Here is a 71,282-nt window from a genome sequence, read left to right on the forward strand (position 1 = left end):
CCAGCTAGATGATGAGGTAGCAGTGACTATACCCAAACCATCTCACAGTTTGCTAAGATTATTTCAGTCCATCGACCAACTCCCGGTGGCACATCACCTGGGTTCTCTGTAAACAGAATACAGTGGGATATCCTGTGAGTGGTGGGTGCCTATATTCAAAGTAGAAGCTTTGAATTATTACCAGTTAAAATTCCAGCATTTCTCTGATATATTTACAGTGTTTTGCTGCATACTTGGAAAGTAGGAAAGACATAAAATCTTTAATAACTTGGAAAAGTAAAGAGGAGGGTGGAAATGGTTTTTTTTTTTTTTTTAAGATTTTATTTATTTATTTGACAGAGAGACAGAACAAGTAGGCAGAGCGGCAGGCAGAGAGAGAGGGAGAAGCAGGCTCTCCCCTGAGCAGGGAGCCGGACGTGGGGCTCGATCCCAGGACCTGGGGATCATGACCTGAGCCGAAGGCAGCGGCTTAACAGACTGAGCCACCCAGGCGCCCTTGGAAATGGTTTTCTAATGTACAGAAATGGAAAGAGACAAAATGTTTTAGAGTGAGTTCAGATATCTTTTTTTCACAAGCAAAATTCTGACTTAGATATGAATACTATCCTCCAAATATTTATAAAAACAATTTTATTTCAATCTTGATTTCTTTGGAAGTGAAAGAAGACTCAGCTTCTTGGATTCGTGATCATGTTTTACAATGTACTGTTTTTATAAACTTTCTTTTTTTTTAAAGATTTTATTTTTTTAAAAGATTTCATTTATTTGAGAGAAAGAATGAGAGAGAGAGCACATGAGAGGGGGGAGGGTCAGAGGGAGAAGCAGACTCCCCGCCGAGCAGGGAGCCCGATGCGGGACTCGATCCCGGGACTCCAGGATCATGACCTGAGCCGAAGGCAGTCGCTTAACCAACTGAGCCACCCAGGCGCCCTTAAAGATTTTATTTTTAAATAATCTCCACCCAATATGGGGTTCGAACTCACAACCCCAAGATCAAGAGTCAATTTCTCCTTTGACCGAGTCAGCCAGGTGCCCCTATAAACTTTCTTTTCTTTTTTTTTTAATTTCTAAAAAAGATTTTATTAATTTATTGTAAAGAGAAAGAGAGAGTGAGCAAGCAAACAGGGGGAGGGAGAGGTCATGATCCCATGACGTGATATCATGACCCAGACCCAAAATCAAGAGGAGGATGCTCAACTGACTCGTTGGCTACCCAGTCGCCCCTCTAAACTTTATTTTCAAGAAAAAATATATATGACATCTTCAGGTCTCCAAAAAGACAATATAATCATCATGGGGCAATTTTTATGTCCCTCATAGTGTCTTGTGATATAAGGAGGGAGTAGAGAAACTGAGTCAGGGATGAGGTCAAACCAAGCTTTTTACATGACCCAAGAACACCACAAGTTAATTTAATTTAAGCTAGTGCCCTTGGCTCTGGATTCGACTTGACATATTTGTTAAAGGACATTAATTTTAAAATACATTTTTCATCATAATTATTATGTAAGTGTTACAAAAAGTCATTACTCTCTGGGGCCAGAAGGAAAGGATTTTGTTCTTTTTTTTTTTTTTTTTTTTTTGCACAATGCTTTTTTTTTTTTTTTTTAAAGATTTTATTTATTTATTTGAGAGAGAGAGAGAATGAGAGATAGAATGCACGCGAGGGAAGAGGGTCAGAGGGAGAAGCAGACTCCCTGCTGAGCAGGAAGCCCGATGCGGGACTCGATCCCGGGACTCCAGGATCATGACCTGAGCCGAAGGCAGTCGCTCAACCAACTGAGCCACCCAGGCGCCCGGAAAGGATTTTGTTCTTAAAAGAACCCGTCAATGGTTGGTTTACCCCACTAAACAACATCAGTTGTTCCCAAATGCCAAAAGATGTCTTCAGAAGAAATAGAATTCCTAAGTGGGGCTTCTTTGCTCCCTCTTAGACCCTTGAGAAGGCAGGTTTGCCACTGAGGCAAACATTTGCTTTCTCTTGGGGTGTAAGACTATGGACTTATCTATTCCCTTACTTACAGTTAAGGTCCTTAATTAAGAAGCAAATATAAATCTCTCAACCTGGTGGTCAAAGAGGAGAAGCATTCTTTGAAAAGACATAGTTTAAGGAAGAGAAGACTGAAAGGAAAAAAATGGAATAATGCTGCATCGAACAGATTTTTAGGATCCCTCAAAGGGGACAAAAACCATGTTTTTCAAATAGTATTTTTTTAAGTATCTGTCAAATCTGTCATTCACCTGCTTAGGATTATTTTACATTTCTTCAAAACCTCTGAAGTTCAAAGTAAATAATTGTTACAATAGTTAAAACCAATGTTTACAAGGAGAATGTTCCCCAGGAATTTGACATTTCAATTAAGATTGCCATAGTATTGCCCCTGCCTTTTCAAAGATGATCAAATATATCACATTGGAAAACCGTGTAATCTTGTTTGGAAATCTTCCTCATGCTCTTGCATCCTGTATGAGTTCTGCCAGAGAACTTTAATACAAATCAGAAACTTAATTTAAGTCATTGGTACTAAAAAAGAAACTTCTGGCCCAGTACTTTGAATCTTTTGATTATTAATAACCAAGCGAATTGTGTTTTCAAGTTGGTGAAGTGTTCATTTATTCTGCTTCCAACTGTGATCTCTGCATACACAGGGTGTCCGGGAAGTCTGGAGGCAAAGAAGAATATGCATAATGTTATCATGGACATCTTCGATCTGCAAAAACTAGAATACAATAGAATAGAGTATGATAGAATAAAATAGAATGAAACAGAACAAAGGAAATTGTTAAAGTACATATTAAATAAATAACATTGTCTCTGTTTCCAGACTTTATGGAATTCCTCTGTGAGAACCTGTGGGGGTGTGTGGAGCCAATGAGTAGCTGGATGAAATGGGAAACTCCACTGCAGGAAGAGCTGCTTTTCTGATGCTGCTAATTAAGGCATGTGGAACCCTTCCTTCTGAGTCAGCTTGGAGGTATGTGGAACTCTGTGCTGCTAGCTGCTTACATGATTATTGCATGAAACTTCGGAAGTAAAAGCAGAGTATCTTGCCACTTAACATTTAAGAGGCAAGAGGTGGTGTGTGTGTGTGTGTGTGTGTGTGTGTGTGTGTGTGTGTGTGTATGTGTTTAAATGGTTCCTAATCTTGAAAATGGTCTGTGGCAGCTGGGCTTTTTATCAGGCGATCGTATTTACAGCGTAGTCTCAGATGGCAGGGTGCTATCCCAGGGAGAGGATTTGGACCATTTATGAGCTCACGTTAAGGTTCACAGGCTTATCACAACGTTCTGGGGATTCACTACTATTACACAGCAATAAAAACATCTCTGTGGACTGTCAACTCTTCTTATTTTTAATGTCTTGTTGGTAAAATAAATATTAATTTGTTTTATTTCGAGGGTAATTCAAGCATATTATAGAAAATAATCCAAGAAAAATGGGAGGTAGAAAAAAGGTCATACATATCCCATTATCAAAAAACAACCATTTAAATTTTTTTAATTTAGCATTTTTTAATAAACATTTTGCAATGTACACAAAGGTAGAGAGAATAGTAAAATGACCCCCCCATACCCAACACCCAGTTTTGCAATTTCTAGTTAACATTGCTTCAATTCTCCCGTTTTTAAAATTTGCTTAAGTATTATGAATTCTAACATGTCATTCTCCTCCTATATGTTTCAGGATCTATCTCTAAAAATATATCCATTTTTTTCAAATACCCCACAGTGCCTTTATCACAGCTAGGGAATTAACAGTAAGTTCCCGGTATCACGTAATACCCAGTCCATACTAAAATGTCCCTTGATAAGAAAAGCAATTTAAAAATTTTACATATACCTCTATCTTCCTTTTGCTTACTAATAAAAGGATTTCTAGTTTATTAAACATGTGATTTTGTATCTTGACTTTTCCATTTGCTATTATAACTATTTCCCAAAGGCATATTTTCAAAACTTTAAAATTTCGAAACGGGCCATGTGTGCAAGAGCAGGAGATCTCTTGGAGGATTAACCATTTCTTTATTTGTGCGTTTCCCCATATACATGGAGAGAGTATGTGTGTTTTTCTTCCCCTTTATAGTAAATCCCGTTACCCTGAATATCTTTGTTCACAATACCTTTTCCTTTATTAGGGCTATTTCCTTAGGACCGATTCCAGGAGCGTTCCTGCTGCACCCAAATGTATGAACATTTGTAAGGCCCTTGACTTGTCTCACTGAGTTGTTTACAAAAGGACTGTACCAATTTACACTTCCACTTAAAAAGGATGAGAGAGCCTCTATTAAAATGCTTAAAGGCAGTGCTTTTCCGAACTCTTATAAATCACTGGCTAAAGCTGGCTTGTGTTTGTCATATGGTTACAGCGGATCACAAAATAAATAAATACACATTTTCTATAGCTGTAAAAACATGGCATGCGCAGACTGCCAAACAACCACAGACTAACTTTGATTAAACGAGGAAACCGGTCTACTTGTTGAAAATGTGGTAATGAGATAGTTTCCACCCAGACGGGAAGCCCGGTGCTGGCGGGGGAGGGGCGACTGCTTTTCTTCTGGTCTCTGTCTGCCCACCAGGAAGGTAGAAATGATCAGGTCAGCATGCTCTTCGTTTACTTTACCTTCTTCTTCTTCTTTTCCTTCTTCATTTTTTTTTTTTTTTTTTTTTTTTTTTTAAAGCTGAGTATCTTATTCGTTTCTATACGGCTGAGTTGATGATGCAGAAATACTGTTGAAAACTAGCAGAAACTTCTGGTGGCAGGCGCTTCCTGTCAGGGCAGCCCTGCAGCCCTGGGGACCCGGGGATTAGGGGCAGAGCCATTTTAGCTTGGTCCAAATTCTACTTTGTTTCCTTGGGGACACGTTGTTCTTATTTGTTGACTTCCAATAAAACGGCTTCAGAAAGGGTTCATTTCTGTTCATCGCATTCTTAGTTTCTTGAGAGAATAGATCATGTCAGTTGCAAATCCTTGTAGAAAATTCAATTGTATTGGTTTGGAGACATGTATGTGTATACGTGACAGGTTTGTTTGTTTTTTTTTTTTTTTTGAGGCAGGGAGAAAGAAAAACTATCTCATTACTGCCGTGTTTAGGGGGGAGCATAAAACAAGAAGGAAACTTGATAAGAAAATACTTAGCAAGATGGTCCTTAAAAGCCCAGAATCTGAATCTTTAAGTCTCTCTCTTTTTTTTTTTTGAAAAAGTTCAGGAAAAAGGTTTTATTATCCTTGTTTGCTTCTCACTGTTTTCATCCCACTCACAGACGCTGAAGTAGTTCCTCAAAGCGAATGGGAACAAAATATAATCTCTTAAAATATTTTTAAGAGGACACGCAGGCTTGGTATTTGTAAAAATATGTCAACAAAATGTGCTAACCACTTTTTTTTTTTAAGTTGTCAAAGAAGCCAAAGGGATTAGTTAAGCTGAAGGGCTGTTTTAGAACAAGGGGACACTGGGAAGAATAATGACTCAGGTCCTTTTGGCTGGTGTTTACTGAGTGACCACCGTGTGCCAGGCACCAATTCGAGGTTTGGTTGTGATTAGCTCATGTGACCCTCCAAAGCGCCCGATGCGGTGGGTGGCACTGTTATTCCCATTGTACAGGTGAGGCAGGCAGCTCAAGTCAGGAGGCTGAGGATTCCCAGCAGCTGAGCCATGGAGCCGGGGTTTGGGTCCACGCAGGCTCTAAAGACCGTGTTCGATTCGGTCCGGTTTCTGGGAAAACACGCGCGTTCGTTTTGGGAGCTGCTGAGCCGCAGCCCATCAGCTGAAAGTAACGTGGTGAGGTAGCTGGTTTTGGATGACTACCCCTGAGCACTAGAGCAGCGTCTGATCTTCAGTCTAGACTCAGGATTTCTTGGTCACTCTACACCTCTCAGGAGCGTGACCTTAAATCTCCTCTCCAGCATTTTCCCCAAATCCCAGCATCTTGTGGGAGGGCGAGGTTGGAGAGGGTACACCTAGAGTCAGGAAGACAGGAGCTCATCCCCGCCCCGCCCCCCATCCTTCCCTGTAGCCACTCACCTCTGACTCTCTCCTTCAGGCGCCTCTCCGGGCTCGCTTGACCTCCAGCTTGGAGAAGATGCTCAAGGAACCGCGAAAGGCAGGCATCTCACAGCTTCCGTGAGGAGGATCGCTCCGATCGAGGTATCTTTCTTCAAAGAGTTCCACTTGCTTTGTCCTCGTTGGGCGGTCTTGCTGATGATCGAGAGCTGCTCGGGTTCTGGAGTGGACAGACCTGGGTCCAGCTCTAACGGGCTCTCTCACTTCATATAAACATTCTTGCTCTCTTCTCCAACCCAGAATACATACCCTGGCAGGGCCCTGCAGTGGTTGAGAATGGACCTGATTCTGAGTGCTGGTGAGCTTCTGGGGCCGTGGGCAGTGGTCTTTATGAGACTAGCGTGTCCTGATTGAATGCTTACTATGTGCCAAATTCTCCCCAAAGCATTCTACTAGTGAGGACTGCTTTATTCCTCCAAATACACCTGTTCAGTGAGTACTCTTACCTCCCTCTGTACAAGGAGTATGGAGGCAAGAGAGCTCCAGGAGGTGGCAAAGGCAAGAGCTGGGTAGCCCAGGGTCTTGGTTTGAACCTGGAAACCAGTCTCAAGAGCTCAGCCCTTTACTCACGACCCTTGCTACCACTGGGAGATGCAGCTTTTAATCTGGGCGACAGGGGTAGGGGGTGGGGTACCGACTCTGTCTGGTATCCAGAAAGAGTGCAAGCAATGTACTCGGCCCGTCATAAGTACTTAATCAATGATCACTGTTATTATTTTCTGTTCTCCTGAGGCCAGAGTCAACTACTTAGTACAAAAAAAAGAATGACAGGAGTCAGCATGGGCTTTGGAATTCGTTTGGGCTAGAATTCCACTTCATTCTTGTTGTAGAATCTCAAGTAAGTTAAAGAAGTTAGTAAGTCAGAAAGTGAGTTAACCTCTGATGGCTATGGTGTCCTCTCTGCCAGATGAATTTAAATGTACAGGTTATCAGGACAACGAGATAACACCATGATTCGATAAGTCAGGTGTGGAGTTAAGACTCTGGCATGTAACAGGGGCTCAATAAATTGTTTTCTTTTTCCCTTTTGGTTACTCTGTTTCCTCCTCTTCTTACTGGTACTAGTCTTGTGGTTGTTGTGTTGTTGTGCTGAAAATATGGATACAAATATCTGAGTGATTTCAGCAGGGGAGACCATCTGGGTTATTATTTTAGGGGGACTCTTGGTTTTATCAATTTATCAGTTTGTTATCAAGACTCTTAATACCTCGGTCAGGTCATTATTCCTCTGCTCATACTATTCACCAGCTCTCAGGTTCATTCGGAGTAATATCCAGTCTTTACAATGCCCAAAATGGTGTGTACCTCCTCCATCCTAATTTTCTGACTTGTGTCCTCTTATTACTCCATGCCAGTCACAGCGTTGCACTGGCTTCCTTGCTGTTCCTTGAACCATGGGGCACATGGCTTCAAGGTCTTTGTGTGCCCATCCCTCAGCCGGGAATGCTCTCTCCTTAGAACTACACATGGCTCTCACTGTCACCCCTTCAGATCTTTACCTGGATGTCTCCACCTGGGATTCTCCCGGCCTAGCCTGTTGAACATCACCCCCGGCGACTCCCTCTAATCCCTGGCCCCTTTGCCCCACCCCCCATTTTTTCTCCATGGCACTTAACGTTTAATTTTGTTTTTATTATTATTATTTTTTAGTTTTTGTATTGTTATTAATTTTGTTTTTAAAGATTTTATTTATTCATTTGAGAGAGAGAGAGAGACAAAAAGAGCACAAGCAGGGGGAGAGGCAGAGGGAGAGAGAGAAGCAGATTCCCTGCCGAGCAGGGAGCCCAAAGCAGGGCTCAATCCCAGGACCCTGAGATCATGACCTGAGCTGAAGGCAGATGCTTAACCATCTGAGCCACCCAGGTGCCCCAACATTTAATTAAAAAAAAAAAAAAGATTTTATTTTTAAGTAATCTCTACACCCAGTGTGGGGCTCAAACCTTCAACCCTGAGATCAAGAGTCCCATGCTCCACCTACTGAGCCAGCCAGCCAGGCGCCCCATAGCACTGATCATTTAATACACTACAATATTAAGGGTTAACTCCACAAGGATAGGCATTTGATGTTTTGCTTTCCTGTGGTATTCCGGAGCACCTAGAACAGTGCCTGGTATACAGTAGGTGCTTAATAAATATTTGTTGAGTGAGAGAGTAAATGAATGAGTGAATGGAGGAACCCAGGGAGCATATTTACTCAATTCAATAGAACAACTAACTATTGGGATACTTTCCTGGGTGCGAGCCACTGTGCCGTGACATGGAAGAAACTGGCCTTACCTTTCTTTGAGGAGCCTGCTGGTCATTCCGACAAGCACACACAGCCAAGGCTAGGCATAGCCAGTAAATGTCCTAAAGGAGGCGTTGAACAGAGACAGTGACTGAACAAAGAGCATGGTGGCATTTGAGTGGACCATGGGGGATGGGCAGGATGACTATGGATTGATTTTTGGACATATGTGGCATGTGGGCTTGGGGAGGTTCAAAATGAAGGTGGGACAGGCATTGGGCACAGAGCAAGGAGATGGGTAAGGAGAGAATAGTTCATTAAAAAGCAGGATATGAAAATACTTAAGTATTTTATTCCCCATTTTTTAAAAAATTTCTCAGGGTATTTAATATAGTTTGGAATTCTGTTAATAGGCAGCCTATTTTTAGTTATACAGGTCAAATATGCTTATGTTTTACAGGTTAAAAGATTAAAATATTTATACCAATAAAGGGTCCTGGGTCCTTGCCCATATCTGAGAATTAACCAACTTTTATTCATGTATTTGCATACATATTTCTTATTTATTAAGATACAATTGACCTGTAACATATTAACTTCAGTTGTACAATATAATCATTCAATATTTGTATATATTGTGGAATGAACAGCCTATATCTTTCTTATGGTCTCTGTGTAGTCTATTTATTTATTTATTTATTTAAACATTTTATTTATTTATTTGAGAGAGAAAGAATGAGAGACAGAGAGCATGAGAGGGGGGAGCCCGAGGCGGGACTCGATCCCGGGACTCCAGGATCATGACCTGAGCCGAAGGCAGTCGCTCAACCAACTGAGCCACCCAGGCGCCCCCCTGTGTGTAGTTTAAACATGTGTGTGTATGTATATTACATATACATACATACACATACATTTATATTATGTCCATATACATATATTTCTTTTAGAAAGTATATTATCGTGTATGTGTGTTTAAACAAAAATGGCACACCTTTTGTGGCTTTATTTATTTACTCCACAATGTCTTGGTGATCTGGCTCTGTGAGCACATGACACTACTTCATTCTTTCCAACTGCTGTCTGCATTCTGACATTTCGATATCATAGTTTATGTGGCCATTTTCCTCTTGATGAACATGTAGGTTGTGGCTTATTTTTCACTCTTATAAACAATGCTACAATGAATATCCTTGTGTATGCTTCTTTGAGCCCCTGAGTGCTTATTTCTTTAGGGTGGTTACTATAATTATATGCTTATCTATTTTTTCTTAGGTTTTAATTTGTTTAATGTCTGTTTCTCCTGTGAAAATGTAAACTCCACGAGGGCAGGAATCCAATGTGTTTTGTACCTCACTCTTTAATTACTACCTAGCCAGTGCCTGAGACAAAGGAGTGGTCAATAAATATTTATGGAATGAATCTGGCTGAAAGGTTGGTGGGGGCCAAGGGGTAGTTTTGCATCCCCAGAGAGGGAGCTGTGATTTATTTTGGTAAATGGGAGATTTTTGTACAGGACAGTAGTATTAGGAGGATTATTTGTTGGGTTCAGGAAAATGTCTTTTAGGCTAGGAAGAAGACAGGTACTGGGGCCCGGTTATGAGATCATTACACAGGTCAGGAGGAAACGAGAAACGGGACGGTAGGAATCGAAAGGAGAGGGTGCTTTTGAGAGCTACTGGGTGATAAGATCTGTGAGATTGACTAACTGATTAGCTCGGAGGGGGTGTGTAAAGAAAAGCATGGAAAGTGGAGACCCACTCTAGGACATATTCATGTCACAAATGTTTATTACATCCCAGCTCTGGGCAAAAAGCACTCTTTGCTAATTGCTGTTGGGACGTAAATTTGCAGGACTTCTCTTCCCTACCTTCAAAGGAGATTTGGAGTCCACTGGGGACGATGGAGGACGAGTAAGCAGGTACACCAAGAATGCCAGGGAGTGACTGAGGTGGGAGGGACCTGCCCCAGGGCAACCAAGTGAAATATTGTTGTTCCAGAAGGGGGGTGGGGCGAGGAGAATGCCGGCTGAGGATGTTTCAACCCTGCCCCAGAGACACACAGGGCTGACTGGTAGACATTCAGGAAATAGGATGTCGAGAAGTGTGCATCAGTGTAGCTTTTTAGAAGCGAGGAAATTTAGATTGGTGACAGAGCTGGGCTTTGACATAGGCTTCAAATGGCCCACGGGCCTCAGTGTAGTCTGGAAGGTGGGGAAACAAGACTGTTAGCTGTGTGACGTCAGGCGGGCTACTTAACCATCCTGAGCCTCAGTTGCCTCTTTTTAAAGAAAAGGCAGTAATAAGTAAAGGGGTGAAGATGGGTAAGGTTACGGCTAGTCCCGTGCCAGGCGGGCTTATCAGTGACAACTCTGACTCTCGGATCGTGCCCTCCACACGGGACAGGAAGTAGAGGACCGCAGTGGCCTCCGATTTGCCATGTCTCCTTTGTTTAACCAGGATGCGATCTTGCAGGAGATAATCCCTCGAGGAAGAAACACTTACTAGAAGCTCAGTGGGTCCGTTTCACTTGCATTTCATTGCCATTCCAGTGGCATCCCAGTGTTCCGTGGGATGAAAAATCCAAAGTTGTTGCGCCCCCCCCCCCAAATCCTGCCTGCCACATTATCAGGGATTTTTGTTTTTATTCTAAGAGACATGGGGAGTTGTAGGCAGGACCCTGATGTAATCAGATTTGACTTTTGAAAAGATCAGTGTGGCTTTTGAGAAGATCGATGTGACAGAGATGGGATTGTCTGCATTTCTGCTGGAATGGTAGCTCTGTAAACTTAAGAGTCCCCCTTTCCTTCCAGTTGGGTCCCAGGACTGTGGCAAACAATGTGGGCACACGCCATTGGTTGGATGCATAGTTGGCCTCTGCATTTATTTTTTTTAACTTTTTTTTAAAGATTTTATTTATTTATTCATGAGAGACAGAGGGAGAAAGAGAGAGGGAGAGAGAGAGAGAAGCAGAGGGAGAAGCAGGCTCCCAAGGAGCAGGGAGCCCGATGCAGGACTCGATCCCAGGACCCTGGGATCATGACCTGAGCCGAAGGCAGATGCTTAACCATCTGAGCCACCCAGGCGCCCCTGGCCTCTGCATTTAAAGCAAGACTAAAAATAGCCACTGTGTTACTTGGAGGCTATAATGAGATAATGGGTGTTAAGTCCCTGGCACACAGTCTCTATTTACTCATTTCTCATCCACTCTTTAATGAGCATCTACTATATGCCAGGCATGGCTCAAGGTCCTGGGGACGCACCGGTGTGGTGTGGGGGTGAGGCTGGCCAGGTCTGTGCGGTGAAGGAGGCTTCTGCCTGCTGCCTGGGGGCCTTGGGAGAGCTACTTAATCCGTCCCTGCTCAGGTTCTTCCTCCAACAAATGGAAAGATATAAACCCTACCTCATGGGGTCATTAGGGGGATTAAATGAGCTATAAAGTGAAAAACACACATTGAGAACTCAATAAATGTTAGCGCTTATCAGCTAGCCTCTCGGCATGCTGGCCCTGCGTTGGGCATGGGATCTTTCTGAACTATCTGGTCCACGTGACCCATCCCCAGGCAGAGAAATGCGGGAGGCATTGCTGGGTGTGGGTTTGGACAAGTCCCTGCTCTTCATGGAATGAACAGTCTGATTCAGACCAAAAAAATAAAAGAAAATGACATTTTTAACCAGCTACACAGACAACTCACTGGACCATTTCTCTCATTCAGGAGGGAGAGATGGAAGGAAAAGGAGGGAAGTGAGGACAGAGATTCTGTGTGCTCTTCCCGGAGAGCCTGAACCTCGGGTTTCAGGACCCGTGTAAATGTTGTCGGGGGAGCTGAGGCTAAGTTACCAGGTAGACTCCAAGACAGTCCTACGTAAAAGTGAGCCCTTTGTGGAGTTGCTACTCCATATGCACGGGAAGGGTCATCATAAAAACCACTTGCTGTTGAACAACACAGGGCTCGCCTGTGGTTTGACATGGGCAAACCGACCATCTAATGAGGCAGACCAAGCAGAGGTTGTGATCCCTATTTTACAGATGAGGAAACTGAGTCAAGAGCCCAGTGACTGGCCTCAAGACCCAAATCTCAGTTCCTTTCCCATCAGACCTCTCTGTGGCCGAGCTCAGTGTTTCACTGTTCACTTCTATATGCATTTGTTGTGAGCAAATCTACTGGTCACGGCTGTGGGCGGCCATCCTAGGAGGAGATGGTGTAGGCAGTTGGAAATGCGTTTTAAGAGCTGAGGGGAGAGGTCTGGGTGGAAGATAGATGTTTAGGAGCCCTAAACATCTAGATGGCATTTTGAGCCCCTGGACTGGATGAACTCACCTAGGGAATGACCAGGAAAGAGAAGACAAGGTGCCATCACTGGGCTTTGGGTGCTTCGAATTCTGGAGGTCAGGGAGAGAAGAAAGACCCATGAAGGGGACTGAGAAGGAGCGTCCAGTGAGGATGGGGGTGGGGAGGTGGAAATCAGTAGAACGTGGGGTCCAAAGCAAGGGAAACAGTGTTTTAAGAATGAGGGAGGGGTTAGCTCTACGAAGCGTGACAGATGTGGTGAATAACATGGGGACATGGAACTGGCCATTTGACATGTTGTCACAACCGGAGTCAACACCAGGCCTTGCCACCGTCATTACGGGGCCCTGCCTTATTTCCTGACTCCCCTGTCTTCACTCGCTGGACCCCAGGCACACCGGTCTCCCTACAGTTCTTTCCCCAAGCCAGCCTTTCTCCGGCTCTGAGCCTCTCCTTCTCCCCCCGCCCCCTGCTGTATTAGTATGCTTTGCCACCTAACATCCTGGGTGTCTCTGCTCCTCAGGGAGACCTGATCTACAACCGCGTGCCTCTTCCCCTCTCCAGGGACCCTTATGTTGCAGATATACTATCTGTGTGTTGTCTGTCTTCCTCTAAAGGGGCAAAGACTTCGTTTGTTTTGCTTAAGCAAGCTTGTCTCTTATGCTTCGGACAGTGCCAGGCCTCTCCGCGCCCCCCGGCAAAACTCTGGGTTTACAGCTCTGCAGTGTGTCTCATTTAATTCTCCAGAGTCTTACAGAAAAAAATATTATTTCCGTAAATGATAAGATACTTCTTTTTCTAGTTTTATTGAGATATAGTTGACATATGACACCGTCTAAGCGTTGGGCATACAACATAATGATCTATGTCTATATTGCAAAATGATTATGGGAAGTTTAGTTGACATCCATCACCCCGTAGTTACGACTTTTTTTCCTTGTGATGAGAACTTTTGAGGTCTTCCTCCTCCTCCTCTTCATCATCACCCCATTTTGTGGATGAGAAACCTGAAACCCAGAGAGATTAAATAATATTCTGAGGCTGATGCAGCTTTCAGAACGCGGAACTGGAGTCCTTGAGCCAGGACAGTTGGAAAGAAGACATTACCGCACATTTTCAGAGGGAACCCACCCTCTCTCCCCTCAGAGGCACAGAGTTTAAACCAATTTCAGGAGGAACAGAAGCTGACATCTTGAAAGAATGGGAAGAGGGAGCCACAGGTCTGAAGGCTCTAGGTCAGAGGGAAGGCCTAATGGCTGAAGCTTAGAATCCCAGGGAAGGGCTTGCCAAAACTTGAGGCTGCAGAGTTAGGCAGGGGCCAGATCGACAGAGCTGGGGAGGCAAGCTCTGGAGTTTCTTCTTTTTTTCCCCTGGGGCCATAGGAAGCCATTAAACTGGGCGGTGACAGGATCTGATTTACTCTGTAAAAAGATCTCCTGGACTTCGGGTGGAGCATGTGTTAAGGCAAACCTAGAAAGGAAGAAGCTGGAAGAAAGCTTTACACACTCTATATATTTGGAGGAGAGAGTGAGAGATCATGGTGCTGTGTTAGAGATAGAGGTAAGTGGACAAAGTTGAGATATATTAAGCTAGAAATTGTAGGCCTTGATGGATTAAAGGTGCAGGTGGGGGGATGAAGATGAAATATAGTTTGACTTCTGGGTTTTGGCTTGAGTAAGTGGGCGGATGGTAGATGGATCCATTTATTGAGATGAGAATGGGAGTCAGATTTCAATGAACGTTAGTTACCTTCTCTTTCTGCTACCTCCCTTCTCCCAAAGCTCCCCATCTGGAATATCAGATGAGTGCAAAAAGCTTTCCAGAGGTGCTCCGAAAGTTATGTGACACATGTGGTTTTTAAAGAAAGTTTATATTTGCAACGTGAGTGAAGTCAACCTTGGAAAACCAGCCAGAATATTGGCGGAAGACAAAAGTTGTGCTCGAAGACGGTGGAGGGGAGGATGCCCGTCAAACTTGCCCATGGGACATAGACAGTTAAAAATAAACTACGCTCTTTGCACATTATCAGGGTTGATTAATTTAATCAAGTCGTGATTGTATCTAAACCTCGATTTAAATTGAGCCTTATACTTGGCCCCTCCCTTTTCAGTTTGCTTGTAAAAACCAGCAATCTCCTCTGTTTACAGTACTGTTCTGAGCCAGGTGGACTGGCAAACTCCAAGGGAGAGTCTCGAAGCTCCACACCCGGCCTCCGCTTCGGAAAGGTGACTTCTGCAATTTATTTTTATCATATAGCATGATGATGTTTTACAGAGGGCTTAAAATTTCGAGATGACTCGAGTGGGATCAAGAAACTTAATAGAAAAGAGAGGAGTGTAGCGTTCCCTGGAGTTGTCGGTGATCCCTACTTAATTTAGTGCATTCAGTCGTGTTAAAAGGGCTGTCCCGGTTTCCTTCTCAAATGTCCTTCGTAGTTTCCAAGGGCTGGCAGGTTTGCCCAACTTTCTCATTTTCTTTTCCTGCTGACTCCTCACTGCAGTTTTTCGGGTTTTCCTGCTCTGAACACTGAATTCTTTTTTTTTTTTTAATTTTATTTTATTATGTTACGGAACACTGAATTCTTTTAAGTCAAGTATCTATGTTGGCTCTATTTCAGCTCCAGGGATTTACGTGCAGTTTCCAAATTGTTTTTCTGTAATAGTTCCACAGTTAAATAAATACTTGTGAAATGGGAAGATCATATCGCATTGTTCTTCTAATTAAGGCTAAGTCTCCAAAGATGATGCCAATAAATGCTAAATGTAGCAAATTAGAAGGGTTTTTTGTTTTGTTATTAGATCAGAGAAGGCTGTGGCAGGCAGCATCTGGAGAGAAAACCAGAAGTTAGCAAACGAAGAGGTCTCATATCACAAGGATTAAATCAGAGATAATGGTGCGATTTTTCTAAGCGTACACTGGGAAATGTATCTTAAGGAGGGCCGATCTGTTTGGATAATTGTGAAAAACGAGGTGTAGCTGATGTGTTTGTCGCATTAGTGAAGTGGGGCTTTTTCCGCCCTTTCTCCGAGTAAAATGTGCAGAGCATCAGCTTCCATTTGAAGGGACATTTCGGGTTCTCTTCTTTGTTTGTTGCCAGCGTCTCTGCAGCACCTGACTCCTTTAGAGATAGTCTAGCTGGGGGGGTGATGGCAAAACAGGATTACTTGGGGGTGGAGCTAAGTATATGTGGACTATAATGCTTTGTTTTCAATTTTCATTTCATAGAATAAGGAGTTCTGAGCTTTTCCTACAAAACTACATGTTTCTAGTGTTCTCCTTTACTTTTGGAGTTTGCATTTTTAATTGTTTTAACTGTGCATGCTTCCCAGATCTTAAGTATGAGTCTTCACATTCTAAGGGGAGAGTGTGGGTCTCAGGGATGCCCTTAACAGCAAATTCAGATCACTGTATATCCATTTGAAAACACAGTATGTGTTTGTAACCCAGCACTCAGTCACTGGCAGAATTTTCTGCAACGATTTCCCAGTTTTATTGGCACGTCTCCAGGAATAAGGTTCTTTGTAATTCTTTGCTCAAACATAAGGATCACATATAAAACTCCAAGCAGATAGATCAGTTAATACAATTATCTTTCAATTTTAAAAGCTACAACATAATAAGGTTTTTTTTGGGGGGGGGGGGAGGAGAGAGAAACAGTAACTAACAAACCATAGGATGCTATTATGCTAACAAAGTGGTAGCTTTGTAAGAGCATAGAGAAAAGCACAACCGTTTTTGCCCAGAAAATAATTCGGTAGCAACAAGGTCTGAGAGCCAGAAGCCTCATTGTTCTTAGTGAAACGATTATTTGTCAAAACATTTGATTGTTTCCCTATCCCTACTGAAAAGTTTGGACTTTTCTTTTTGCCCAATTTTGACACTAGAATTTTTAACTATCAGTGCTATTGTGTTTACAGCATTCAAGGTTTCAGAGTTCAAAGGTTATCCATTAACATGTAGAGCGAAGCTACACTTAATGTTGCGACTCAGCCTGGTTCCACTGGCCCATAGCTTGTTTTGTAGCAATGCTCTGAGCCATTTGTTTTGATAAGTTAAATCAAGTTTCTTGTTTATGAAGAGTGTCTTTGGATTGCGTTTTCGGATGTGACTATAAGGGTTTAAAAAGTATTTTAAAGAAAGATATTATCTTCCCTGAGAAAAGGAACCCTAATACTAGAAATAGAAATGATCAACATCAGTGTATTTGAGTGAAAAAAAAAAAAAGAGTTCTGGCCAAAGAATTTACTTCTGGCACTGCTAATTAATTGTAAGTAATTGGTTCACTTCCTTTTTAAAAAAGACTAACCAGACCATATGTGGGGTTAGTAGTTTTATATAAAATGACAACAAAACATCACACTTGGCAAATTCTTCCCCTCTGCTAAGAAGCTCTCAAATTCCATTTTCTATTAACTGCACTGCTCACCAGCAGAGTGTTTTTATATAGCCCCTACCCCTTTTATTAAATATATACTTCAAGTGCCTTTTTTGATAGGTTTTAAGTTTTTCCATTTTGGATACACCCATATTCCATTAAAAAACCCACTTGGCTTTTTTGTTTGTGGTGAGTTGCGTAGCTCTGTTTACATTTGCATTCGTTTGCATTTGGGGGCAGAAAACTTAGTGGTTGTGATTGTTGCTACTATGGTTCCTCCTGGGGCACACCTAAAATGAGGGAACACAGGCCTTCAGAATCAAGCCCCCCCCTTTCTTTTTGTGAACAAGGAAGAGTGGTAAAGGCTCTAAATACGTTGGCTGGGGGGAGGGGGGGGGGGGGAAGGGCAGTTTTGTCCCCCCCCCCCCCGTTTCAGCCTGGTTTTATCCACGTGGATTTCTATCAAAGCCAAGTGGATTCTTGGAACCTAGGCCAAGTTTAGAAATCTCAAGTTATAATAGCGGCGCAATCGAGCCCTTTTAGAAAAACAATTACAGGATAGCTTTATGAAGATGCTAATTAAACCATTTTAATCATGTCATCTCGACCTTGCTCACACTTGACGAAAATCTGAAAAACTGTTCGTGCACTGCCGCCTTCTAACCTACTCAAATGGGTGTAGAAGCTTTTTTGCTGGTCATTCGTGACGACCCGGGAGTTCGGCTACCGGCCCCTCCCTCGCCTGGGCACACCTTGCAAGGGAGGGGGAGGCGGCGAGGCCGAGGCGTGCATCTGCGCCTGCGCGCTGCCCCCGTGGCCCCCTCCCCGCGTACCTGTCACTGGAACCGCCGGAGCGCGCGCGGGCCACGTTTAGCCGGATGGCGGGAGGCGGGGTGTGTGTGTGTGGGGGGGGGCGGGGGAGTGAAAGGCGCGCGCGTGCGCGGGAATCGCAGGCGAGAACGGGAGGGCGCGCGCTCGTCCGCTCGCTCGCGTCCCGGAGGCGGAGTCCGCGGCGGTGGGCGGGGCAGGGGCGCGCCTGCGCGGACCACGTGGCCCGGAGGCGGGGCCTGGGGCGGGGCCGCGCGGCCGGTGAAGGCAGGAGGCGGGGCGTCTCAGAGCGGCGGGGCCGAGGGAGGGCGCAACAGCTGCTCCCTGAGCACTTTCTGACCCAACAGTCCCCCTGCGCCGGACGCGCCGCGCCCCGGCGGCTCTAGGGACCCCCCGCGCCTGCACTGTCCCCGCGCGGACGAGTAGGGGGCGCCCGCGCCTTTGCCCCCCGTGCGCACCCCCGCCCCGCTCACCTTAGCCCCGCGCCCGAGGTGAGCCCGGCCCCCAAATCCCCCGGGCGGGGGTGGGGTGGGGGCGGGGGGCGCTCCCTTTGGGGGAGGGTCTTCAAAGCGCGGGGTCCCGAGGCGCCCTGGGAGATGGCTTCGCCCCGCGCCCAGTGGCCCCCCGTCTCTTTTGGGGGGCCGGTGCGGGCGCGGAAGCCGGGAGGTGTCCGCACAAAAGGCCGAGAGAAACTCCCCGTCGCCTCCCCTCCCTCCTGCCTTCCCCGCCCCCTCCCCTCCTCGCCTGCTCCCTCCTCATTCAAACCTCGGCTCGCTCGTGTGGTGTCAGTTCAGTCCCGGCCGCCGCCGAGCGAGGAAATGGCCGAGGAGCCGGAGCCGCAGGTAAAGGGGGCGCGCCCCCCGCCCGCGCCGGGCCCAGGGGCGCCTCGCCTCGCCCTCCGGAGTCCCCCCGAGCCGCCCTCGAGTCTCCCGTGCTCGTTAGCTCGCCCCCCTCCCCGGATGACCCCCGCCCCGCCCGGCCCCCGCTCCTTCTGTTCCGCTCCTCTAGGGCGCCCCCTCCCCACCCGGCTTCGGAGCGATTCCTGCGGCGAGGAGGTGCCGGGCGAGCCCCCGGTGTGTACAGTGTTTTCCATCACACTCACTCTTGGGGATAGTCAGGATGGTTTGGGGGCGGGGGAGTCCCTCTTCTCCGGCCGGGACCGAGGGGCCGGCCGGAGGGAGCCGGGGGCTGCGTGCGTGCGTGGGTGGGTGGGGGGCTGTTCCGGAAAAGTTGGGTGGCTCCGCCGGGCGGCTCTTCGGCTTTGCCGGTTGGGCCGTGGGGGGCGGGCGGAGGGGAGGGGGCCGGCGCGGGGTCCCCCGCGATGGCCCGGGAGGGGCCGGGGCAACTTGGGAACAGCCAAAACAATGCGTCCTAACAGGCGTCCCCCTCAAACAATGGCCGGGACCGTCCACACGGGCCGGGCGGAGGGCGCGTCTACAGGGGCCGAGGGAGGGGCTTGGCGTCGCCGCGGACCCCGACGCGCACCACCGCAAGCCCCTCGGCGCCCCCAGATGCGTCCCCGGGAGTCCCCGTCTCCTGCCCATCCCTGAGCAGGCGGTGCACGGGCTGCGTTTCCTGGATGTGTGTGATGAGGTTTTTTTTTTTCCCCTTTAATTTTTTGAAACTTTTTCAATAGCTCTTAAACGCTTAAAGAATATCTTTATAACGCTCACTTCTAGTTGGAGTCCCAAAGCCAGCTGGAAGCAGAACTAGTAACTTAAAGGGCAGGAAGGATCGAAATGTTCGCCTATAAGTGTTTCTTTCTTTCTTTTTTTTAAAAGGGAAGTTTCTGCCAGGAGGCGCTGAGTGGCGAAACCGCGCAGTTTCATATGTAGAGCCTTCTTCTCTCTTGCTTTGGCCCCAAAATGCGAGCGGCACGGGATGGGGAGGGGAGAGGAGGGCGCTGCTGGGGGCCCCTGGAGGCCGGATTTGGGGCGGCCTGGGCGGTCCTGCTCCGGTGGGGGCAAGACCTGGCCTGTGCGGTGCGGAGGCCGGTACCTGCGTCCAGGATCGGGACAGACGTTCAGGTCCTGGATTGGAACCCACAGTGTTTGGGATTCAGGGAAGGGCCACCGAGGACGGGAAGCCGTGTTCTTGGGCGGGTGGGGTGGGGGTGGGGTGGGGGGGGGGGGGGGTGGGCAGGCGGGGACTTTTCCTAAAGGTTTAGTTACAGGAACAGGAAAGAGCCGCCAGTGGCCACTTCTGGGACCCCAGTAGCCTGCTTACACTTGGCGTAGTAGAAACTTTATTTTTTTCCTCTTCCCCCCCCCCCCCAAGAAAAGAATAGTCACTTTAGAGTTTAAGGCTCTGGTGTATTCCTCTTTGAAATTCCTTGAGCCTCAATTTATCTTTCTGAATCAGCCTATAGGGCTTGAAGCATTGGCATGAACATTCCTAAACGTGTATTAAATGCAGGGCTGTTGGCAGTGGTCCTTTGGCCAGTTTGGGGTCGTGTAGTATTGACCACTCCATGCTACATACTGGCTGGTTTCCTAGCTTTCTAGATTCTTTGGAACCATTAAGCTGTATGTTTTAAGAAGCCTAGGTCTGATTTAGTTCAGGTTGATTCAATTATGTCTTCATCGCTTTTGAGTTGGTTGAATGAGTTGACATGAGATTAAGCTCAACAAAAGAAAAGGCAGGGTAACGACAGCTGCCGGCCAGGCCTGGCGACTAGGTAGGGGTCTTGGGAGGCCTTGCACCTCCTCTTTTGTATGTGCTAAAGAAGTACATTTAAAAATGTTCTTTTACTGTACTCTCTCCCCTCCCCCACGGATGGATGCCTTTATAGATCTCAAATAAGACTTAAAATGCTAAGTTCTGTAATACTTTGAGAATGAATAATCAGAGTTTCTAAAAAGCCTTCAGTGTCTGCAGTGACAAGTGCAGAGTAATAATCTAATTGCTTTTTGTCTGAAAAATAACAGCAGTCAAACCACTAGTTTGTGCTTGCTTAGTTAATGTGTGCTAAGAACTTTTAAGGTGTGTCCTTAATGGTGGATGACTTTTTCTGAGAAGTCATGTTTATTTTAGATACTGTTTTTGTTCAGTATCCCAAAGACTCTAGTAGTATGTGTGTTTTTAATCCTGGTGTTTTAGTGAAGTCAGACCCCTCCCACCCCAAATTGCTGCCATTTTTTTTATCAGTTATATAAGTATTAAATTCAAAGAGGCAGAGTGACTTATTTAAAAACCCTGTTGTCAGTAGCTACCACACAAATTTACAATTTATTTGGCTTGTTTGTTGGAATAGGGTTAATAATCTGATTGTTTGGAATTTTAATTATTTGGTGTGAAGAGGAAGGCTGCTCCTTTAGACTCCACCTTGGTTTGCATGCTGGAGGAGGAAGTGGGGGAGGATTGTGACTTTTCCAGGTGAAGGACACATACTTTTCTTTAGTGTCCACCTTCATTCAGTCCCTTTATCTTCACAGCACCTTCTAACACTTTGCAGTTTGACCTTTGCTGTTTTTAATAACTTGTAAGATCGAAGTTTAGCAGTTGTCTTGGGTTCATATTATTCCCTTTCACTTCCTAATCAAAAAAAGGAACTAATACAGCACTTCGATAAAATTTGTAGAAAATATTTTCCCCCTTCACCCTGAAGAATCTTTAGATAACAGCTTGACTCCCCCCCCCCCCCCCCTCCCCAGGGGAAGAGGAGGGAGGAGAGTAGGGTTTGACTTTGCCTTTACTTTTAAGGTGGAGGTAGATTTGCATTCTCTTTGTAAGCCTCCATTTTTGGCAGAGGAACTTCTGGGAGGAATAGCAGCCCCTGGTTCCCTTCCAGTGGACCTTTAAAGAGGAAATCAGAAAATAAGACTTAATCATCAAGTCACTTACAAACTGATGAAATCATTAAGGAATATAATGGCCTGGCAACGAAGGAGTCCCTCTCTCCTCATTTCAGATAATCACTTTTCTCTCTTTTAACAACATTTATGTTGAAATGGCCTGTTTTTGCCACAGCAGGGCTGCCTTTTCTCAACCCTGGAGCACTCTTAATTCTGAGACGCTTGATTAGAGCCTCAGGGGTCCCAAAAGCTGTGCTGTTTTCCCACTTTATAAAATTACATGCTTTTCTCACAGTTGTGACAAACATGATATTGGTGGCTAAGAACTTTGGGGTAGTTTTAATGGCTCTTCACTGTCTACTATCTACTACTTGAAAAAAAAAGATACTTTTATCTGACTCTTTGAGGACTGTAATTTGGACCTTTTTTATGTTTCACGTGAAGCTTTGTTTCCATTTGCTCAGAGACAAGTTCAGTTGAGAATGTTCCATCTCAACATATGCCAAGTATGTCCTGTATGTTAGGGTTTTTGAGGTTGCTGGGGATGACTTATTTTAAATGGTTCATTGCTAATTTCCTATTTGAGTTGAACCCCGTAGCAGTATGTTTAGTAAATGAATTGGAAAGTTGAAGCCAAAGTTCTGAACAATAGCTATATATTTTCAAGCTTCAGAATTGTACAGTAGGAACGAGAAATCTGAGACTGTTGTATAAGCTGAGGAGTATTCCACTAGAATAAAATCAGTGTAATGAGATTTTAATTGAAACGACTACATTTGGAATATACAGAACTGTTTTCAAGTTACTGAGGTGTTACGAATAAAAACCTGGAAGGTGTTTACAGAACAGCTACTGAGCAGAAATTAAAGAAATCCCAATCACATTAAATGCTCTAAATAGTGAAAGGTTTAGTTACAGCATGTAAACTAAACTTGAGGCTGTGGAGGAGCCTCGATTTGTACATCCCATCTCCAGATTGGGGGGGAGGGGTGCTAACCAGTTTAAATGCACGTGGAAGAAAGAAGGAATTACACACAAAGACAGCAGGAAATTTCTGAAATTCGGGAGAGGGAAGCTTGATCATTATAACTGAACGGCCTTCTCTTGGGGGGCGGTGGAAAAACTTCTCAAGTGTTGGCTTTTAGGAAAAAGGTGATTGGGATTATTTTTCTCCAACCAAGAATAGAGTTAGGCAAATTTATAGTGGCCTGTGGGGCACAGGATTTTGAATTGAGACCACGAGGGCAGATAGAAATCTGGTTTTGAGGAAGTGGGACAGGGACCATCCTTTCCCAAAATCTGCTGTTCATGATGAGCAAGCTCAATTCTTGTATAAAGCTATCTTCCAAATAAATAGTGGGGCGGCCACTGGCAGCCTGCTGCACCACAAACTGCCCTTTTATGCTTAACATTGGAATGCTCATTAACGACTTTACATTTGAACATTTGTTGACTGACTGTTCTTAACGTCCCCATTACTTCCTGCCCAGGGTAGCTACATAACTGAGTTACTGGAAATTAGGGGCCAGTTTGGTAATTTTATGATAAAGTTGAGAAATAAAATTACTAAACCTGAAGAGACAGCTGGGTAAGTTAAATTGAGAGAATTAGTTTAAATTCCTCAGCTTTTGTTCTTTAAGCTTTACCTATGTTGTTTTTGACCTCCACATTCCTTCACTTCGTACTGAGGAGCCACAACCCTGGAGTCAGATGCCAGTTTTGTAATGGCTTCGTTAGGGTTTTGTGTTTTGTTGTTCATTAGTTTCTAGCGTGTCAGGAAACCTCTTGGATTTAAAATGCAGTTCTGTGGACTGGAGATTGAGAGTCTAGATCTCTTTTGTTCTTATATCACCATTAGGAGAACTACATGTTTTTATTTTTCCTACCTGTGTCAAATCAGGATAACCTCAAAACAGGTCAGTTAGACCAGAAGAAGTGTTTTGGGGTTTTTAAAAGCTGCGGATAAGCTTTGTTTTCAGTTGAGTCTGTAAGTCTCCTCAACAGCGATTATATGGATGAATTGAAAGAGTTTTTTCCCTTAATTTTGAAAGCAAACAGGTGACTTAAAAGAGCCAGACATACAACTTGAATATTTACTCAACAGAGATAGGGAGGGGAATATTTAAATGTTGCTAAAGAAAGAGCTCATGCCCTAAAAGGCAGTGCCCATGTTTATATTTAATCTGGTTAGTTAAATGGGGTATAATTAAGAACACTCACCATTGGGCTGTGTGGAAAAAGAGTTGTAGGTGTGTTAGGGTAGTGGTGTAGTAGGATGGTTATAGTTATCTAGATACACAGTTATCTGTGTGTGTGTGTGCACGCGCACGCATACACAGGGTGTTTTCCTTGTGGAGAGCAAAAGAATACAGGGAAAGAGAAGAGTTTACTGTTTTAGTTTGTTGAAATTCCTCTTTTTGGTGCAGTTAGTCCTGTCTGAAATCTTTTTAGAGTATTAAAGGTAGTACTGGTTAAGTAGCAGTAACCTCACAGATAGCCATGCTTAATCTTGCTTAATGAAAATTCTTTTTTTTATTCATTCCCCTTAGAGTTCTCTTTTTCCGGTCAGGATGGAATTTTTTAAAAGCCAGTTTACAGACCACAGTATCTGTTAATATTGATAATACCGAAACTAAAACTAATATGTGGTGCTTCAAGTTCACATTAAGATCCTTTAACTGACCTTAATTGATTTGGCATGAATCAGGCAGAGTTTTTAATCATGACACTCAGATATACTAATATGATTACTTTTTTTTTTTTTTTTACAGTACTTTGGTCTCTAATCGTATTTAGGACTGAGCTCTAAGTTTCAAGAAAATGAGACTGTGCTATAGGGTCTCTCCCCAAGCTTTGCCTTTCAATAATCATTTGCTTTTGGATAGTTTAGATTGTGATGTTGAATGTTAACATCTGAATATTTTAATCTTTTTCTTTCACTTAACTTTTCAACATCTTTCCACAGCTATATTAGGAAAGTTGGGTTGACCATTTAGCTCATGGGTGTGACCTTGGTGATTTCCTTGAAATAGGGTTGGAGGATTTAAAGTTACAGGTTTGGATTGCACTGTGGCTTTCTATGTGCAGTTCTCTTCACTTGTTGGATTAAGACAAAAAAAAAAAAAAAAAACCCAAACCGGTATGTGTGACCTACAGAAGGAACATTTATAGAAAAACTGTAAGTTTCCTGACCAGATCTTGGAGATAATTTTGCTGTTTAAAGGGTACAAATGAATTGGCCAGGGACCAGCAGTTTGTGTGGGTTAAATATTTTAATTATTTATTTATTTGGACGCTTAAGTGATTCGGAGGGAAAAAGATTTGTAGGAATACAGCAAATGACTTGGTCATAAATGGAATTTTTATGTGTTTTTGACAGTTTTTGAGGACTTTGAATTCCTTTTACTCCATGATAGGGTAATAAATATTCTGTATCAAAACATGTGAGCTAACCTGTCCAGCTGAAGTAGAGACTGTGCTGTCTCTAAAGGTTAACAAACAGCGTGAGTACATTTAGATGTAAAGAACTGTTCCCAAGTGACAGCAGTTGTCCGCAAGGTGGCATTTACTTCTAATTTGTTGTGCTTAAACATAAATTATTGTGTTTTTCATTAAGGATTGTATAATGTGTAATAGTTGATAATTTCAAAATCTAGTAGCAGAAGCCTTACTCACAAACGAGTATCTCCTTTTTTTTTTTTTTTTAAAGATTTTATTTATGTATTAGCACGAGAGGGAAGAGGGTCAGAGGGAGAAGCAGACTCCCTGCTGAGCAGGAAGCCGGATGTGGGACTCGATCCCGGGGCTCCAGGATCATGACCTGAGCTGAAGGCAGGCGCTTAACCAACTGAGCCACCCAGGCGCCCTCCAACAAGTATCTGCTTTAAAACAACAACAGTAACAGGAGACATGACCTAAAGAACATTAGACTTCTCTTTCAGGCCGTGATGGCAATATGGTTCCTACTTTCTTTTCAAAGATCATCTTGTAAATTTTTTTTTTTTTAAGTCTCCATTTAAGTGATCACGATACCAAGTCAGCCCTAGTATTCTTCCAGAATATGAGGTTACACTGGATATTGCCTCAGGTGCCTTGAGTAAAGGTTTAGGAGCATTTTTTTTAAATATTGAAAAACATTTTTGCCACCTGCCTTTCAGGAGGGTGTTCCGAAGGCTCACTTTTCTGCAAACTAAAAGCATTTAGATTGTAGGGGTTGGATTATGATCTCCCCCTCCTTCCTCCTCCAGGTCTTCGTGAAGACAGACAACTTCCTCTGCTCAGTGTCTTGTGCTGCTGCTGGCTTCTGCGTGCTCCCCCTGGAGACGCCGAAGGTTCGGGGAAGGCTGGGTGGGTGCTCGCCTCCCTCGCCTGCAGTGGTTGCTATTAACACTAATTAGATTAGAATGTCTATTTTTTTTTTTTTTGGTAAGTTTTGTTAGTATTAAAGTCTTTGTTATTGCAATCACTCTAAAAGATTTTAGATTTTGTTAGCAGATTGGTTTTAAGTGATGTAGATAATTGGTTTATAGGTTAAGGAAGTGTTTAGTCTGCATTCAGTTTCTAAGTCAGGGGTTGAAGGGGTTTGCTATCCGAGATTCCCAGCTTATCCATTTCTGTTCTGGTGGGTCTGTAAGGGGAGTAGTTTTAAATCCAAATGATAACAGTTTTGCTTGTGCTCAACTTCGTGGAGTGATTAAATATGATTCATTATTTTTTATTACACCCTTGAAACTGTGGAGAATGGTATAGCAGATGGCAGCCATAGGGAGCCGTGTAGAAGGTCTGATGAACCTTCGAGTTAATTTTAATATCAGATGAGTTATGGTTGGTGACTGTGGCCAGAGATGTGCAATATTGACTCTGTACCTGTGCTGACAATGTAGTGTTTGTTCATTTAGCCACTAGGTGTTTATTGAGGGCCTGCCCCTGTGCCAGAGACCCCTTCTAGACGGGAGGGGATAGCAGCGAACAAGGGTCTCTCCTCCTAGGATCTTACTTCAAAGGAATGGCCCAGGGTTTTCCTATCTTGAGTGAGTAGTAAGGATGGCTATGACCCAACGTAGTCTAGTGCTCAGGACAGCTGGGCACAGTTAATGACTATATCAGGATCTGTGCCAGAAGCTTCCGTTGAGGGAGAAGTGCTTCAGTTTTGCCTGGGAGGGTCTTCTTCCCCATCTGACCATACGAGGAGACTCGCTGGCCCAGGACCTCCTTCCCCTCGTCTCCAGGCCTCCATCCTTCAGCAAAACTGAAGCTCTTCTATGTTTGTTTGTTTGTTTTTTTTTTTGCACTGTACCTCCTTTACTAATCCTTCAGGTCTTATGTTAGAAGCTGATGATGACTTCCCTTGACCCACATATTTGAACATTTCAGAGATAAAAATTGAAACAACTATTTCTCAAAGTCAGGCATTTCCATTTATATGTCATCACCCTGGGTGGGAAATAAATAACAGGGATGTACCCACATCATGTTTCTTATTCAGAGACTGAGTTTATGATTGGTGTCTTTTTGGGAAAGATTATCTGTAGAAAACTGGAGTTCCCCCAAATTTAAAATATCATAGAGTAGTAAAATTTCTTTAAAAAAAGAAAAAAAAGCAGAAGATAATGTTGATGTCTGACATGGAGGACTAACTTTGATTTTGGCAAATTAGGGCATTAAAAAAAAAAAAAACTTTACTGCTCCCTAATGCCACTCTTTCATTTTTTAAGCTGTTTTGCAACCAAAAAATAGAAAGGGCCTCAAATAGAGGACAGCCTTTATTCAAATTGAAATTTATCTCTGTACTTGGTGGAGAACTCATTGAGCTGTTTCTGTTTTTCATATAGCTGTCAGCCGGTGAAAATGTGCTGGTCAACTTTGTGGTGTTTTCAAATACCATTTAATATCTTGATTTAAGATAGCATTAAAAATTCTTTTGAATAAGTCTATCCATAAATGTAGACCTACCCCCCAGAACCACAGAAATTTGGAACTCTTGAGGATGATCCTGTCATTTAGCCATCTCTATCAAGTAGATGAAGATGGGGTATGTGGTGGTGACAGCTTGAAGGTTGTGACTTAGCCAGAACTAGAACTCAGGTCACTGGGGTGTTCTGTTATTTCCCACCAAGCTGGTAGCCAGCTCCAGTGGTTTATCCTCCATTGTGATGACAACAAAAGACTCAGAAATTAAGATAAAGCACTTTAGTACGTTCTTTCTTTACCCTAATCTTTGATCTGCAGTCTTATTTAGAAAAGCTTGATGTTAAAGATCTGGTTTATTCAAAACTAAAGATAGCAAGGGGCATGAGAATTTTCTTTTATTATGAGTGTAAAGAAGGGGAAGAAATGTTTCCTTGTCTTCTCTGAGCCTAGAGGCCCTTGCTCTTTGAGGAAGTGGAGAGAAGAAAGTAAAGCTGAAGGTGGTGGGAGTAGTTTGCAAGTCTTTCTGTTTTGTTGGGGAGAATGAACAGACCTCAGTTAAAGTAGTTGAGACTATTGAAAACCAATTCTGTGCTTGCCAGAAAGGTGGGGAGTATTGGGTTTTTGGAGCTTAATTCTCCTTCAAGAGTGAAAATTAGCTTCCGAATCTGAGCCTGCAGAGCTAAATAAAGTAATAGTCCATTTTTCACCTGGCCAATGCATAATGTGAAAGGTGGGTTAAAAATGGGAGGACCCATTTTCTGATTGAAGACTGAGCCTTGTTGAACGGGTTGTGTGGAGGATTTTAAAGTGTATATTCACAAAGTAGCTTTGTGTATATGTATTTCCTTATTTATTGTGCAGACAAGGAAGCCCAACCCTGAGGCTTGTTGAAGCAGAAAGTTGTTACAAGCAAACTGGGATTTGGGCAGTGGGTTGAGGGTTAAAATATCCGTGAGCCAAAATGATGAAGGTTTCTCTTGGCCAAGATGAGCATCATTCTGAAGTGTTCTGTAGTTTTTGAATGTGGATTTTATGAAAGGTTCCTGTTTTTTGTGTGTGTATGTTATTGGCCAATGCATGTGTAAAGCTTTGAGGGTGCATTTAGGCATTTGTGTTTCTCGACTGTATATAAGACAGTTTGAAGTTCTGGCTTTTAAATTTTTACTTCAAGTGCTGTAATTGTCATTTTTTACAGTTGGTATAGTCTCTAGATTTGTAGAAGCTGTTTATAAGGATACACATGTGCATTGTAGTGTTGGCATTTAAAATATATTCCGTTGAATTGAACAGTTTCTGCCCTGAATCTTTACATTTTAGATTTAAATCATTAAAGGACCACGTGTTACGTTTCTTAACTGGATGAAAATCTAGTGATTTGATAAGTGTACTGATTGGATAAAATGCTAATGATTTAATTAACGAGCATGTTGAACAGGATGCCCTGTGCTAGTTAAGGGAGAAGCAGATGAGCTAGGCTACAGGCAGACCAGCTGTGAATCGTCCACGCCAGGCTTCTCCCTGGCTGCAGCTAACCATTTCTATATTTTGTTTTGTTTTTTTTCCCCTCTCTAGGTTTTGGAAATCCCTTGTCTCCAGGTTGCTGGGATTGACTTCTTGCTCAATTGAATCACTCACTCACTCAATGGAGACAAAGAGAATTAATGCTTTGTGCTGACTCATATTTGAATCAAAGCATTGGGGAGTCTGTCTGCCTTGTTTGTGGAAAGAACCAGTGAGAAGCTCTGTCACCGAGCTTCCTTCGACTTCAGAAGATAAGAAGCTCCAGGAATATATACTTTTCTTTTGAACTTTTATAACAAATATTTGTTCTAGTTTTAAGTGCAGGGCTGCTGGGGGTGTGAGTGACAAGTCTTACAAGTGGCCTTATCCCAATTCCAGAAATTCCTCCACCGGATTCTTATTTTATATACAATCCCAAAGTGCCAGGAAACATGCCAACTCAATCCCTGTTGGTGTATATGGATGGACCAGAAGTTATTGGCAATCCCCTTGGCACCCAGATGGAGCTAGATGATGCCGTGTCAATAAAAGGGACCACCGCTGTTCCTTTCAGAGCAACACAAGAGAAAAACATCATCCAAATAGAAGGATATATGCCCTTGGACTGCATGTTTTGCAATCAGACCTTCACACATTCAGAAGATCTTAATAAACATGTCCTAATGCAACATCGGCCTATTCTCTGTGAACCAGCAGTTTTGCGTGTTGAAGCGGAGTATCTTAGTCCTCTTGATAAAAGTCAAGTGAGAACAGAGCCTCCAAAGGACAAGAATTGCAAGGAAAATGAAGAATTTAGCTGTGAAGTATGTGGGCAGACATTCAGAGTGGCTTTCGACGTCGAGATCCACATGAAGAAACATAAGGACTCTTTCACCTATGGGTGTAACGTGTGCGGAAGAAGATTCAAGGAGCCCTGGTTTCTTAAAAATCACATGCGGACGCACACTGGCAAATCCGGGGCCAAGAGCAAACTGCAGCAAGGCTCGGAGAGCCCGGCAACAATCAACGAGGTGGTACAGGAGCATGCCGCTGAGAGCATCTCCTCTCCTTACAAAATCTGCATGGTTTGTGGCTTCCTCTTTCCTAATAAGGAAAGTCTCATCGATCACAGGAAGATGCACACCAAAGAATCTGCTTCCGGTGCCAGTAGTACACAAACAGACTCTCAGCAGGGGGGAATGCCATCTCCGGGGGAAGAGTTCTTGCAGTTTTTAAACTTGAGACCCACCTCTCACCCCGAAACCGGCAAGAAGCCCACAAAATGGATACCTCAGCTCGATCCATTCACCACCTACCAGGCTTGGCAGCTGGCTACCAAAGGAAAAGTCGCCGTGTGCCGAGAAGTGAAGGAACAGCCGGGCCAAGAAGGAAGTACCGACAATGATGATTCGTGTTCTGAAAAAGAGGAGCTTGTCGAAATTTGGAACGCTGGTAAGAGCCATTCCGAAGGTTCTGGAAAGTCCAAGACAAGTAAAAGCAGTTGTGCAGGCCTCGCACAAGATAAAGAGAAGCCCAGACCCTCCAGTGGTGAAGTGCCTTCCGTGGAAGCGGACCCAAAGTTGTCCAGCAACAAAGAGAAGCCGACGCATTGCTCGGAATGCGGCAAAGCCTTCCGCACCTACCACCAGCTGGTTCTGCACTCGCGAGTGCACAAGAAGGACCGGAGGGCCGATGCCGAGTCGCCAACCATGTCAGTTGACGGAAGGCAGCCTAGGACGTGTTCTCCAGACCTCACCGCCACCCTGGATGAGAATGGAGCCGTAGATCGCGAAGCTGGTTCTGAGGATGGATCTGAGGACGGACTTGCGGAAGGGCTCCAGTTGGGTAAGCCTCTCCTCCATGTGCGCTGTCCTTACTCCGTCCCCATCCCAGAAATGAGGGTTGGCGAGCTGGGGCAGAGGCCAGGCTCTTGTGGTGCCAACCTGTCGTAAGTCACTTCACCTCTCAGGGCCTTGGTTCTTCTCAAGGCTTTTTCCAGTTCTGAAAATTCTGTTGTTTTATCTTTTGCTCAGGGAGGACACACATCATCTTCACTTGCGCATCAGTCTGAGGCGGTGGTTCTGACCTGGGGCATTTTTGCCCCCTGTGGAATCTGGTAGTGTCTAGAGATATTTTGGGGTGTCAACAGCCGTGTTGGTGTGTGGCTGGCACCCAGTGCAGGGAGGCCAGGGATGCTGCTGAACATCCCACTTGCCGTGTGCAGGGCGGCCCCGCAGCTGGTGATTATGTGGCCCAGGGTCAGTGGTGTCAGGGTTGAGAGACCCTGGGCTTTGCTTCAGGGGTTCTGGCATACCTGAGCTTCTCTCTAAAAACAGGTTGTCCTTACATGCAACCGACTTCCCTGTCCTCCGAGACCCAGCTCTCATGCGCTTACTCTGGCTGGTGTTCTAGTCACAAAAGGTACTGGGAATGATTGTGGGCCAGAGCAAGGGTATCTTTAGAGAAACTGTTTGGTGCTACCTGGTACCCAGTCCTCTCTGGTGGGCGAGTATTCATTAACAGCTCAGAGACTAAGACCATTTCTGTGTAAAATAAAGGGAATGTGAACACACCAAAGATGGTTTAATGGAATCTCAAATGCTCAGATTTTTCTTGAACTAAGGGCTTCTTAGAGGAAACGGGGGGTCATCGCTGAAGGCTTAGGGACCTCTTATTTCTTGAAGCCCAATGGGCATTATCCAAGACAGGATCCCACCTGTGGTTCAGGTCTTGCCCATCTGTACTTAAACCAGAGCTGCTGCTTCTGTCTTTAATAATGTTTTGTTTGAGTAAGGGATTCTGCTGCTTGAAATTCGACAGTTAAAAGAACCCCTGGCATCTTCAACAACTGAATGGTGGGAACATGAATTAGTCTTAGAGGGACGTTATCATTCACAAAAGTAGTCTTTGGTTTAAGCAGATGCTGCTACCTTCTTTGACTGTAACTTGATGGTATGTGGCTGGCTTGTGAGAACTCGTGTGAGACCCAAGATGAGTTTGACCGGATGAAACACTGGATGCTTCACGCTCCAAACCAGTGTCAGGTTCTTTTTGCCATCACAAGATGGATTGAGAACAGTAGTGTTTATACTGAGGATTTAGGATGTTTTGAGTTTCAGGGGACACAGGAAACCTAGCACTTAGGATACCACAGTCTTCAGAAATCTAGAAAACACCATTATGGTGTCTTCATGACATCATAAAAAAGGCCTTGAACACAGAGACCTGTCTTCAGAGTGGTTCCTAGTAGTGTCATTCCTCTTCAGGGGCATGTAGTAATGGGGAGATGGTTGGGTCCTCGAGCTGCCCCGTTGCCCTGAAAGAAATGAGGTCGCTGGTCGCTTTCTGCCAGTAGGTGGTGTGGGCGAAAGAACCTGGTGGAAATCTTGGTTGTCAGGCGGATAGAATGCCTGGTGGTAGCTGGGAGCGCCATGACTTGCCTTTAGTCTGGTTCTGCCACTGCATTATTCTGTGGCTGATTACATGTTGCTTAACCTTTCTTCGCCCTGATTTCTCTGTTTGCAAAATTGGTTCATCGACCCTTGTCTTCCACCTCCCAAGGATAATTTCAACAGCCTCTTGATAAAAAGTTGGCAGTCCTTTCAGAAACTATAAATCAGAGGTGATGCCAAAGGAGCAGGAACCAGGTATATGTGGACATTTCACGTCCTTTGTGTTAAAACAGACCCATTTCATAACTTTTTGGATATGATGCAACACACCATAAATCCTGACACATACTTGGGAGTAGGAAATTGCAGTAAGGTCCAAACTCAGCTCATTGGGTATGACTGTAAGACAAAGCTGGGCCTTCTGTATTTAGAGAATTGATTTTCCTAAGTTTATATTATGATGTGGTGGTCTAGATTTATCTTCCTGTTATTTACTATTGACCTGGCTTTCTTGAGATTGACTTTTCGAAAGGCAAAGTAAATGTTTTGTTTTTGGGTTTGTTCAACTTTATAGTATGTTTAATAGTGGTTTTTCATGTGATTGTGTTTTTAAGTCTTCACGGCCAGTGGTGGCCTCTGCTGTTTTACGGCAGAGGTGCTCAGTGGTGCATACCTTTTCCCCAGGGGGTTGGGGGCCGGGGTCATGCGGTCCCCTCCTCTTGTCCTGGAGGCCGCCTGCGGCGGGGCCCGTAAGCTGCTTTTTAAAATCGTAAACTAGATCTATGTAATCTAAAATACAAAATTGGGAAGAAGCGGGGAAAAGAGGCCTTTTTAGTTGGAGTTAACAGTTTTCAAGGCAAAAGAGCCAGTTTAGTTGGGCTCAGTTTTAAGAGGTGACCCCACCTCCTTGACCTCACTGCAGTGTAGGGAGTACAGTCTTCAGTAAGAGGAGGTTTATCCAGAACTTTAGCGCTCATTTTTACGGGTGTTAAATTTTTTTTTTTTTTTTTTGGCAGGCAGCAGGGAGCGGGTATCTTAACTGTAGCAATGTACTCGTCTTTTGGAGAGCTGGTGTTTAGGTATAATCATCCTTTAATTAATGTCCGCAGTGGGCCTTTACTCTGTTGCAGCCCAGATACACTGTCCTGGTCGTTGCAGAGATTGAAGTATATGGTTTAGCCCATTGTCATTTGGGGACAGATTGATGTCAGCTGTATTTTTGGCCACGTGAGCGCTTGTGAATGATACAATTTGCTTTCCAGAATGTGCTGAATTTTGACAAACTATTTCTTAGGTGTTTGACCCAATGCTGAAACCTTTTATTTTCTTTAAAGATTAAGTGGTGCTTGCTACCCTCTAGTGGTAGCTGGCCCAATTTTAAGATACACTTCTTTTCCCTGGTGGTTGGGGAAGCTGGCAATTTCTATTGGCTCAGTTTTCTAAATCAGTTATTCTGAAGAAGCTGGTTATTCTAGCCCGTGTCTGTAGGTCCAGCTTCAGTCTGCCAGATCCTGCTTGTTGCAGACATGTTGGGAGAACAGAAAGTTGCCCATGCATGTCAGTCTGTTAAATGATCTTTCCTGTGATTGAGGCAAAGGAAGAACTGAATCCGGGACACCAAATTCTGCTGTACTCAGAAAACAAAAACAAAACCAAGAAACAGCACGCATGTTATAAAAAGCTTCCAAAACTTCAGACAGTCTCAAAATAGCATTTGGTGTGTTCCTGTCCTTTCTGGTGTACCCCAACACTTAATATAAAAATTATTTTATGCTTTCCAAAAAAAAAAAAAAAAAACAAAACCGTTTCCATCAAGAATTCTTAGCTTGTCTTAACTCGTGTACCTGAGCTGTCTTCTTACAGAAATATTTTTTGTTTCTGCTTAAGATAAAAATGATGATGGAGGAAAAATAAAGCATCTTACGTCCTCGAGAGAATGTAGTTATTGTGGGAAGTTTTTCCGTTCAAATTATTACCTCAATATTCATCTCAGAACGCATACAGGTAAGGAACTTCCTAGATTTTTAAAATTCTTGTTAGCTCAAAGAATTACAATGTAGCTTTGTGTCTTGACTTCTTTTATATTGTTGTTCAAATATTCTGTTAGGCCCTTGTAGTAGTTGAAGAGTAAGTGTGTGGTGTGTTGATGGAGCATTTTAGGTCTGTTAGTGTTCTTGTAACTTGAACTGTTCCTGTTTCAAAGTTTGTTTCTTGTTTAGTTTCTGACTACTGTTGCATCTTACTATGTTTTTTCATGCCACAGCTTTTTTTTGTATTAACTGTTATGATTTAGAAGGCAACAAGAATATATTTAGTATTTTCTTTAGATTGTAGAAGTGGCTGTGACCTAATAATGGTTTAGGAGGCTGGGTGGACTTGAACTGCCTCTCTCCTACTCAACTAGCTGTGCGTGCAACCTTGGGCAACTCATTATACCTTTCTGTGCCCCACTGTTCCTGTAAAAGCAGGATAATGATACTCTTCTGTTCCATAGAGCTATTATGAAGGTTAAATAAGTTTAAAATGTGCTATTTTTTTTTAAAGACATGTGTTCACATTTTCAAATATTCAGTATAGTAAGGGTGATAAAGCGAGCAACTTGTGAAAAATCCTGGATATGCAGATTCGTAGAGAGAAAAGGGAAAAGGAAAGACCCTGTATTTTCTCCTGGCAGATAATTTTAGCTTCCAAAGATCTATTTAGATGTTTTTCATGAACTTGTGTGATACAGTGACATTTCTCATTTTAGGTGAAAAACCATACAAATGTGAATTCTGTGACTATGCTGCAGCACAGAAGACATCTCTGCGGTATCACCTGGAGAGGCATCACAAGGACAAGCAGATCGATATTGCCGCCGAAGTCAAGACGGATGGGAAAAACCAGGAGACCGAAGATGCACTACTAGCCGCCGACGGTGCGCAAACCAAAAATTTGAAAAGATGTTTTGATGGTGCCAAAGATGTTAAAGGCAGCCCACCTTCAAAGCCACTTAAGGGGATGGCCTCTACCTTTCAGAATGTTCTGGGCAGCACTGTCCAATCACCAGTACACAGAGATACTCAGGATTTCAATAAAAATGCAACTGATGCCAGTACTGATAAAATGGGCAAAGCTCCTGCCCCCGCAGGTTTGGACGTGTTCCCGAAGAGAGCGCCAGGTGACCCTCAGCCCCCCGAGCCCGCACGTAGGCCAGAGGCGGGGGTCCCTGCGCGCGCGGACAGCAGTGCGGCCCACGGTGCTGACGGCGGCCCCAGGGAGGAGCAGGTGGGCACGGCGGCCGACGGCAAGCACAGGGCCAGCGGGGACTGTCAGGAGAAACCGCTGAACCTGTCCCTCGGGGCGCTTCACGGCTGCCCCGCCATTTCTCTGAGCAAGAGTTTAATCCCAGGGATCACCTGCCCATTTTGTACCTTCAAGACCTTTTATCCGGAGGTTTTGATGATGCACCAGAGACTGGAGCATAAATACAACCCCGACATCCACAAAAACTGCAGAAGCAAGTCGGTGCTGCGCAGCCGGCGCACCGGCTGCCCGCCCGCGCTGCTGGGGAAGGACGTGCCCCCGCTGGCCCACTTCCCCAAGCCCCGGGCCAGGCCCGCGCCGCCCGCCAAGGCCGCGCCCGCCGACCGCGACCGCGGGAAGCCGGGCCCCGCCGCGCCCGCCAGGCCCCCGCCGTCCCCGGGGCTCGACCCCAGCACTTTAGCGCCCAGCAACCTGAAGGCGCCGCGGGCGCCGCACCAGCACCAGCAGCCGCCGCCGCAGCTCGGGGGGGCTCAGGGGGCCGCCCGGCCAACGCAGGCCGAGCCCGCCAACCCGGAGAGGGGCCGGAGGCCCGAGGCCAAGCCCCGGGGGCCCGCCGCCGCCCCCGCCCCGCCCGGTGCCGCCAACGGCTGTGCGGAGCGCCCCTGGGCGCCGCGGGGCCGCGACCCCCCGAGCGGCCGCCCCGCAGAGCCCGGAGAGCCGCTGCCCAAGCGGCCGCGGCCCGACGCCGAGCCGCCGGCGCCCGCCTTCCGCCGGGCCTTCGAGCTGCCCAAGTACCACGTGGTGCGCGGCCTGCAGTCGCTGCTGCCGGCCGAGTGCGTGTGCCCGCCGCCCGCCGCGCTGCCGCCCAAGCCCCGCGCCGCGCCCGCGCCGCTCTTCGCCTGCGGGCCCGCCGCCGACGGTGAGGCCTGGGGGAGGGGTGGACAGACCCCGGGCCTGGGGGGCGGCGGGCGGCGGATCCTGGGGGCTGGCTTTCCGGTGTCCCCTGAGCCCTGTGCCTCCCTCACTGTCCAAGGCCGGCGTCCCGTGCACGTCCAGTCCGGGGTTGGTGCTGGGGCTGGGTCCCCGCTCCCCACGGCGCAGTCCTTCGGAGCCGGACCTCGGCTTCTGTCCCTTTGCCGTGTACGCGGCTGGCAGAGTTCCCGCTAGCGGGTGGCACCTCACAGTGAACACCCACCCCACACACCCCCGAGCTCGGGCCCTCCACCCAAGCAGGAACAGAAAGTATAAGAACCCCAGTGAACAGCAGTCTTTTGAACAGTTTTGATGCTAGGATTCTGGACTCATGCTGCCCAATTTTTAGCCTTCGTTAAACATTAAGTGCGTTTTAAAAGGGACGCCCTTTTCCCCAAATGGGTAAATTGTTAAAAGTCGTAGATTTACTTTGGAGTTCTCCCCGTGGAAATGTTTTCAAAACCCTGCTTCCTCCTGGCCGCGTTCCGTTAGAGGTGTGTGGTGCGTACCTGTGCATGTAGAGAGGTAGGTCAGAGTGTCCTGGAGACCTTGTTCCACTTGGCAAACTTGATTAAACCACTTCCTTTGTCGGATGGAAGTCCTGCTGGTTTGTGCAGCTCCAAAGAGAAATCCATTTGAAACCTCTCAGTTTGTATTAACTTCAAATTACGGGTTCTGTGTAGTGACAACACTCTTACCCAGGATAGCTGGATGCCATTTGATCTGGTATGGATAGCAAATTAAAGAAGTTTTTTTTTTCACACACTCTAGTGAATTTCATAAAAATTGTGATGAAATATTAATTTTTGCAGCCTTTTGATCAAAACTGTCTATCTTTCTCCCTATCAGCTCTTAAAATGGACAGGAGTCAAAACTTTGCCTTAACTTGAAGAGTCTGGGCTCTGTGTTGCAAGCAAAATCCTTTTTTATATTTTAAAGATTTTATTTTTAAGTAATCTCTGCACCCAGCGTGGTGCTGCTCAGACTCGTAGCCCCAAGATTGAGAGTGGCACACTCCACCAACTGAGCCAGCCAGGCACCCTGTAAAATCCTTTTTTAAAATCATTTTTTCTCCTTCCCCACAGTTTTGGCTTCTGATGCATATAAGTTTAAAATATTTTATGCTACCATTTTTTGGCTTTTTTTTTTTTTCTGTGCCTAAACCTTGGATCTTGACTTTTTAGTTCTTACTAAGGACACCATAGTACTTAGATCTATTTTAGCTTTAATGACTTGAAGTTTTGTACTAGCAAGTATCCTCAGGGCACTTAAAAACGTTTCAGTTGTAACTTTGCAGCATGCATGCAGCTGGTGTATTTTGATCCCATTACCAGTCAGGAATGGTGAAAATTGACCTCTGACAACCCACCTAACACCTTCCCGGTTGTTGAACTTAATTCTAAACATCTTTTCACATTTTTTTCTGAATAGGAAAAAGACCTGTGTCGTACCAACACTTGTCTAGCAGCATGCTACAAAAGAGAAACTATGAGAATTTTATTGGAAATGCACATTATCGACCAAATGACAAAAAAACTTGATTTCCTATTTTGTCTAAGAAAGGTGAGTGTATATGATGTATTGATTTTACTTAATTGGCGCCTGGGTGGCTCAGTCGTTAAGCGTCTGCCTTCGGCTCAGGTTATGATCCCAGGGTCCTGGGATCGAGTCCCACATCGGGCTCCCTGCTCAGTGGGGAGTTCGGTTCTCCCTCTCCCACTGCCCCTGCTTGTGTTCCCTCTCTCGCTCTGTCTCTCTCTGTCAAATAAAATCTTAAAAAGAAAATAAACCATCTAACTTATCCTGTAGAATATAAAGTAAAATTACTTTTATTTATTTATTTACAAGATTTATTTATTTTAGAGCACGAGAGCACAGCCGGGGGCGGGGGGGGGTGCGCAGAGGGAGAGGGAGAGAGGGCTCCATCTCAGGACTCTGAGATCACAACCTGATCTGAAACCGAGTCGGGATGCTTAACGGGCTGTACCACTCAGGCGCCCTTAATTTTAAAGTGTTTTAAAACTTTGAGTTCTCAGGGTCTGTGGATATTAGTGATGATGATAATAGTAATAATGGTAATAGCAACTGGAATTTACTACGCATTTATTTTGTGCTCTGCCTTGAAGTGTTTTATAATCATGACCTCACTTAAGCCTTCCCACAGCAGGGGGCATCAGGCCAGGGATTAGCAAACTGCCCTCCACCTGTTCTTGTTTCTAAAGTTTTCCTGGCACACAGCCATGTCCATTCCTTTCTGTATTGTTGATGGCTTCTTCTGTGCCACATTAGCAGTGCTGGGTAGTTGTCACAGGGAGTGCAGGGCCTGTAAAGCTGGAAATATTTACACTCTGGCCCTTTATAGAAAATGTTTGCTGACCCCTGGGTTAGGAGGCCCTGGGTGTGCTTTACAGATGAGGGTACCAAGTCTTGGAGTGTGTAACTTGCCCAGTGCTTAACTCTGGTTCTGTCCTAGGTCTGCAGGAACCAAAGCCTGTGACCTCCTCCCCCCCAGCCCTCCTATTAAAGAGCTTGTTCAAAGCCTCTGTGCATCCTAATCTGTGGGGTGAGGGGAGTGGGTCAGGAGCAAGTAGTTGCGTTTGGTCTTGGTGGTTCCCATGGCAGATGTATATAACTGTAGATACCCAGAAACTGCAGTATTGTCATAGTTGCACGCATAGTAATTTAGTTAATTCCAAGCTTGGCCAGTTACGTAAGAGTTACTCTAGGCCTCCTTTACCGATACATTGAATGAAAAGATTGGGGCTTATGGACAGATTTGCGTTCTCTCGCAGAAGCCCTGGTCCTGTCACGTGACCGCCATCTAGACTCCTGGTCCAGGGCAGGGTTTCTCCCTCCTGTTTTCAGGGGGACACGCGTGGGGCCCATCAGCCTCATGCGGGTCTGCACTCCTCTTTCCCCTCAGATAGTGAAAGTAGAATGAGAGTCAAGTGTTGTCACAGGAATGGGATTAAGTTCACTCTCCGTTAAAACAAAAACGAATAATGTATGGATTACAAGGAACAGATCCTTTGTCACCAATTTCCCGTACTCGATGGCACAGTCCGTCAGTGACAGCAAATGTGCACTGTCCCGTTGGCCAGGCCTGTCCTCTCTGTAACCTCTGAGCTTCTCTGCTTGTACTTCCCTCTGCCTGGAACATCTTTCCTGCATCTTGTACGTCAGATCGCCTCTCCCTGATGCTCCAGGACCAGCTCACACATCATTCCTGTAAAATGTTTGCCAGGAACTAGGGACTTCTCCATTGTGCTCCCTGTGCAGGTGTGATTCATCCCCCTCACCCTCCCCACCCCCCTTACCTGTGTGTCCAACTTCACTGTTAGCTGAGCTTGAGAGGACACTCCTGGGTTCCGTTGCCTACCTAGCCCACTGCTGGGAATATCACTGATCCAGCTTGTTAAATGTTGGCTGAGCAAATAGTGTTAGAAACTTTCAGTTTCTCGTCAGTGACAGTTGCCTTTGCCAGACTCCGTGTAACTGGTAGGAATTCTGAATCTCGGTAAAATCATCTTCACTAAATCACTGTTCAGTATATAGTGAGGTGTCTCTGAGGTGCCAGTGTGAAGAGTCCTAATATTTTCATGGCAACGTGTTTTTTTTAAGTAAAGATTTTATTTTTAAGTAACCTCTACACGTGCTCCACCCATTGAGCCAGCCAGGCGCCCCTTCGTTGCAACATTTGAGTTTAAGTGGAACTCATTGCAGTTCTAGATCTCCTTAGTTCTGTTGGTTGCACTTTTCTGTTACAGATTTTCTAAGCTGTTTTCAGTTTTATCTTCATGGCTTCTCAACCTTTGTTTCTGTAGGTCTTGATGGCTGTGTGTACTGTCCGTGAATGGAGTTCGTCCATCCTTTGAGAAAGCAGACGGTGGAAGCCCGTGAAATATAAGCTGTGACCGTGCCGTGCATGTAACACACCAGGAACACTACGGTTTTGTGACGTTGTTCTGTTAACTTTTGTACCAAATAGCAATAAAAACTATAGTTGCAACAGTTGGGTTGTACACAAATGGAGACTGGAAATCTCTATTTTGTCCCTGAATCATATTTTTTTTAGAATCGACCAAATAAGAAGAGTCTTTTGCCTACTTGAGCGCTGCTGGAAAGAAACCATCTGGGTTGGGGAGGGTGGGGTGGGGAGAAAGTCTATGATGCTTGCACCTCAGGTAACTCTGTACATAATTGTAAGTTCTAAACCTGCTTGTTTGGATACTGTGCGTTCCTCTTTTTCTCTAATGTAGCTCACCACTTTGAGCAGTTTCCTGCTATTTGTGCTCTTTCGTTTAAAATGTATGTTTTTTTTTTTTTTTAATTCTCAATGATTTGTATTATGTTAAATCCTCCTCAGTCTATTGTCTTAACAAAATTGTTAACGGAAGTATTGACCCTCTATGACTATGTGCTGCATGTACTGAGGTCAGCCATTCTGAGTTTGGTGCCCTTTTATTGCAAATTTCATTTTGTCAACCAAGGGAGTGTCCAGATCCGTGACCCCTTCCCGGAAACAGTGCTGTGGATTGTGGAGTTTTTAAGTGTGTGTGTTTACAGAAAGCATGTCCTCTGTGGAGCCACCACATGTCTGGTAAACATACCAAATCGTAGGTGGGATCCCTTGCATTTACTTTCTATCAAATTAAGCATTTTTGTTGGAAAATTCAGGTTGTTTGGCTCTCACTGAAATTAGTAGGTAAAAAAACAGAAATGCTGAATTATACATGTGAATGACACATATTGGAAGCAATTTTAAAAAGGACATGAACGTCTTTGGGTAAATTTTAGGTTTGTATCTGGAAGTCTTGGTGTGCCTGGCATTTGGGTTAACTGTGGACATTCTGAGTTAATTATAGACACATTGATTCTGAAGAAGGAACTGCAGGCTGAGCCTTCTGGTTATGGGGAAGATGTGATCTCTTCTCGACCTCCGTTGTCTTCCCATTTTTGGTTGTTTCGAGCAGCAGCGTTTTTCTCAGTGCATACGCAGGTTGGGTTTTAAAGAGAGGGTAGCCACCAGCTGGCTTACTAGGTGTTTTAAACTTTGGTTCCCTTGATAACGCTGTCCGTGGCTGAGTTTCTTCAGCAGTACATTGGTTTAGCAACCACAAAATATTTTATTAAGAAAACTGTTTCAAAAATAAATTTGCACTGTTAAGTTGTCCTGCCCTGCTCTTCTGCGTTAGAGCAGGAGTAAAGTCCTAAAAGAACCCTGATTTTTTGTTTTGTTTTCATTATGCAACATGAAGCGTACTTGACGGAAGTCTTAACTCCCGTGTGAAAGGGAGAGCTGATTAGAGACCCGTCTGCTGGTATTGCAATGAAGTGCTTTGTATCAGGAAAACGTACACTATTGACCTTGTTTCCTGTTCATAAGCTGAGCCATATGTACATAATCTAGATTTTTGTTTTCATAGTTTTGCACTTTTATAGCCTATTTTTGAAGATTAACACATTTTTGCAAGATGATTGACTTGATCTTTGCCTAATCCAATGAGTGTTGCAGAAAAGCTTGCTGTGACTATAAATGTAAATCTTAAAAAGGGGATACAAGATAATAGAGGGCTGAAATTTAAACCTGTATTTAAAAAAAAAAAAATCACCAAATCTATTTGAAAACAAGTCAATTCATGTCATGCTGAAATTTGGGGGGCTTTCAGATTTCTCCTTTCTTCACCACATTTCTGAATTTCTGAATGCATAAAAATGTCCTTTTTTTTCACAGCCCTTGTACTCCAAAAATTTTTTTTGTTTGTTTTTGTTTTTGGTCCATCAGTATTAACTATTGGGATACTACTGGTTTTGTATGTTTTTTTTTTCCTTTGAGACAACAGTACATATAATAGAGGTACAATCCGTTGGATTTTTGTTTATGTATTTATTTCATTCCAGTTTGATTTATTTTAATTGTTGATACTTGTCAAACAGTAGACATTACTTGTTTTATTTATGATATATTTCAGCTTAAAGTTATGTTATTATATGTGGATGTAAATATAGATTTGGTGTTTTGCAGTCTTGCGTTCTGGTCTTTATTGTGTCCCTGGTTTCTGTTTTTGTTTTATTTAACATTTCATAAGTACAATGTTAAGCCTACAGGGTAGAAGAGAGGTTAGTGTTCTGAATCCTCGATGCTCGCCAGCAGTATTTTGCCCCTCTTCTCCCCTGAGTACTTTAAAAGCAAATCTCAGACCCCCGTGATTTAGTTTTATTCGTAAAACACTTCAGTATGTATAAGGGCTTTCATAATTACATGCAGCTAAATGGAGAGTGATTCCTCATGACCAACCTCCATGACCACATTGCCTTGTCTTAAAAGTGGCTTCTCATTGTTGGTAAGTTGTGATCAGGGCCCAAACAAGATTCACTTAATTGGTTTAGAAGATTGTTTTGTTTCTGTTCTTTGTTTTTTAAGATTTATTTACTTTTAGAGAGAGAGAGCGGTGGGGGAGGGGCAGAGGGAGAGAATTTTAAGCAGACTCCACACTAAGTGGGGAGCCTGACATGGGACTCAATCCCACGACCCTGAGATCAGGACCTGAGCTGTCTGAAACCAAAAGTCAGACACTTCACCGACTGGGCCACCCAGGTGCCCCTAGAAGATCGTTTTTTTAAGTCGATTTTAATCTCCGTCCCTTTCCATACACACGTTTTATTTATTGAAGAGGCTGGGTAGTTGGTCCGGTAGAAGGAGTTTGCACATTCTTCTTCGGGTTTATTGTACATTTGTGGTTTTGTCTAACCAGCGTTCTCCAGTCGCTATGTCCTGTGAACAGGTGAATTCAATTGAGAGTTTTAAAGTAGATTTGAACTCGGTTTTGGGGAGGAGGGGTCTTTGTACTCCTAATCACATCGTCTCTGGACACCTGCAATACTTGGTCTTCCAACCTGTACTCAAGTTGGATCAGTGGGTTCAGATGTCAGACTGCCCAGCTGTAATAAAGTTCTCCATCAGCCTCTCTCCTTCGGGTTTTAGTGGGCATTTGATGAGCATTAAGAATCTTGCAAAAGGTGATTTAAAGTTCTGTCATTTCCTCTGTATTTAGTATTGGGCAGAAGACCTCACTCGTGGTTATTTGATTGCCCTGAAATGCAGCTTGAACAAGAAAGGATAGATAAAACTTGATTCTCTGCCTTGATTAACCAGCTTTGAGAATAAAATCTGGTGCCCAGTATCTTGTCTGGTCCTAGACGTGGCTGGTGAATGAACTTGAGAATTTTTTGTAGGAACTCTATACATTTGATGAGTTTAAGCAATTGCAGGCATTATTTTGATGCTTAGAGTCTCCTGTCTTTGGCCAGTGGGCTCCTTCAGGTTGGCTCTGTGTTTTGGGCAACAGTCTGAAGGCTTCTTAGCTTTTTGCCATAAGATGTTCTGAACTCATCCATTTCCTGACCAAGACCCAGAGAGTTAACTTCTCTGAGGATCCTGGGTTCCTTTTACGGGAAATGGTAATTACAAGTGGTGACTTGGGAATAAGGATGCTCATCAGTCCTGGTTTGCTTCAACCCCCGGGGCTGCTTAACCTAGAGAACAAGGATATACTTTTTTAAGAAAAAAAAAAAAAAACTTCAGGAGCGCCTGGGTGGCTCCATTGTTGGGCGTCTGCCTTCGGCTCAGGTCATGATCCCAGGGTCCTGGGATCCAGCCCCACATCGGGCTCCCTGCTCAGTGGGAAGCCTGCTTCTCCCTCTCCCCCTGCTTGTGTTCCCTCTCTCGCTGTGTCTCTCTGTCAAATAAATAAAATATTAAAAAAAAAAAAACTTCAATGAATTACAGTTTTTTTGTTTTAATTCGAACGTGGGGCTCAAACTCAACCCCGAGATCAGGAGTCACACGTTCTACCGACTGAGCCAGCCAGGCGCCCCTGTATTGCTGTTTCTAACTCAAAATAAGGTTTTTATTTCTTTGATTTTATATTTGATTCTCTGAAAACTTGGGTTCCTGATATCAACATAACTTGCTTTATCCTGCCAGTAGCAATTAAGTCATGATGCCAATATTACCAACATTCTAAGTGGAGATTTCAGATTTTTTAATAGTTCCTCTTGTTTATAACTGGTTTTCAACTTGTGGTCCTGGACTAGCAAAATCATCATCATTGGGAAATCGCTAGAAATGCAAACCATCAGGTTCACCTTAAAGCTGCTGAATCAGAAACTTGGGGAGTTGGGGTGGGGGGTGCGGAATCTAGAAGTCTCTGCTGGAGACTCTATACCAAGTAAATTCCACTCAAGGAATACAGCATGGGTTGGGGAGCCTGAAATTCCTCATCTGTAGATTTGTTTGTAAAAAGTTATATCAAAGAAGAAAAACAAATGACTTTTTTTTTTATTGCCCTTTACCCTTACTCACCCAGTGAGATTTCATCATCACTTTTGCACACACATCAAATGCCTGAATTCCCATGGCCGCCGTAGACGGTAACCCTCAGAATCACATTGCCAAGACACGACCGCCTTTCCTCCGCCCCGATTCTGGCTGGTGGATCTGGAGGAGGGCTGAGACCCGGCATGCCTACCAGGCACCCCACGAAATTCTTGGTTACTCCAGAGTGAGAAATTACCTTAAACTTCCCTAGATTTTTGATTTGGAATTCTAAATGACCTAAAATAGCTTCAAACTGGCAACTGTAATCTCATTACAATGATAATGAAAATGTCCTTGAATCAGGTGCCTGACAGGCATCCTCTTGGATTGTCAGCAGACTATGCCACCCTCATCCCCTCTGGGGAATTTTCCCTTTAACCCCCCAGCAGCCCCGGGTAGGGATTTTAGGAACAGATGGATCCTTGACACGTCAGGGCCCTAGGGTTCAGAGCTCAGTGTGCGGTGTCCGTTTGTCCCACAAACATTGTCCCACCCAGCCCTGCCCTGGAGCCCGGCTGTGTCTCAGGCCGCCACCAACGCCTGTGCATGGAATAAAACCCCAAATCCTTGCCATGGCTTGCTTGCAAGGCCTGATCCCTGGCCTCACGGATCCTTGTTCCCTCATTTTTTGTGGCAGCCACAGAGGCCTTGGTTCTTCTAGAAACTTCTGGGCACCTTTCTCTTCCTGCAGTGGTACTCTTGCTGTTTCAAGGCCTGGTTACACTTTTTTTTTATTTTTTTTTTTAAGATTTTATTTATTTATTTGACAGACACAGCGAGAGAGGGAACACAAGCAGGGGGAGCGGGAGAGGGAGAAGCAGGCTTCCCGCCGAGCAGGGAGCCCGATGCGGGGCTCGATCCCAGGACCCCGGGATCACGACCTGAAACGGAGGCAGACGCTCAGTGACTGAGCCCCCGGGCGCCAACCGTGGCCTGGTTACACTTTTATCCCGGGTAGTCTGCCCCCCACCCCGACTTCACCTAAGTGCTCATACATCACCTGCCCTGAAGCCTTTCCAGCCTCCCTACATCTGTATCTGGTATTATTTTTCCTCATAAAACTCAGTACCGCCTGCCATTATGGTGTGGACTTGCTTGCTGGTCTTGCCCACTTGAAGGTGGGCTCCCTGGGGGAAGAAATTTATTTTATCAATGTTTCCCGCGGGCATAGCCCAGAGTTTGGCTCTCCTTCAATATCTGTTGGTAGGATGGATGGACGGATGGATGGATGGACATACATGATTTATTCCAGCCTGGCAATTCTTTAAATGACAGAGAGATGGTCTCCTAGAATTATCTCAATAACCTCCTACCTATGAGATTATCTACTGAGTCACACTGCATGTAAGCGTTTCCATCTGCTTGTGGCAATAAACTGTAATACTCAACTCTTGTTAGTTTATTATCCCGTATATATCCTTAGACCAAGTGAAAGGAGTTTCACAGTCTGCTGCAAGGGTGGGCGGATATTTCAGAAGAATAAAAGGTAATGAGGATCAAGAGAGTTTTGGTCTGGAGTCTTTGAATAGTTTTCTGGGAGTGTGTGGGCAGAGTGGTGAGGATGGGCAGAGTAGATAATCAGATTATAGGAGACTGGAAGCCTGGAGACGAGTGTTATTCACATTTGAGACGTTTTACACGCTGACACGTCTCATACATAGAGAAAAACTGCCCGTGGTCCACCCCAACACAAGCACCATTCATCAGTGGAAAGGTTAACATAATGTGCTCGTTCTTAAAACTTGTGGCTTCAGAATCGTTTTACACTCTTAGAAATTATTCGGGGTCCTCAAAAGTTTTTGCTTCTGTGGCTCATGCTTATTGATATTTACCATAGTAGAGTTTAAAACAATGAAAACACTTAATAATTCAAGAGGAAAAATAATGAACCTGCTACATGTTAATATGAAGAACATATTTTTTTTTCCATCGTAAATAACAAAATTCCCAAAGCGAAAGAAATTTTATGAGAAGACTGGCAATGTTTCACCTTTTTGTAACTGTCTTTAGTGTCTTACTTCATAAAAGAGAGTGGGACAGTCATCTCTGCTGTTCGTTCATTCTTGTGTGACATTACACATCATGTGGCCTGTGGAAAGCAGGTAACTTTGTAGTATATTAGGTCTTTTTGACCCTGTGGACCCCCTGAGGGGGCTTGGGACCTCAGAGGTCCCTGGACTATTCTGTTAGAGCTTCTGGTATAGTGCAGTGATCGAGGGCTTGGTGCTTTAGCACCTCTATTTTCCTCCATTAAAAACCCAAATTTTGCACAAAAGGACAGATATGTATATGATTCCATCTATGTGAGGTTCTCAGAATAGTCCAATCCACAAAGACCGAAAGCAGAATGGCTGTTGCCTGGGGTGAGGGGCGGGGCAGGGGAGGAGGTGGAGGGTTTCATGGGGACAGAATTTCAGTTTGGGAAGATAAAAAGGTTCTGGAGGTGGACGGTGGTGATGGCTGAATAACAGTGTGATGGTACTTAACGCCCCTGAATTGTACACTTAAAAATGGTTAAAATGGCAAATTTTATGTTAAGCACACTTGACCACAATACAAAAAACATCTTAATTTTAAAATTATAAGCATAATACGTTTTTATAAAAAAGCAAGCCTCAGATAAATCTATAGTAAAGAATGTGAAACTCCCTCCTCTAAAGAGTAATACCTTTAATAATTCAGAGTCTATGTCTTCTGATTTTTCTCTACGCCCATGCTGTTACTTATTATGGTTACCAGATAGGGGATTATTCTATAGCCTTTTTGAAAATTGCTCCTCCGCTCCTCCCTCGATTTAATATGTAAGTATTGAGCATTTACTATGTGCCCGAGGCAGCGCTAAGAGATTTTGACGTGCATTATCTAAGGTGGCAATTTATCCTCCCCATTTGACAGATAAGGAAACTGAGGCCCAACCAAGTTAAGTTGCCCATGGCTGATAAAGAGGTTGAGCTACGTCTGTGCTTTTAACGTGTAGATAAGCAGCTGGCCGGTTCATACATGAGTTTTATAAAAGGTGGATAGTTCTGTGACTAGATGAAGTAGTAACTTGGATTTGATTATATTTGGAACCAAACTCCAATTGTACTTCAAAATAGCACAGGTGCAAATGCCTACCAAGAATAGAGTGCATGAGTAAATCGTGGTGTATTCTTACAGTCGGATACTATACAGTAGTGAAAACAAATGATCTATGATGTCACAGAGTAACATGGAGAAACCTCACAAACTTAATTTTGAGCAAAAGATACCAGGCACAAGAGAGAATATTCTGTACGATTCCACTTACGTAAAGGTCAAAAACCAGCGAAACTAACCTATGTTGTTAGAAGTCAGGATAATGGGTGGTGTGGTGCTGGTGGGGGGACAGCACACCGGGGGCTTCTGGGATGCTGCAAATACTTCTTTTCTTCATTTGTGTGCTGGTTTATTCTGTGAAAATCCATTGAGGTCTGTATGTGTGATTTGGGCACCTCTAGATGTATGTCGTACTTCAATTAAAAAAATGAAAAAACAGCACAGTAAAGCATTTGGAAATGTCAGAATATAAAAAACCGGGACAATATGAAGGCTTCGACTCACAAGGTACCTTTTATGGCCAGCACCATCTAATGTCATTCTCCAAACAAGCAAGCTGTGGCTCGGACAGTTAGGCACTGGGCCACTGGGTGCAGGTAGGATTGAGCAGGGCAGAGATGCAGACCCAGGTGTGGCTGCCTGCAGATCTTTAGGTGCATCCAGGGTAGCCCACACCTCCTCCTGGTTGTATGATGATTGCTACACTGTACATTGAGATAGCCATTTGGGAAGCTGGCCATAGGCTGACTCTCTCGTGCAAGACTGTGAGGTCCATGAGGGCAGGTCAGGCTCCTTCATGCACTCCTCATTTATTTATTGAGGGCCTCTCATCTGAAAAGACAAAACCCCTTGGCCCCATGGAGTATTAAATAAGTATATTATATAATATGTCAGAGCTTATAAGAACTAGTAGAAAATTAACTGGTAAGGAGGGGTCAGGACTTGGGTTGGGGTTGGGGGTGCAACTTAAAAAAAGTCCTCACCCAGGAGATGAGATTTGGACAAAGACTTGAAGGACACGAGAGTGAGCCATGTGGTGATTTGGAGAGAAACACTGTAGGCAAAGGAGGCAGCATGTGCAAAGGCCCCGTACTACTCAAGGACAGTGAGAAGGTGCAGGTGGCTGGCTGGCCTGGTGGCTGAGGACAGGAAAGGGGATGGAGTCTTGTTGGCCTGTTGGAAGGACTTTGGTTCTTGCTCTGAGCATGAGGGGAGCCACTCCGTGGGAGTGGGTTTGAGCAGAGGATTAACATGATTGGACTTAGTTGTATCCCCAGCAACTAGCCCAGTGTCTGACCATGATGGGACATGGTCATTGAATCACTGATGTTATCTCCAAATGGGGTTGAACATTCATGCAGCGGAGACACTTGACAGGCTGCTCAACATACCACATTGAACTTGGTTTCCATTTCTGGAAGACCCCCTCTGTTGGTGCATCTGACCCCTGTGGGGAGGGTCTGGAGGACTTCCTGGCAGAAGTGCCATCTAATCTGAGACTTGGATAAGGAGCTGGGAAGGTTTGCACTTGCTGTTCCCTCTAAACTCCCCCTCTGGGAAGCTGAAGGCAGCAAGGCCCACTTCAGGGATCATGGGTGGGTGGGAACCACCTGAGCAGAGAGTTTTCTGCCAGGCAAGGATCTGAAGAGGCTGACGAGGTGCTGGTTACCTGGCTGGGGAGGTTCATGTCATCTTGGGGACAACGGAAAGACAACGCGGGCCGCAACACTGCAGAACAAGATCCACAGTTTTATCGACCAGAGGCGGAAAGGCAACGTCAAAAATCAACGGCAAGACTTGAACTTTTGGTTGAACTTGTATTAAGTCTCTCTCATTATTATCGATTAGATTTTGAAGGTGAGCAGCCAAGTGCAGTGAGTTGGAAAATGGAATCCTCTAATGACTCCTTTTATTGCTTTTTGTTGATCCTGAATATAAAACAAATAATCATAGATCACGGCCAGCTCCGTGGCCTCCTTTCATGTGCAAATACAAATGTGAAGAAGCTCAAGGATTTTCACAAGTAGCCATCAGCCTGACGGGACACTGGCTGGCGCCGTGAGGTCCTATTTTATGCAGGTTTGAATCTTGCAAATCCAAAATTGTGAATTAGATGCATGGCGGATGGAGCTCCACCGCGGGCACCAAACGTGCAAGAGTGTGAACCCCACGAAATTAGAAATTCCCCGGGAGCCTTATGTCAGCCAGTGCGAGCCCATCTTTAGAGATGTCTTTGCCACGTGGTGGCGCCCGTCATCCGGTCAACGGAAATTTGGGCAGTCCTTTGTTGGGATTAGGCCTGGAGTTAGGTGGTGTTAGAGGATGTCAGGGTTTGGGGTTTTCTCTCCCTGAAGAACATGCAACTTCTCTGTAGTCCCAAGCTGGATGCCTTGGAAATCAAAGCCCATTTGGCAAAAGAAAACATTTGAAAAAATTCAAACGAAACATTGCAGCTGATTCCCTTAACTGAATAGGGATTGTGTTCTTTTATGCCAGGGTCTTTTCCATGCTGTTGAGATTGCCCCTTAAATAAAAAGGAATGAAATCATGTATGCAAGTGGTTAAAACAATCAGATAGGATGTATAAAGGAGAACAAGAGTCTTGCACATGCCCCTCTCTGCCCCGGTCCTGCTCTGCAGAGGTGACACGTCTCCATCCAGCCGAGCTTCTAGCTGGTTCCGCCAGGATATTGCCGCGCTTGTCTCTGGAATCTGCTCCACTCCCTTGTGGCAGGATTTTTTGTTCGCCAATTGCAGTGCTTCCCAGAGGAGGCACTATTGGCATTTGGGGGCAGGACAACTTTTTGTGGTTGGGACTGTCCTTCCGTTGCCAGATGGAGCCCGGCAGTCCTGCCCCCACCCCCACCCCCGAGGTGGAGGATCTGCCCATTATGTGAGGAAGAGGTTCCCCCAAAGCCCTTCAGGCAGGTGGGAGCTCCTTGCAGTTGGCAACAACTGCCCTGCTGACCTCGTGACTCTACGTAGTGGTGACTCAGTACTTCCTGCCTCCCCACGTTGTCCGAGGAGGGTAAGGGTCCACATCTTGCCACATCTCCACTTTCACTTCTCAGTTTCCGTCATTGCTACTTCTCCTCTTTCAAGACTTGAGACATTCGATTTGGGTTCTAGAACCATCATAATGTTGTCCTCCACACTTACCTAGGCTGATTCTAGGTGCTGGAACGTCTAGCGAGTTGTGACGACGTACATGCTGTTTATTGAACCACCCAATGGTAGACCACCCTTGTTGCTGTTCTCTCGTCCTGTACAACTTCCAGATCTTAGCATTCGGGTGTTTTCGTGTGCATGCTTGCCCACAAGACTGAGCTGTGTGGATACTGAGCATGCTTTGCTTATCCTGGTATCTCCAGGTCCCCGTACCTGGCCTGACATGCAGAAGATGTCAGAAGGAAGGTGGAGCTAGGCTTGGTTGGAGGTGAGGAGGCTCAGGGCACATGGTGATTTTTGTGGGCCCCTTCCTCTGTGAGGGAGGCATACAGACATGTGTAGGAAAAGAAGAGAGGGAAGGAGGTAGGAAGGAAGGACAAATATTTACCCCTGCATTGGTATAGAGATGAATAGAATCCAGGCTGGATTCATGATCATATATTTATTGTTATTATATTCGTCTTTCTTTTCTGACTTTAATAGAAATTAAAATGGTTTGTCTCCCTCTCTGACTCTTAACTCTAGGAAATAAACAGGGTTGCTGGAGGGCAGGGGAGTGGGGGGAAGTGGTAACCGGGTGATGGGCAGTAAGGAGGGCACTTGATGGAATCAGCACTGGGTATCATATGCAACTGATGAATCACCGAATTCTACCTCTGAAACTAATAATACACTATATGTTAATTAATTGAATTTAAATAAAAATTAAAAAAAGAAAGAAATTAAAATGAAGACATTCTCATGGGTCCCAAAAGCTCACAGACCTGGCATGGCACCTTCTGTTCCTAAGGGAGAGCTGGGCACCAACCAAGCAGGATGAACCAGGAAAGCCGTTATCCTTCCACAGAAACCTTGCCGCACCAGGCCCAACACCTCCCACCCGGTATGTCCCTCCTCCAGGGTGAAACGCAGCGTCCTTAGAATGTGGGGAGGGAGGACTGCATGGCCAACGCTGCTCACCAGCCTGGTCTCGCCTCTTCCCAGGGCCTCTCTGACCTCTGAGGCTCTGCCAGCGTCCCCTTCTGCCTCCGAGACCTTCGCCAAGATGCCCACCTTCTTCTGCAACACCCCCTTTCATTGCCGGGTCCGGCTGGTGGCCCCTTCTGAGCTACCCGCTGCCTGGAGCGCCCACACGCCCCTGCATGGCTCTGACCTTCAAATCATCCGTTTGCTCCTTCACAACCCCCAGGAGACCAGGAGCTCCCGGAGGGCAAGGAGGGAGTTTGCTTGGTTCATTCAATAACTCTGAGCCCAGGGCGTAGTAGGAGCTGGAGGAAAAAATGCAAGAAATAAAATTATGTAAATTACACTTTAATTAAAAAATGTCCATTGTTGGAAAAATAAGGCTGACATGCTATTGGTGAGAGAACTAAACTTTGCATAATAAAAAAAAAGTTGAAGAAATAATAATAAAAAAAAGTGGAATGGTAATTCAGTAGAATGTGACAGACCACGGAAAGCCCAAGCAGGTCTATCGTGTGGATAACGCTGGGATTTTGGTTGAAAACAGTAATGCTTCAGACGGAAATGTTTTAGTTTGCATAGATTTCAATTGCACCAACGTTACTCCATTTTTAGGGTTCTTCCAGCAGTTTCCCAGATAGCATCTCAAGCTTTGGTTAGTTAACATTCAGACAATCACATTTCATAATCAGTCACAAAATTGTGCTTTGCCGTTAAAGCTGTTGAAATACCCGTTTTTTTTTTTTTTTAAGGTTTTATTTATTCATTTGAGAGAGTGAGTGAGAGAGAATGAATGCTCACGAGTCGGGGGGGCAGGGGAGGGAGAAGCAGGCTCTTTGCAGAGCAGGGAGCCTGACACGGGGCTCGATCCCTGGACCCTTGGATCGTGACCTGAGCCAAAGGCAGACACTTAACCGACTAAGCCACCCAGGTGCCCCTAGACTTGGACAGTGTTAAGAAGTACTGGTCAATGTTGTGTGGAACGTCCCCCAATCCGGACTTGTCTGCTGTTTTCTCCTGCTTAAGCCTGGGGTTATGGGATTTGGGGACGTAGACCGCAGAGGTGAAGGGCCCCCCCATCACATCATTATCAGGTGTATACTGACACCCACAGGCAGATACCACCCTTTTCAAGTGATCAGGGTTACATGTGCATTTTTATGTTGTTACATCTATTTGATTGTCACAAGCCATGAGACACATGGGGAAACTATGATCCCAGGCACGGCTCCGACCAAAGTGTTGCGGATTTCAGAAGGAGGGTCAGGCGTGGCCCTGTCTTTAAGGAATGTTGCAACGTGATCCAGCGTGTGGGCAGTAGAGCCAAGATTCGAACGGGACTCTAACTCCATATCCTTGTTTTGTGTTGTTTATTTTTTATTTTTATTTTTTTAATTTTTTAAAGTAGGTTCCATGCCCAGCACGGAGCCCAGTGCGGAGCTTGAACTCACGACCCTGAGATCAAGACCTGAGCCGAGATTAGGAGTCGGACGCTCAATCGACGGAGCCAGCCAGGAGCCCCCTTGTTTTGTGTTTCTTGTTTCTCCTTTTGGCATCAGTGATTCCAAATAACAAAACTAATAACAAAAACAATAACTAAAAACAAACAAAAATTTTTGCTAAAACTTATTAAGACCTGGCTGTGAGCCTGGCACCATGTGGTGACATAGGCATTATCTTGCTTAGTCTTTGGGACTGACTCACGACAAAGAAACCGTATATTCTTGCATTTGTCAGATGAAGAAACTGAGGCTTTGGGAGGTTCTAAAGTTGGCACATCACTGAGCTGGTGCGAGAACCAACCCCTCCATTTTACACACGGAGAACTGTTTTAAAAAATATCTATCTTGGGCACGTGGGTGGCTCAGTTGGTTAAGCGACTGCCTTTGGCTCAGGTCACGATCCTGGAGTCCCGGGATCGAGTCCCGCATCGGGCTCCCTGCTCAGCGGGGAGTCTGCTTCTCCCTCTGACCCTCCCCCCTCTCATGTGCTCTCTCTCTCTCATTCTCTCTCTCAAATAAATAAAATCTTTAAAAAAAATAAAAATAAAAAATATCTGCCTATTTATTATATGGAGGTGAAATTTGCAAAACTTAAAATTAACCATTTAAAAGTGTACAATTCAGTAGCCTTTAGTATATTTGCATTGTTGTGCTACCACCACCTCTAACAAGTTTCAAAGCATTTCCATCACCCCAAAAAGATGCCCATACCCATTTGGCTGTCACGCCCCATTCTCCCGCTCCCCGAAACGCCTGGCAACCATGAGTCTGCTTTTTCCTTCTACCGATTTACCTGTTTTGGATATCTCATAAAAACAGAATCATACAACATGTGGACTTTTGTGTCTGGCTTCTTTTATTTACCGTAATGTTTTCAAGGTCTGCCCACGTCCTGCCGTGTATCAATGCTTCATTCCTTTCCATGGCTGGACCCTGTTCTCTTGCATGGATGCACCAACCTTTGTTTATCCTTCATAGATAGATAGATAGACATTTCAGTTGTTTCCGTCCTTTGGTTCTTGTGACTGCCATGACCATGATGTACACGTCTTTGTTCGAATACCTGTTTTCAGTTCTTTGGGTGTGGAATTTTTGGTCTTAGGGACCACCGTATCCCACACATTCATTTTTCCTTTATTTTTAAATATGAAAACCACGGGCACCTGGGTGGATCCATCAGTTATGCGTCCAACTCTTTATCTCAGCTCAGGTCTTGATCTCAGGGTCGTGAGTTCAAGCCCCGTATGGGGCTCCATGCTGGGCATAGAGCCTACTTAAAAAAAAAAAATTATAAAATGAAAAATAAAATCTGAAAACGCATTTTTGGTGTGATACTTTCCCCCAGATTTTTAAATCTAAATTATACTAATTGCACGTTCTTAGTATTGAGTCGCTAATGCTTGGAACGGTGACTGACAAACTAAATAAGTGTATTGCCAACCCTTAATGACAAAAACCACCAAAACTTTTTTCGTGCCAGTCAATGAATTTGTACCTTATTAATGACGACATTGGAAAAACTGTTATATATGTCACATCTGTTCTAGGCATATAATTCAGTCTTAATGAGAACTGCTTTATAATGAATGATGAGGGAGCTCTTATTCACGCCAAGGAACACAGACCGTATTTTGTTTTTAATCTATCTCAATCTCACAAATTAGATGTGGGGCCCACTGTTCCATTTTATTGATTAGGAAACTGAGGCCTGAGGGTGTGTCCTCTCAGAAGTAAAGCCTGCATTCACACCCACATCCTAGAGTACTCTCTGTTTAATTGGGTTACGTTCTCTGTGTGGAAGACGCTGGAACACTCAAGAACCCACACTTAGGTAGAGACCCTACTTTAGTTTTATTTAAAAAAGCCCAGTAGAGCAACCTCCTTAAACTGGGGGTCTGAGGAAAGGTTTTCCCCCAAGCCATGGTAATGCAGCTTCTGGCCACACGGGGACAGTCTTAGCTAAGGGTCGCAATTGTGCCTTGGAAACAGGCCGGACTCCCCAACAGGGAAGCTGGCTGCTACGTTTCTAGGCCAACTTTAGGAAATTAATCAGCAACTGTAGAACTCTGGGTAAACAAATATAAAACAGATCAGACAGCAGCTCAGAAAATCACAGCAAGGATTTGCACCTGTTTAAGGGGAGGGACGGGTCTCCTGCCTGCTGGACAGTTGCACCCCAGCCCAGATGTGAGCTGGGGTTCATTCCCCGAGGGATTCCATTGTCACAGACAGATGATGACCCCAAGGAGAGGGCACCACTTAGCCGCCGAAGAACGGACTCAGCCTTCTTTCCTGAGAGGGCAGGCAATTGCATGACACACTTATTTCAAAAGCAGATAAAAGCAAGTGTCCAGGGCGACCTTTTAGTTTTGGTGGGGGGCAGAGGTCCTCAGATTTTTGGAATTCATTAACCAATAACATTGAAAAAACTGGTGTCATCATAGGATGGATATCAGGTTTTGATCTTGCCTGTGAAGGGTATTTAAAGAATACAGTTGGCATTTACTATTACTGTCATTTTGTTGGAAAAATACAACTGAAGACCTAACGGAGGACAGTCCTTTAAATTGACCCCACCCCCCCACCAAAAGAAAAAAGCCTCATGAAAAACAAATCAGTAAAAACTTCATTAAGACTCGAACAAAGATCCACCTTGGGAGGCATTATTCTAAACGTGTTAATTCTTTTGGTTGGAGAGAAATTTCTTAAGGAAATCAAGATAGCAAAGGACAAGGAACTCACCCGAATTTCCCTAAAGGCATTGTGCATTTCCACCAGACTGGGAAGAGTTCACCTTTCCTGAACTAATGCAATGGGTCCGGTTCCCCCCACCCCCACTGTCTCATTTAATTCTTGGAGCTCCCCTTTGAGATAGGAACTTTGTATCCTTCCCATTTGTAAACCAGCCCTCCAAGAGTTTGTGTGGCCTGCAGAAAGCTGGGGAGGCTTTAGCCCTGAGTTTTGAATGCAGACCATGGCAACAGCAGAGCCCCTACTTAACCATCCGGCAAGATGGCTTTTGCTCTCTGGTTGATCCAGGTTGCTTTAGAAAGAAAAGCTGTGGGCTTCCTAATATAAAAACAGCCACCACCCCACCTGGCCATGAACGAAGGAAATCACTTTCAGTTTCAAGGCAGCTAAGGCGTGAGCATGGTTCTTTCTGTTATTAAAAAAATGGGGGGAGGATTTGAAGGTTGAACTCTATAACCAAATTTGCATCCTCCTTGGCTCACTTAACAGGATATGATAAAGCATTTTCCCCAGTTACTAATATTCTCTGTAGCCATACTTTGTGAAGGTTGTAACATCTTCCATTGATGAATGAAACATATTTGGCCCCTACTATCCTGTACTGAGTTGTCTTAGTCCATGTAACACAGCACCACAGATGGGGTGGCTTATAAACAAAAGAAATCTATTTTTCACAGTTCTGGAGCCTGGAAGTCTGAGACCAGGCAGGGTCAGCCTGGTAGGGTGGTTTTCCCTCTTCTGGGTGAAAGATTTCTTGCTGTGTCCTCACATGGTAGAAGGTGGGGGAGTCTGTGGAGTCTCTTTTAGGTCCTGTTCAGAAAGGTTTCACCCTCCTGACCTAATCACCATCACAATGGTCACAGGATTTGGGGAGCACCCAAACATAGAGACTGCAGCACTTAAGTTCCCAAGAGTTCATTGTTTCTAGAAAATACTGCTTTGGACATCTTTGTTCATTTGGGTTTTTTTCCCATTTCGGATTTCCTTATTGTTAGATTTTTCAGAAGTGGGCTTAATGGGTCAAAGGCTAGAATATTTAGAAACTTCTCAGAACATGTGCGCAAGGAACACACAGTTTGATTTAACAGAGGCCCGGTAGAAAACAGCCATACTTGTTTTATTGATTATGCTGTAGGCGAAGTACCAATTGTTTTTAGATAGTGCCCCATGACTGGCCTGGCTGAGATCCAGTTAAAAGATCGCTTTTACAGTTTCTACTAAAAGAGCTGTTCACATTCTTCTAGACTCTAGAACAGTGTGGTTCTCGAATGTGGGCAGGTAATGTCTGGAGATTCTGGGTGGTCATCACTGAGGGGAATTGTGCCATTCCTAGTGAGTGGGTGGAGGCCAGGGATGTTGCTAAACATCCTACATACAGAGGACAGCCCACAACAAAGAAGTTTCTGGACTGAAGGGTCAATGGTCCCACAGAGCCCAAAATATTTACTATCTGGCCCTTCACAGAAAAGGTTGGCTGACCCCTGATCTAGCATCTCTTTAGAATGTCTATACATTCCCCTGAAAATATAATTCTTAAAGAAACTCTTTGAATAGTATAGTAACAGAGTCTCAGTCATTTCCAGAAAATATGTCCAAATTTCTGTTTTAATTCCTTTTGTGAAATGAAGCAGAACATAAATTTTAAAATGTCATAATAAAAGGCCCTATTGATAAGGAAAATCTGTGTCCTAAGATGGCCGACCGAGCCAGTGGGAGAGTCCCAGTCCTGCTCGGGGCTCTTCCGGGTTCTTCTCCCTGCTCTGCTTCCCACGCACACCAATCCAGGTCCTTCTCCCCGCCCCACTTCGCGCAGGCGCCAAAAGTGCCAAGTATGCGGAAGTAGAAGTGTATAAAATTGCCCCCTTTGTGCTCAAGGTCAGACCTTTGGGGACCACACTCCTCTGAGCCCGCCGGTGTTTAAATAAACCTCCGATCCTCCAAGATCGCCGAGTGCCGCTTGGTTCTTCCGTCGGGGGATCCAGTCCGGGTTCCGTAACACTATGACTTAATCTAATATACATAGAAATATCATTTGTAAATTTTCTTAGAGAAGAAAAGTATCTTTTTCTATTTGGTCATTTCTGGAGCATGTCTAATCATAACATCTTTAAAAGTTATATTTTATTTTTGGGGGTAAATACTCTGAATGTAGAGAGAAGGGGGCTTATTTCTCGAGGTCCCACCATTCCAAGACAGGGACTGTCTTAATCAGCTCTGGCTGCTGTAACAAATATACTCCAGACGGTGGGGTCCAGGGACTCAAACCACAAATGGATTTCTCATAGTGCTGGAAGCTGGAAGTCCAAGATCAAGGTGCTGGCAGATCCAGCATCTGCTGAGAACGGGCTTCCTGATGGCCATTTTCTTGCTGTGTCCTCACCTGGCAGAGAACAGAGAGAGGACGCAAGCGCTAGTGTCTCTTCTTAAACTAGTTGCATCAGGTAGGCTTCACTTTCCTGACTTCTGGGGTGGAGGGTTTCCACATAAGAATTTTAGGGGGGCATACACACAGTTCATAATGGATTCTTGCCCTTGTCTTCTAGATGGTTATTACTATTTTTTTAATGAGCATTCTTTTTACATCATCCAGACTGTTCTGAATAGGCAATGCCAAGTCTTCCCTTTGTTTCCTACCTCATTCACATCACAAGCATTTTTCTAATGAGTTCTCCTAGTGGGCTGAGCAGGGCTGGGAGCTTGCGGATGTAGGAGAGGGCAGGAGGGGAAGCAACAGGCTTGGCCAACTCCAGCTTGAGATATAATTGACATATAACATTGTGCAAATTCAAGGTGTACAAGCCCGGGAGTGGCAGGCAGAGGGAGAGGGAGAAGCTGACTCCCCGCTGAGCAGGGAGCCTGATGTGGGGCTCCATCCCAGGACCCTGAGATCATGACCCCAGCCGAAGGCAGATGCTTAACTGACTGAGCCACCCAGGCGCCCCTCCCCAGATCAATAATACATGTTGTCTATGGCCTTCTGACCCGGTCATTATTCAAAATATTGGCATTTTGTTCATCATGGCTTTTTTGGGGGGGCATTAATTTTGACTTAAAAATGCATTAAAATATCATTCACCTTGATTCCTGAGGTTTTTTTTTTTTTTTTAAGATTTTATTCATTTGAGACACAGATACTGAGAGAGAAAGCATGAGCAGGGAGAGAGGGAGAGGGAGAGGGAGAAGCAGGCTCCTTGCTGAGCCAGGAGCCCGATGTGGGGCTCGATCCCAGGACCCCGGGATCATGACCTGAGCCGAAGGCAGACGTTTAACCATCTGAGCCACCCAGGTGCCCCGATTCCTGAGGTTTTTGGTGACCCTTTACATTTTGTTTTTGATGTGGATGCTTCACCTAGTTCTTTGTAGCCTCAGCTCTGCCTAAGCAGCAACTGCTTATGCTTGGAGTCTCTTAGAAGGTTCTCATGAGTCAAATCCTTTGGTTTGTGTCACCTCTCTCGAAGCTGGTCCCAAGGGTGAGAGCTATACCACCCTCCTAGATTACCCTCCTCCCTTCCAGCTCACGCCCCGGGGCGTCCTTCCACCAAAGCAAATGCATTAAACACACACCCACATGCATACACACAAACAGAAGCCCACCAACAAAATGCTGCAGCCTCCTTCATCCAAATCAAAGGCTTTCAGACCCACCAACATGTGCAGAGAGACTTCTGGAGGTCACTGGACTACTAGTTAGCTCTGCAAACAGCTGAGCTCTGAATCAGCTTGGGCTGGCCAAGCTCTCCCTGCTGAATAGGGTTGATTTTTCTTCCTTAAACAGAAGGCAGTTCAACTTTGAAATATCTCCACACTCCAAAGAGAGAACGTGAATCTCTGGAAGACAGCTAAGATCCTTACCCAAAACACTCACACAGAGGTTTTAACATCTGATAACAATTTAAGGCATCCCAAAGATGTGCTAGCAGAAGTCGAAATGTTAAGCTAAATAAAAGGATGATCTGGATGGTATTTTAGGCATCTGAATAGTGTTGGGTTTCACTCATCTTTGTGGCCCTGAGGCCTCAATATTAGGTTGTTGAAAGAGCAAAGAGGGAGCACCTGGGTGGCTCAGTCAGTTATTCGTCTGCCTTTGGCTCAGGTCATGATCCCGGGGTCCTGGGATGGAGACCCGCGTCGGGCTCCCTGATCAGTGGGGAGTCTGCCTCTCCCTCTGCTCCGCTCCCTGTTCATGCTCTGTCTCTCTTTCAAATGAATAAATAAAATCTTAAAAAAAAAATAGAGCAAAGAGGAAATGGGAGGTTTTAGGTGAGGGCTTAGACAAGCCTATGACACTCCAGGCAAAATTTCACTAGAGTGAAGGGACTGTGGGAGCTGTTTTCAAAATCCAACACCCCACTTTTCTTAGCTGTGTCACCTGGCTTGTTAGTTAACCTCTCTGAGCCTTGGTCTCCTCATCTGTGAGACTTTTTTTTTTTCTTCCCTTCAAAAAGGTTTATTGTTTCCATCTGGTCCATGGCTTGGGCGAGGGCTCTGGGTGGCTGAACAGCTGCCTAGGGGCTACAGGGAGAAGCTCGGGCACAAGCCCTTGCATGGGGGGCTGGGGGTGGGGCAGGATGCCTGAGGGGCACCTGAAAGGCTGCTGGGCTCCAGGGGCCCCAGTTGTGCTCCAGGGTGAACCTTTCAAAGAGGTCCTCGCCCAGCCCTGCCTGGGGGCGGCAGCCAGCACAGGTGAGTCAGGTGATCGCCCAACTTCTGGAACTTCACCTGCTCCCCTAGGAAGCGGTTCTCCAGGAGAGATGGGGTATTGACAGTACCAGTTTCCCACTGTTGGGAGGATTTCATGGCCTAATTAATTCCAGTTGAAAGAGGCCTGGCACACAGTAAACACTCAATAGAAGTATATTCTTTTTTTTTTTTTTTTTTTAAAGATTTCGTTTATATATTTGACAGAGAGAGACACAGAGAGAGAAGGAACACAAGCAGGGGGAGAGGGAGAGGAAGAAGCAGGCTTCTTGCCGAGCAGGGAGCCTGATGTGGGGCTTGATCCCAGGACCCTGGAATCATGACTTGAGCCGAAGGCAGACGCTTAACAACTGAGCCACCCAGGTGCCGCAATAAAAGCACATTCTTATTTTGTAAATTATTTTGTTGTTCATTAAGGTGGAAAAGCATTAGAGATTGACTCTTGCTTTTCCAGATGGCCCTTCTAGGTTTTGAGCAGGTATTCCTCCTCTCCGAATTAACAATAGTTGGTCCTTGAACAACACAATTGAACTGCACATGTCCAATTACACGTAGATATTTCTCAATAAATACAGCACTGTAAAAGTATTTTCTCCCCCTTACGATTTTCTTGATAACATTTTCTTTTCTCTAGCTTGCTCTATTGCAAGAATACGGCATAGAATACATATAACATACAAAATATGTTTTAATTGACTGTTTATGTTATCAGGGAGGCTTCCAGCCACTAGTAGGCTGTTCGCAGTTAAGGTTTGGGAGGTTGAGAAGTTATATGTGGATTTTCAACTGCGTGGGGGGTTGGTGCCCCAATTTCCACCTTGTGTGAGGGTCAGCTTAATACCCCCATCTGGGAGTTTTGGGGAAGGTGCATTGCTTTTCTCAGCTCATATTTCCTCTTTTCCCTTCTTGCCATTTGCTGTCAGCTTCTGCCACTCAATGAGGGGACGGAGCATCACAAATTTGCAGACACGTTTTAGATGCAGGGCAATTCCCCTCTGTGTATTGCTTGTTGGACCTCAGCCCTTCATCACAGGAACCATCATTTCCTCAATCTCCTGTGGGGCTTCTTGGTCTGGGTGTTGCAGGGATAGAATGTAGCGAGTCTGAGAACTTGCATAGGAAAAAGTTACAAACATTTACTTTGGCCAAGTCTACTTTTCTTTTTAAACGTTTTATTTATTTATTTGACAAAGAGAGACACAACAAGAGAGAGAACACAAGCAGGGAGAGTGGGAGAGGGAGAAGCAGGCTTCCCACTGAGCAGGGAGCCCGATGTGGAGCTGGATCCCAGGACCCTGGGATCATGACCTGAGCCGAAGGCAGACGCCCAATAACTGAGCCACCCAGGCGCCCCTCGCTGAGTTTACTTCTAATAGAGCAATTTCTTGGTTATGAAAGTTGGCGACAAACAGTGTAGTAGGGGCATCACCCATAATTCTGCCACCAGTAGGTGTCAGATATTTTCCTCTTACACATTACAGTGGTTGTGGCTATCTGGAAATATTATCCACTCATCCTTATGTTGGAATTAGGGTAGTTATTAAACTCTGCTCTGGATCTTGTTACCTAATGCATTCATCAAGAAGCACCTGTGTTACAATATCTCAGATTGGTTTTTGTAAAAGTTTCAGAGACTTTATTTAAAAATAAGTGGTTTTGCTTGTGATCTTAGGGATTTTACTTTATGTGCTTTTCGATGTTCTTCTGAGCACAGTTATGTGGGCTTCCCCAGACTATGACAGTTTTGTGGGCCACAGCGGGGCTTAGGAGTGTGAATGGATATGTACGCCTGTGTGCTGGGGAGGCGGCCTGGGGACCGCAGTTGCTACTTAGCTCTGGCCAGTGGGCGCCAGGTGGGAGTGCAAGTCCAATATTGCCAAGTTTTCAGGTTTTTTTTTTTTTTTTTGGAAAAGCCAGAAATCTGGATTTTTCTGTGAACTCTCCTTTATAAAAATATTGGTTCAAGGGGCACCCGGGAGGCTCAGTCAGTTAAGCATCTGCCTTCGGCTCAGGTCATGATCTCAGGGCTCTGAGATCGAGTCCCACATCGGGCTCCCTGCTCAGGGGGGAGCCTGCTTTTCCCTCTCCCACTCCCCCTGTTTGTGTTCCCTCTCTCTCTGGTAAATAAATAAATAAAATCTTTAAAAAATATTGATTCAAAATTTAAAAGAGACATGTGGGATAAATGAAACACCTTAGCCAGCTTCCGACTGATGTGCTCTGATCTATGCAGCTGGATGATGAGGATGATGATGATAGATAGATAGATAGATACACACGGGGCACCTGCTCTGGGCCAGGCATACATCAGTGCATTCAATGCTTACGAACATTCTATGAGGTAGGTACTACTATTTTTCCTATGTTTTAGGTGAGGAAACTACATGCAGAGAGGTTACGTAAGTACCCAAAGTGGCACAGCTAGGAAGTGCGTAAGTGTGGGAACTTGAACCGAAGCCACCTGCCCTCCGAGGCAGCCCCTGACCAGGGGGCTGGTGTCCCTGACGGTGTGTGACATAGCGGGCCAGGAAGCATGGCCCCCTCTGGCATGGTGACTCTGGGAGCCCTGTACAGACAAGGGCCATTTTTTGGGTTGACTGAGGGCTGAGGACCAGATGCTCCCCCCTTACCCCATACTCGAGCCTCAGGCCCCAGACTGCGCAAGCCCTGAGATGAGCTGGAGACCCAGTAGGGCTGAGGTGACGTATTCCAGGGGACCAGTGGCCTGCAGGATCAAGGTCTGAGGTTACAGGAGGTATGGGTTGAATTGTATCCCCCCAAAAGATTTGTCTATCTGGAACCCCAGCATGCGACCTTTTTTGTTTTGTTTTGTTTTTTTTTTAAAGATTTTATTTATTTATTTGACAGAGAGAGACAAAGTCAAAGAAGGAACGCAAGCAGGGGGAGCCAGGAAAGGGAGAAGCAGGCCTCCCACTGAGTGGGGAGCCTGATGCGGGACTCGATTCCTGGACCCCGGGATCATGACCTGAGCCGAAGGCAGACGCTTAACCACTGAGTCACCCAGGCGCCCTCATGCGACCTTTTTTGGAATAAGAGTCTTTGCAGATGTGATTCAGGTAAGGACCCCAAGATGAGGTCATCCGGGACCAGGGTGGGCCCCGAAGCCAAGTGAGAAGGAAAGAGGACCACACCAAACACAGGGCCGTGTGCACACGGAGGGAAAGATCGGAGGGACAGGGCCACGAGCCAAGGGGCGCCTAGCGGCGGGAGCTGGGAGAGGCATCCAGAGTCCTCCCCTGAAGCCCCAGGAGGGAGCTCAGCCCCGCGGCCACCTGCCTTTCCTACTTGCAGCCTCCAGAGCTGGGGGCGGGGGTTGCTGTTTTAAGGCACTCTGTGGTAATTTGTTCACGCCTGCGCTGTGCGGACTTGTCCCCTGGTCGTGACCGTGGCCTTGCGCTCGCCCTTCCCTGCACGCGGCGGGGCCGAGCAGGCCGGAACCCTGGCCTCCACGCTGACGAGGGCGACGAGAGTGGCCTCCGTCTGCCCGAGTGCAGGGTGAGGGCCGTGCTTTTCCATCGAAGAAGGAGTTTCGGGCTTTGATAAATGACGGTTTAATGCTGGCTGCACAGTTGGGCAACACCAATCATCATCATTAGTGCTGGACTAGCAGGGTGAGGCGCCAGCCCGGCTGTCCTCGGCCGGTGGGGCGTGACTCCTCTCGCCAACCCTTCCTGGGCCCTGGAGGGGGCAAAGGGAATCATCAGAAAGAGGAATGTTCTCTGCAAAGCTGGACCAGGCCTTCTGGGGAGCTGAAAAGCTGAATTGGGGAGTGGGGTCTGGAGGACTTGCCCCATCTTCCAACTTTTCTTTTTTCTTTTAAAAAATATTTATTTATTTATTTTGAGAGAGAGAGAGACAGCAGGGGGAGGGGCAGAGGGAGAGGGAGAGAGAATCTCAAGCACACTCTGAGCTGAGTGTGGAACCCCATGTGGGCTCGATCTCACGACCCTGAGATCATGAGCCTGAGATCATGACCTGAGCTGGAATCAAGAGTTGGACAGCTTAACTGACTGAGCCACCCAAGCGTCTCTCCAACTTTTCAAGAGAATCCAAAACTCCAGGTTATTTTGTTTTCATTGTGATTAAATATACACAATGTAAAACTGACCCTTTTAGCCATTTAAATTCTGGGACATGAAGTCCATTCGCACTGTTCTGCCACCCTCACCACCCTCCCTCTCTAGAATGTCTATTTTCCCAAACTGAAACTTCGCAGTCATTAAACCAACTCCCCCCAGCCCCTGGAAACCACTGTTTTACTTTCTGTCTCTATGAATTTGAGCAGGATATTTGTAAAGAGTGAAATCTCATCCTTTGAACAAGTGGGCTCCTTCCCCACAGGCCACCAGAATGTAGCCGGGTATTTCCCACGTTCCAAATGAACATAACCACAGAACCCAAACCAAACCCTTGATTTTCCCCACCAGGTCTTGCTCCATATTTGACCTCTATCCTCTCTTACCCCAAATGCAACTGTCAGCCAGCCCTGTCCGGGTGACTTTCCTCATCCATCTCGAACCTGGTCGCTTCTTACCGTCTCTACCATTTCAGTCCTCATGCAACACATCTTGATCTGGACCTGAGTGGTCCCTACAATCTGGTCTTCCCCCTAACATCTCCTGTGGCTTTGGAACCAGAAAGCCTGGGTTCAACTTCGGACTCTCTTGCTTCTTAGTCACATGATTTGGGATGCATCTCGCAATGTCTGTGTGCTTCAGTTCCTTCCTTCAACGAATGGAAGTAACAGTGAGACCCATCTCGGGGGATGCAAAGAGCTCATCCATATAAAGGCAATTAATGCAAAGGATTTTATTATTATTATCATAAAACAATCATGGTTGCTATATCTAGAATTTTACAATATAATTTTTATTTACATGTCTATCCATCTCATACTGGGAATCCCTGGAAAATAGGCATCATGGCTAACCGATCTGTCTTTCCCCAGAGTCTGGACCATGATCTGTACTTATTTAGTAGGTGCTCAAGTAATGTTTGGGAAAGGAAGGATAAAAGGAAGGGAGGAAGGAAGGAAGGAAGGGAGGGAGGAAGGAAGTTTTTTCAATGAAAGGTTAGGACACACCTAATGTATCAGGTCTGAAGAGAGAACCTCTTCTGGTATCTCTGGATGGGTGGGATCCCCACTTTCACCCCAGATCACAGGAATGCATCACCTTCTTGGTCCACTTACTGCTAAGTAACAAACTACCCCAATACTCAGTGGCCTAAAACCATAACCAGTAGATTATATCTCTTGATTTTGTGGGTCAGGAGTTTAGGCAGAGCTCACCTGGGCAGTTTTCCTGTTCCTCATGGTGTCACTGAGATCTGTTGAAGGCTGGTGGGTGGGCTGGTCACTCGAGGTCTGGTTCCTGGGCCAGGATGGCTGCACAGCTGGGACCATCTACCACATGCGACCTCCACAGTAGGGTGACATCAGGGATCAGAGTCCTTGTGTGGAGGAGGCTGGATTCCCCCAGAGGAGGGTCCCAAGGGGCTGGGGTAGAGCAGCAAGCAGGGCGTCTTATGACTAGCCCAGGAAGTCCTAGAACACCCCTTCCACTGTATTCTGCTGGCCAAGCAAATCTCTAAGGCCGCTCAGATTCAAGGGGAATGGAATCAGATCCTACTTCTCTATGGGAAGACCAGCAAAGAATTTTTGGCACTGTTAATCTACTACTCTCCCTCTCTCCCTTGCAAGGGTTTTATTTATTTTTTTAAGATTTATTTATTTATTTTGAGAGCGAGAGAGCGAGAGATGAGTGGGGCGGAGGAAGAGAAGCTCAAGCAGACTCCCCGCTGAACGAGGAGCTGGACACGGGGCTAGATCCTACAGCCCATGAATCATGACCTGAGTCCAAACAGAGATGCTCAACGGACTGAGCCACCCAGGTGCCCCTCCCTTGCAAGTGTTTTAAACCAGGGGTCCCTGGGTCTCAAGGACAGTTTTCAGTGAATCTGGGAATGCCCTGAGTGTAGTTTTGTACAGATGTGCCAAATGTGCATTTTTTTCCCCCAGGGAGATTGGCTGTCAGGAGGATTACGAATCACCCCTGCGCGGTGGTCTTCCTTTCTACTGAGTCGCATCTCATCTCATGGCTTAAAAATTTTCCCAAGAAAACATGAACAGGGTGACAGAAGCTATTCAAATAATGCAGAAAGGCAGGCGGTGCTTTAATTCCCTCCCTCCTCCATCCATTCCCCTCCTCAGAGAGAGTCCCTCCAAACAGTTTGGCGTGAGACTTTTGTGATGTTTTCCCATGCATTACATAGATGTAGAAAGTTTTTGAAAAGGTAAATAGCCTCATTCTCCACGTTTTTTAAATTTTGTGTATTTTCACTTTTTTTGAAGATTTAGTTTATTCATTTGAGAGAGAGAGCGAGAGAGCGCAGAGGCAGAGGCAGAGGGAGGAGCAGACTCTCCACTGAGCAAGGAGCCTGATGCGGGACTCGATCCCGGGACCCTGAGGTCATGAGCTGAGCTGAAGGCAGACGCTTCACCGACTGAGCCACCCAGGTGCTCTCAGTTGCCTTCTCCTTAAATGGGCACCGTAATGGCACCCTTTAAAGTTATAATGGCGCTTCCATCAGATTGCATGGAAGGTACTCTTAGCAAAGTCTGGACTATACTAAGTTCCCAATTATTGGCAACAATTTGTATTATTATCTCCAAAGTGTTTCCGGTGTAGCAGTTGTAGAGGGACAGATGCTGAATATGTCAGTCTTGTTAATCAAAGCTGCTCCTCCATCCTTCAGACTCTTCCTGTAGAGAGGCTCAAATATCTAAGGTTTAGTCTTACCCTTCAGTAGGATAATCTTACAAGAATCACAGCTATAATAACTAATCTCACTGACTCTGTCAAGTGGCCAATACCCCCATTTTATCCTTCCAGCCCTATGAGGAAGGACCAATAATTTCACCCATTTGGCAGATGGGGAAACTGAGGCAGTGAGCGGTCGAATAACTGTCCTGAGATCCCACCTCTGGTAATCTGGCGGAGCTGGGCACTGAATTGGTCAGTTAGGCCCATGACTCATGCTCCTTCCCACAGTTTATAAAATTTTCTGGATTGAAGTTGATATAGCAAGTATGGGTGATTGGATGGTGATGTGGAAGAGTATGGAAGGTGGGTTCCCTAAAGAGACACCTGCTGAAGGCTCTACCTTTCAATGAAACTGGGCACCAGTTGGTGTTCATTCTGCAAGCGAATGAACCATGAAAACAGAGGCTGCCCCAGTGTCTGGCCTGGCCCCATCCCTTCGGGGTTTCTCCTCCAAGTAGAGCCCAGGATAGCAGGGTGGGGGAGGGGAGAGAAGGAAATTGCCTCCTGCTCAGCAGTGGTCACAGGCTTGGTGGCACTGTCTCTTGGGTGGTGTCCTTCCCACAGATGTGAGTCCAAGGGGGGGGGTCACTTCATTTGTCCTACCTCAGTTTTCTGTGATGTGAAGATAAAATTGTTCACCTTGCATGACATGGGGACAGCTGGTGATCATGTATATGGTAAAGCTTTACCAAGGCCTGGCACACAGTAGTTTCTCAGGAAAATCTAGTTCCTCTGCGGGGTCTTTCTGTTCCTCGCCAAGAAGGAAGAGTTATGCATTAGAAGGTGTGTTTTGATTGTCGGGCTATCATTTCTCTTTTTGGGAATAATCTGTCAATTATTTCCTTCTGAATGCTTCCCCCAGTCTACCTCCATGGGCTTTGGGTGGAATTCACTCTACCCCTGAATCTGGGAATGGGCCTGGAACTCTGGGCTTGGCAGCTGGAACCTTCTATCCCTCTGGCCCTCTGGTGTGGGGATAAGCATGTGACATAGGGGGAACCATGGCCAGGGAAATGGCATACACTGAACAGCTGGGATTAGTCTCCTAGCCATGAAGGAGAGACCTGAACACTGAAACAAAGTTGCTCCTGGGGAAGAAAGGAGCATGGGTGCTGCTTAGATAACCCACCAGTGCCCAACACAATGGTTCTCTCGCTGCTGAGGGAGCAGAGGGATGCAGAAACTTGCCCAAGAAGAGCCGCATGATTCCAGACCCCATGTTCTTAACCATAACCCAATAATTTGCATTTTGGCTTGAACCAGTTTAGGCGGTTTTGTGTATAACCTTCAACAGATAGTAATCTCCTTGAGGGCATGAGCCATCTATGGCCTGTTCTCCAATTCATCCTCACGACCCAGCCTGGTGCTTGGCCGAGGTGGGGGGTCAACAAACTTTTGGTGAATTAATGAGAGTGCACAAGAATGCCATGAGGGGGAGTCGTGCGTCTTTAGGTCTCCAAGGATTACTAGACCTCCTTTTTAGACTCGGATGTGCATACAGATCACCTGGGACTTCCTTAAAATGCAGATTCGGATTCAGCAGCTCCAGGAGAGGGCCTGAGATTCTGGATTTCTGATAAGTTTCTAGGCAATGTTGATGCTGTTGTTTCAAAACCACACTTCGAGAAATAAAGTCTGGTGGCTATGTATCCCTGTGACAATCACTAAGGCTATTAAGCATCCTAAACGTGGCTAATCCAAACCAAGATGTACTGTAAGCGCAAAATACACACTGGATTTGGAAGATTTATTTAAAAAAAGACCCTATAGACTATATTTTATAATGTTTATATTATAGGGTGAAATTATGTTTTGGATATATTGAATAAAAAATATATATGTATATATATATGTATATATATATATATATATATATATACACACATATATATATAATTAAAACCTGGTTCTTGTTTCTTTCAACGTGGCTACTAGAAATTTGAACATACAGATGTGGCTTACATTATTTCTTTTGGACAATGCTGGTTAGACTGTTGGCTGCGCATGAGTAAGAAAAAGTGTCTTCAATGCTGAGTTTTTATTCCTACTGGACCCTGGGTCAACAGGGTCAAACACTGCAGAGAAATCAAGAGCGAGAAAGACTGAGGAGAGAGACGGATGCCAGAATTTTCTAGAAAGAGCCGCGTGTCAATGGAGCCAGGAAAAAGATAGTATTACTGACTGAGGAGAGGATAGGGAGACTGTGGGGATTAGGCTTTTCTGCTCAAAAATTTGATGAGATTTTTGTTCCATGGATGAAACAAAACTCAGGCAAAAATTTTAATTTTTTTAGCGAGACTCGTTAAGGGTGGGGGTAAAGGGGATTTTCAGCGGCATACCCCATGACTGCAATTTTCCTCCCAGGCGGATACCACACATGGACAGATGAGTCAACTGCGAGACTATCTGTGTTGCCAAACAGTGTAACAAACAAAAGGTCCGACATCGGGAGGAGTGAATAAATCAGTCTTGTGCTGGTAGAACACAGGAAGCTGAGGCCAGGCTTTGCAGCATGGACACAGCTCAAAAATTAATGTTGAGTAAAAAACAAGTTGCAGAGAGATAAGTGCAGAGTGATAGTGTTGGTATGAAGTTTAAAAAACACGTAAAACAACACTGTATATCATATAGGGATAGAAATATAAAAACATAAAGATATGCATAGGAATGAACAACATCAAATTCAGGATAGTGGTTATCTTAGGAGAGAAGGAACAAAATATGCTCCAAGAGGGGAGGGCTCACAGGGGTCTACTGTAAGAACATTTTGGATGCATTTATTTACTCATTAAAGAAAAACAGCTGCTCAAAGCCATAGTCCATTATGAGCTCATAAGATATTGCTACTATAATTTTATTGTTAAAATTCCTTCTATTGCTCTGTTAGTTTTATTTTTTAACTAACTGCTCTGCAATTAGTTTTATTTTTTAATCCCTTGCTTTCATTTTTTTGTGTTTATCACAGCCATGCACACCCTTGGTTAGAAGACTGAAATCTCTCTTCAAGGTTTGTTAACTAAATAAAGTTTTTCCTTTTTTAAAAAAACTGGGCAGTAGGAACACAGGTGTTGGCTTTGTTACTCACCAATATCTTTTTGTAAATCTGAAACATTTCATTAAAAATGCTTAGATGTGGGGAGCCTAGGTGGCTCAGTTGGTTGAGTGCCTGACTCTTTTTTTTTTTTTTTAAAGATTTTATTTATTTATTTGAGAGAGAGAGAATGAGAGACAGAGAGCACGAGAGGGAAGAGGGTCAGAGGGGGAAGCAGACTCCCCGCCGAGCAGGGAGCCTGATGTGGG

General features: G+C 45.1%; 1 protein-coding gene across 7 annotated transcripts; it reads left to right on the forward strand.

Annotated features, from left to right (window-relative positions):
* Positions 1-6,041: 6,041 nt before the first annotated feature.
* ZNF217 (zinc finger protein 217) lies at positions 6,042-40,625 on the forward strand. 7 transcript variants are annotated; one of them, XM_073883965.1, is made up of 7 exons: positions 6,042-6,149; positions 14,728-14,805; positions 29,060-30,832; positions 34,267-34,383; positions 35,129-36,544; positions 38,029-38,160; positions 40,422-40,625. In XM_073883965.1, the coding sequence occupies exons 3-6, from the start codon at positions 29,440-29,442 to the stop codon at positions 38,136-38,138; spliced, it is 3,036 nt and encodes a 1,011-aa protein (XP_073740066.1). In that variant the 5' UTR covers positions 6,042-6,149; positions 14,728-14,805; positions 29,060-29,439; the 3' UTR covers positions 38,139-38,160; positions 40,422-40,625. The 7 variants fall into 7 exon arrangements, with proteins under 7 accessions (XP_073740066.1, XP_073740068.1, XP_073740067.1 ...); XM_073883967.1 differs by lacking the exon at positions 14,728-14,805; XM_073883966.1 differs by lacking the exons at positions 6,042-6,149; positions 14,728-14,805 and adding an exon at positions 18,139-18,274.
* Positions 40,626-71,282: the final 30,657 nt, after the last annotated feature.

This window comes from Callorhinus ursinus, unplaced genomic scaffold (assembly GCF_003265705.2).
Source record: "Callorhinus ursinus isolate GAN/ISIS: 27379988/994484 unplaced genomic scaffold, GSC_fseal_2.0 scaffold53, whole genome shotgun sequence".
Lineage (NCBI taxonomy): Eukaryota > Metazoa > Chordata > Mammalia > Carnivora > Otariidae > Callorhinus > Callorhinus ursinus.

What these genes read in the sequence shown, in the direction of transcription:
- ZNF217 (XM_073883965.1), top strand. Translation starts at nt 29,440, where the DNA reads ATGCCAACTCAATCCCTGTTGGTGTATATGGATGGACCAGAAGTTATT. An exon ending in TCATCTCAGAACGCATACAG is followed by an intron (nt 34,384 to 35,128) that starts GTAAGGAACTTC and finishes TTCTCATTTTAG; the next exon opens with GTGAAAAACCATACAAATGT. An exon ending in CTGCGGGCCCGCCGCCGACG is followed by an intron (nt 36,545 to 38,028) that starts GTGAGGCCTGGG and finishes TTTTCTGAATAG; the next exon opens with GAAAAAGACCTGTGTCGTAC.